Source organism: Protomyctophum parallelum, assembly GCF_964188405.1.
Source record: "Protomyctophum parallelum genome assembly, chromosome: 20".
In the NCBI taxonomy this organism is placed as follows: Eukaryota; Metazoa; Chordata; class Actinopteri; order Myctophiformes; family Myctophidae; genus Protomyctophum; species Protomyctophum parallelum.
In genome coordinates this window covers 13,794,251-13,866,339 of record NC_139718.1, presented here as the reverse complement: position 1 = coordinate 13,866,339, position 72,089 = coordinate 13,794,251, and the positions used below count along the sequence as shown (strand labels likewise).

At 40.7% G+C, this 72,089-nt stretch overlaps 3 protein-coding genes across 5 annotated transcripts; 1 reads left to right on the top strand and 2 right to left on the bottom strand.

Moving 5' to 3' along the window:
• Positions 1-12,869: 12,869 nt before the first annotated feature.
• Positions 12,870-45,968, bottom strand: ppm1aa (protein phosphatase, Mg2+/Mn2+ dependent, 1Aa). 3 transcript variants are annotated; one of them, XM_083791294.1, is made up of 6 exons: positions 45,580-45,968; positions 43,059-43,915; positions 42,818-42,935; positions 41,136-41,247; positions 40,932-40,989; positions 12,870-12,942 (listed from the first exon to the last, which is right to left on the bottom strand). In XM_083791294.1, exons 2-6 carry the CDS (start codon positions 43,893-43,895, stop codon positions 12,892-12,894), a joined length of 1,176 nt encoding a protein of 391 aa, XP_083647420.1. In that variant the 5' UTR covers positions 43,896-43,915; positions 45,580-45,968; the 3' UTR covers positions 12,870-12,891. The 3 variants fall into 3 exon arrangements, with proteins under 3 accessions (XP_083647420.1, XP_083647421.1, XP_083647422.1); XM_083791295.1 differs by lacking the exon at positions 12,870-12,942 and adding an exon at positions 15,722-18,040; XM_083791296.1 differs by lacking the exon at positions 12,870-12,942 and adding an exon at positions 25,741-30,860.
• Positions 45,969-51,585: 5,617 nt separating this feature from the next.
• dhrs7 (dehydrogenase/reductase (SDR family) member 7) lies at positions 51,586-56,616 on the top strand. Its single transcript, XM_083792536.1, has 7 exons — positions 51,586-51,800; positions 52,894-53,046; positions 53,275-53,381; positions 53,638-53,877; positions 54,413-54,535; positions 54,891-55,106; positions 55,975-56,616. Exons 1-7 carry the CDS (start codon positions 51,671-51,673, stop codon positions 56,014-56,016), a joined length of 1,011 nt encoding a protein of 336 aa, XP_083648662.1. The 5' UTR covers positions 51,586-51,670; the 3' UTR covers positions 56,017-56,616.
• A 550-nt stretch (positions 56,617-57,166) lies between these two features.
• Positions 57,167-68,133, bottom strand: pcnx4 (pecanex 4). The gene is made up of 11 exons (XM_083792696.1): positions 67,995-68,133; positions 66,757-67,512; positions 66,068-66,247; positions 65,346-65,887; positions 64,548-64,648; positions 64,319-64,441; positions 62,103-62,463; positions 59,720-59,823; positions 58,522-59,627; positions 58,220-58,406; positions 57,167-57,720 (listed from the first exon to the last, which is right to left on the bottom strand). Exons 2-11 carry the CDS (start codon positions 67,452-67,454, stop codon positions 57,469-57,471), a joined length of 3,654 nt encoding a protein of 1,217 aa, XP_083648822.1. The 5' UTR covers positions 67,455-67,512; positions 67,995-68,133; the 3' UTR covers positions 57,167-57,468.
• Positions 68,134-72,089: the final 3,956 nt, after the last annotated feature.

The window sequence follows — 72,089 nt, the reverse complement described above, 5'->3', positions numbered from 1 at the left end:
TGCAGATAACGGATTGATTTTAAACTACACTGTTAAGCAATGCCATATTTAATTACATCTGCAGTATAGCCTTAATAATTTGGACGTGCTGATTTGTATTGTATTCCATCATAACCATGTATCTTGTAATGATTCAACACAGGGAAATTTCATATAAACAAGAGCATAAATTGAGTCCATTAGCTCTGGTGAGTGATTCATACTGTGGCAAGCTTACAGTGACTTCACCCTGAGGTCAGACTTACTTTATACAGAAGTAAATGGTTCATTCATCATTACTTTACTCTCTGAAGACAGCATGCCTAATAGCCTATATGACCGAAAGCCTTCCTTTAATTCGAGTTGACAAGTGTAAAATACAACCATTTCCCAAAAAAGGTATTTTATTGGCTCTAATCACTGCAGAGGAGCCACAGTGGGTGTTAAGATAAAACACTTGACTTAAGATAAAACACATCAATGCCCATACCCGAAGCGGGGTTGGCGAAAGGGCCCTTCTGTGTCCCCTAGGGTAGTAGCCCTATACAAGCAGAACCCAATGCTACTGAAGTTTCTGACATTTTTGACGACCCAGATAGCATGGGGTCCTGTTCCATCTCTACCCTGCCACCTGGTACGCGGACATAAATGAAACATAAACACCGTGAATACGGCCTGTCTGCGCTCTTTTAGGACTTTTTTTTCCGTGTGAGGGCTTCTGAATGTGTGAAGTATAAGTACCTATACATACCGCTGCGAATATCTCCTGTGGCGCGGAAGCCGTTAAGTATTTTTAATCTTTGTTTGACCGATTTGGTCGCTTTGATTCTTCTTTTCCTTCCTTGTTTATTGACACCTCATTGTACCGCCTATCTGGCTAGCTAGTGGCGCTATAGCTATGACAGAGCAGATCAGAGGCAGGAACGTAGACGGCACAAGCCAACCGCACATTGGGAGGCGGTACAATGAACGGTAAATAAACAAGAAGAATCCAAGCTTCCAAATCGGTCAAACATAGATTAAAAATACTTAACGGCTTCCGCGCCACAGGAGATATTCGCAGCGGTATGTATAGGTACTTATAGTTCACGAATTCAGAATAACTCAAACAAAAAGAGGCCGGCAAACGCCATAGATACGATGTTACCGAGCATATTTATGTCCGCGTTCCAAAATTCCCATACGAAAATATAGATACGTACAGGGACCCTACATAAACATGAAAGTGCCTGTCGGGTAGTTGTTAAAAGTTGATTTCTCCCTCTGTCATTTCCTCTGTCAAAAAAGAAAGAAAAAAATAATTATATATATTCCTCACCCAACCTTCAAGTCAGGAGGCCTCCTTTGTCCAAAAGCTTGGTTCAGAGCTTAAACCGTCAGAAATGTTCGAGCGTTCGACCAAACTTCCTTTCTTCCCCTTCACAATGCTCTTCGTTCTACTCAGTGGTTTAACAAGTTCTGATTCTGGTGTAGAATTGGCCTGAAAAGAGTCTCTTTGATAAACAACCACCACAAAACATTATTTTTGATACCTAAAATGGAACCCCAGCTGCTTCACTTCCTGGAACTACTGCTAACATGCTTTTTACCCACAGCTCCCCCTGTGATCAAACCTTGAATGACCAAAATTAATGACCATGGTTTAACTACACAAAACAATGATCAATGATAGTATCTCCATCTGCATGATGATGTACATTCTACTCAGCAGAGTTGAGTGACATGAGGTGTGCACTGTGCACAGTATTAAATTAATATTTAAAAATACATTTAAAAGCCTGCCTTCCACTTCCATATGGATTGCAAGGGCGGATGTGCAAGGTTTCTTGTTCCAGTCCAGGCGGGCAGAGGCCAGAGATATCCTGTATTTCCAGAGTCTTAATGTCTGTCAACTGTGCTTTATTGATGGCTTATGTCAAATGCCATTCTGACAGAGCTCATTAGGATGAAGGCAAGTTGTCTTGGATGGCAGAGAGGCAGGGGGAAGGCAGAGCTGACTGATCACTGTCTGCACACAGCTCACCACTATACCTGCAGGGTGAAGGCCTCTGACAGGACTTAGCTGACAGGTGTGTGTGTGTGTGTGTGTGTGTGTGTGTGTGTGTGTGTGTGTGTGTGTGTGTGTGTGTGTGTTACAGTGGATGACGAGTATGGTTCTACACCAAAGGGCAGAGAGAAAGAGACAGAGGGGGAGAGAGAAAGTGTGTGTGTGTGTGTGTGTGTGTGTGTGTGTGTGTGTATGTGTGCGCGTACGTGCATGCGTGCATGTGTGTGTTATTGTTGGAGTTACCCTGGTGTCACAGAGCTGGTCCGCGCTTGATGCCAGTACTCCAAACACTACTGACAGGTTGAGAGTATTCTCAGCCCCCCTTGTGCCCCACGCACACGCTCAAATATTTATCTGGACGCAGTCCTGCAGTGCATTGCATGGCAGTAAAATGTATCTATTTGATGGGATGTAAATTTGTACATTCTCAGAGTTAAATTACACTGAGGATTTTACTGTGTGCATCAGCAGTCTTGATCTACAAGGATAAAGACCGGAGACATCAGAGACCTTGAGAGGATGAGTCAAATGGTCTCTCACTGGTCCCCGCCCTGCGTTACACGATGAATATAAACATTCTGCCATTCACCATCTTTGTAGAAGCATCTACTGTATAGTGTTAGGAGTTCCACCCTTGATGCAGTGTTACTGTATGTCTTGTTCCGGAATGATCTAAATAAACAGCAGATGAGTGATTAGTTTCAAAGCCAGCGGCCGAGGTCTAAAGCTACTGTAAATATCCATATCTGTTATGGCCGCCGGCAGTGGCAATGAGCTCAGACTGTGATCTGACATCTTAAGGTGCTTTTCTAATATGCTGATTAAAAATGCATGTTTGGAGGGCAGGCAGAGGGAGGGTGGGGGGGGGGGTGTTCTGGGAAGCCCTGCCACAACAGATCAAATCATTTTACTTAATAGATATTCTGAGGATTAGGGTCAATGTAAATGAGCAAACTGTCAGACACCCAAGTCAGCAGTATGTATGCTGTATAAAATGGACATGGCTAGCAGGACTTAAAGGAAAAGGTATTTATTTTACAGCATTAAATGTATTAAGATGCTGCAAGTAGATTACAGTGCTATTAACCTTTTACTGCCAGTCAATGCACGCGCACACACACACACACACACACACACACACACACACACACACACACACACACACACACACACACACACACACACACACACACCTGAATTAAAGGGCTTCATTCCACTGGTTTCCACTATGCTTCAGTGTTAAACAAAACACGCTTTCTTTAGCTTTTACAGAGCATACGGTATAACTCCTTTACATGATTCAATGTTGTATTTTTGGTATAGGCATCCAGTTCCATTGGAAACCTTGCCAAATAATTTGACACAGCACACAGCATCACTAAATAGAGAGAGGGGGGGAGAGAAAGAGGCAGCAGTGAGAGAGAAAGAGTAAAGTATTTGGCAGTGTTAATGCCATGTTAGCTCAGAGGAGCTTCTCTCGGTCGGCGTACGGAGGGTGCCACTAATCCAATCAGCTAAAAGACAAGCCCATATGCTTTGAACTGAGCCAATCAATAATCACTGCTCTTCTTTCTGTGCCAGACATACACATTCAAACCTGTTTAGTGTTTACACACACAGACACAGGTAGACAAATAAAACAGAACCAAAGCAGACATATGCTCGACAATTCCGAAATAAAGCATTAAAAAAAGCATACCATACTGCTACGTAATCTACTAGAGGTTTTAAAATGTGAGACAGTCTACAGATTGTACAAATCCAGTAAAAAGATAATTCAATATTTATATATATTTCAAAACTCTGATTATCATTGTCAATAAAATTGTATTGTGCAAATTAGATATTTGGATGACAAGCAGATCAACCAGATGCTGTGTTAGAATACCATGTTTAGGATTAACACTGTACTCACACACGCAGATGCATCAAACATAATTCAGTGAATGATTTGAATCATTCTAAAGGACAATAATTATTGTAGATATTGTATAGATTTTGTATTAGATCTTGATGTACTAGTTAAGAGAAAACACAGTGCAAACTTCACAAGCTAATACAGAGACGACAGTCAGTGGAGAGCTCTGAAAGTCTGGAGGAGTTATATTCACCGTAGGGAGGTTTTCATACTCGTGAGCACCACAGGTCAGTCCAATCAAAGGTTATTTTACCATGAGATGGGATGCATCCATCTTGCTCCAGACAAATTGTGAGCCTACCACATATAAAAATAAGTTATTATACATCTTCTTTTCTTTTTGTGTCTCGATAAGTTACAGAGAGGTTTTATCAGTGCCATTTGCCATCCCCTGAATGCTTTTAGAAACACTTGCTGTCATGGCCTTGCACTGAATAACACAGCCTTGGACAGAGCAGGGGAATTTTCCTCAGGGCACACCTGTGCCCTGATAGTCTCAGCAACCTCAGGCAGCACAAAGAAAGGAAGAAGCATTCTCGGTGAAAGGGAAGAGAGAGGTACGGTGGTGAGAAGCAGATCAACAATTGCTTTTTCGTCTTCAGTGTTTGGCTTTGACCTTCAGGGAGAGTCTCAAATAAATGCAACACCGCAGGGTAAATCAAAAATCCCAGTGACCCTGAATCTATACACCATACTACATACAATGTGGAATGAATACAGGATGATGAAAGACAGATATTTCAAAAAGAAAAGAAAATGTTCTGAAATACAGTTTCAGGCCAAATGTACACAGATCACTAGCACAGCACGGGGTAATGGTTTTCCCCACACACCACCAGCCTCCCTCGCAGTCTCCTATTCCAGTATTCACACAACTATAAATAGCAATGCAGATTACACGATGCAATTAAATAATACAGAAAATAGGAAATGTAAAAATAAATGTAAGAGCCATCATGCATCATCCCTCCACAACTGAACTGAAATGTGAGGCCTTAAAATACCACATGCCCAAAATGCAAAATGCTGTACTCAAAAGACAGAAATCAATTTAACACAGCACAAACAAAATAATGTAATATAAAGTGTCAGTTAACACTTCCGTCAAAATATGTTGTTTTTCTTAAATTTTTATCCCTCGATTTTTCTAACCCATGTTTTTTCACCCAGTGTCAAAGTCAAGTCTGTAATCCTGGGCGCTATACTCCCTCTGCCAACCTGGGGAGAGCAACAGACTGACCTCATGCTTCTGTCAGTGCATGAGGAGTTCAAGCTGCTCCTTTTCTCCTGACAGGGGGGAGTTTCCCCGGTTGGGTGCAGCACGTTGAAGGAACACGTTATTCCAACCAGTTCCTTTCCCCTCCATCAGGCGCCCTGGCTGGTCAGGGGGAGGCAGTTTAGAGACCAGGATTACTGCATGTATTTGTGAGGGTACCTACTATAGGGGACATGGGGAGAACATGCAAACTCCACACAGAAAGGCCCTTTCACCAACCCCACCAATGTTATGGGCACTGATGACGAAGAAGAGAGAACACGCCCCCAGATTGGGTGTTGTAATTTTTTTCTTAGATTCAACCCTAAAGCCTAATTTAAACTTTGTTTGTATGACCAACATCTCTCACCAAAAAATAAATGTCTTTCTGGCAAAAAAAAGGTGATGTGATCAGTTATTTCTATGATGCAAATGATAAATTTGGCTTATAAGCCTGCCTGCAGACGGTTCCCTCATGACATGGTTAGCATCATTGGGTCTGGAATGCCTGACAGGCTGTCATGAGGCTGACAAGGTGAGTGGCTACTAGTCTGCTGACTCAGGTAGTCGGCAGACTCAGGTAGTCAGCACATAGGTAACACACTTTACGCATGATGGAAAGGCTCATGGAACTGTCAGCTCAAGAAATGTTACTAAGTGGATTACTAAGAGGAGATATTTATTCATTTTTTAAAATATTTTTTTGATTGAGGTAAGAACACTGACATAGATGCTAACTCATCAAGGAGTCAGTAATCATATCTCTCAAGTGTACTATAGGTTATATCTGAATTTGAGCTTGAAGTCGGTCCAGAAAACCTCCCTATAGCAGCCTGGAGGAAGAGATATTCTGCCTGCCCTTGTGTGTCACTTACCAGCCGCAGGAAAATAGTTTCTTTATTTTTGCTGATAGCACAAAGTGTCTCAGTGAGGGTAATGCTTTATGTCAGGTTCTATAGTATCTATCACATTAAAAAAAGGAAATCCACCTTTACTTTCCCTGTGAAAGCACTTTTCTTTTCCCACAACAGTCCACAGTGAGGTTCTCAAGTATCTGCACAGTAGAAACGCTGATGAGCAGGTTCACAGCAAATGGCAAAGGATTACTGTAGACTGTGGAAAACCTCTGTGATTTGTGCTCTTTTGTATATTCTCTACATCTTTATTATATATACACTTCAGCAACAAGGAGGGCCAGACAAGTAAATAGATGGGAGGGGCGTTGATAAGGAGGAAAATAATACAAAAACAAAAAACAGAACAAAGTGCCAAGCTCTGAAAACTGGCATGCTGCGGTTGTACTGTATGTCGGTCACCTAGCAACAAGTCTGCCCCATCACTTACCCCCAACGCACGCGCACACACACACGCACGCGCACACACACACGCACGCGCACACACACACGCACGCGCACACGCACACACACACGCACACGCACACGCACACGCACACGCACGCACGCACACACACACACACACACACACACACACACACACACACACACACACACACACACACACACACACACACACACACACACACACGCGCACACACACACACACACACACACACACACTTTCCCCATCTCCCGCTGTCCTCTCTAATTCAACAAATCTGTTCAGAATGTGTGGCTGCTCTTCCAACAAAACGTATTCTGTACTGGGGTCTAAGGATGTGGGCCTCTGCCGAACACGCCACTCAGCCGCCCATTGACCACAGGGGCCTTTCTCTGCACACACTAAGGAGCTGGGGACAAAGGACCTGAAAGCAGGGGCAGCTCCACAGAGAAAACATTTGCTTGTAATTGTGTTTGACTGCATAATGAAAATGATGTTCTTTTTTAATTTGGGCTTGTTAAGGCCAAACTATTTTCCTCCGGTCACCTGATTATTGTAAAGACGCATCCCCTCGCCTGCCCTGTGGGGCACTCAGGGCGGGGTGGGAGGGTGTAATGGGGGTATTGAAAATGGTCCAAAGACCTCCCCACTATTTGCTATAACCCCTCTTGTGTTTCAAGTGTTCAACGACAACAACATAAATATTTAGACTCTTTTCATTACAGGATGGGAGCGAATGCACCAACAAGATTTGTTTTTATCTTCTCCATGGCAGATAATGGCAGACACAAAGCCACACAGATACAGAGATACACACACACACACACACACACACACACACGTGCACGCACACACGCACTCTCTCTCTCTCTCTAACACACACACACACACACACACACACACACACACACACACACACACACACACACACACACACACACACAGCTTGCAACGCATTGAGAAGGTAGCATTCCTGGTGCTACTTCAGCCAAACAGACCATTAGCGGAAGCATCAGGCTTGTACCCCAAACAGTGCTTCAATGGACACATTCAGCTCCCTCCCCACCCCGGTTTCCTGTTTTATTAACTGGAACTGTCCACATTCATTTACTTTTCCTTCTTTACACTAGCTAGTGGTGAAGGTGATGGACATTCAGGTGAGCATCCAGTGTGTGTTGAAGTGAAAAAATAAAAAAATAAATATAAAACATCTGTTCACAAGCACACTTGTTGTAAAACGAAACCGACTTACAACTGTACGCTACACCAAATGTCTTTGCCAAAAATAGCCTATCTACAAGCTCAGTGTGTTCTGAGCTTGTAGATCAGCTGTTTTTGGCAAATGTTCTCCCAAGAATGGTGTTCAAGTGGTTTTAGTGTTGCTTGGCACAATGTTGTGTCTCTTAATAACACTAACCCTGGTGTCCCTATTTTCTGGTGTCCCTATTTTGGGCATGTCAAAAATATTGAAAACAGTAGATCTACAAGCTTACAACGCCTCTCATTGTAACATGCTTTGAGCTTGTAGATCAGCTATTATTGCTGTTCACCATATGGAAAATGTATGGCTTAAGTGGTAAAAAGAAAAAGAAAGGGTTCAGCACCTTTCTTTGACAATATACAGAACAGATTAGTGCCATATTACATATAAGTTGTGCCAGTAACTGATGTGTTTTTGCCCCTCAAGGTCTCTCTGTAACACATACTGTCATTGGTTTGAGATGCAGTCTCATTTTTGCCAGCCAAGCTAAAGCAACCCTTTTATAAAGCACAAGGCTACAGCGAGTCATTGATGATAAAGAAATTTGATTTTGAATTTAGACATGGCTGGCACCACACCACAAACACAAATATGTGTTTGTTTCATTTTCTCCTCCAAGCATGTAGCATGGGAGTGGTGAAAATGAAATGTAACAACAAAAATAGCTAAAACAGTTTGGGTATTTCTATTTGTATAGTCGTATATACTTCCACTTAAAGGAAGTATATATACGACTTTAAGTGGTTAACTTTCTCAGGAAAGTAGTCCTCCATACTACCACAGACTATTATCGCTTCTCATTGGATGTCTAATACTGTGAAAGGCATGTGAATCACTACAATACTGCAACGCACCCTCTTAAAAAGCCAATGATAAGCACAGCAGTCAGTGCAGCGATGCCTTCGTTCGAATGCCTTCTTGATAACCAAACACAGCTTGTATTTTACATGTTGAGACAACGTTGTTCAAATAAGGGGTTTGCTTTCAATGGGCATATTCCCAGTGACATTTGACATTAACATTGACATCCTGAGTGGCCGGTGGAGCGGCCGGATGGGAACCAGGAGGTTCCCGGTTCGATCCCGGGCTCCCCCAGAGTTAGTGTCGTCCTTGAGCAAGACTCTGAACCCCTAATGTGCAGATTGGTGGCTTATATGGTTTCCTCATGCGTCAATGGGTGAATGTAATGGACAATCTATGCAAAGCGCTTTGGATAAAACACCATATAAATGTACCATTTACCATTTCTTTCTTTCCAAAAATACTGTCATATGACAAAGTATAAAATAGGGCTTAAGTGATTAAACTGGGAAAGCATTTATGTAAATTTAGATTTTTGCGTTGGTTATTCAAAAATACCAGATATACAAGCTTACAGTTTGAACATTTTTTGAAAAATCTTGAAAGTGTGAGAACTAGTGATTCAGAAGGCCTTTATAGAATTGGCCTCGTGCAGGTCTAAATGGGTTAAAGCAAATAAGGTGTTGTCGTGTCCCAACAAGGTCTGTAACAGTTTCTCTCTAATCTGTGGAGAACGCAGCCTCTTTGGGTCACAACAGGTGTAAAGAGAATGGGTGTGAGTCCTCAGGGGTCAGACGTGACCAGCTAAAGTCTGAGGACTGTGTCACACTGGAGTGGCTCGAGGGCCTACGGTAACACCCCTCGCTCCATTAACAACTTTCATCACATTGACAAGACCTCCATTTCATTAGTTTTTCAACAGTGTCAACAAGTTGAGTGTATCTGTCTGTGGATGTTTCCAGGACTTTCACCGTCAGGACCCCAACTCTGACACCAATTAAAGAGATTACGTCTTAAGCCGAGAGGGAAAACTATAGCAGTGTGTTGCCACGGTGATTGCTTTTGACAAGGTCACAAGGAACAGTGCAGTTGTGCATGACCTTAACAGACACATTTTTGTTTTTATTTCTCACAATCTTCCTAATGATGAAGATCATGAGGAGATGATTGAAACACACTTTAATTTATGATATGCACTAGGGCACACAATGAGACCAAATCTAAACATCGCTTGTTTCTGCACACAGTTATGTGTGAACAATTATGGTCATCTGATTAGGCAAATAACAAAGAAATGTCTGATCTGCTTACACTAACCTGTTTATATTAGGACCAGACATTAAACAGACTATTAATGCAGGGTACCATTATTATTTTATTCTAGAGTACGTACCAAGAAACCCATTTGTATTATTCTACTGAATTGAATTCATTTTAGACATTTAGCTAAAAAAATGACTTACAAGTTCGACCACATAAAGGAATTGATGTATGGTGAAAGAATTATGGCTGATGCCTGTAGTGAAAATAGCTGATCTACAAGCTACATTGCAATGCAATGCAATGCACTTTGAGCTTGTAGATCTGCTATACAGTATGTCCAGTACGTAAGTACAAAGTATAAATGATTGAAATTATGAAATTTATACCGATATACCCTGTAAAAAAGAAATGTAAAACCTGTCTGGGGAAGGAGAGTGCTAATAGCAACCATAATTTGAATACGGTTGTGTACATATATTCCTTAACAATGTTTAAGGTAGAATACTACATAACGTTGTCCCCCATAATGCAAGGTCATTCCATAACCTTCAAACATCAAAACAAACCAACAACTATGCCAATTAGTGTATAAGATAAATGCATATCTACTAGCTAGCATAATGCAGACAACCAAACCATCTGTCAGATGAACTGCCCCATACAATCAATGTCATATTTACAAGTACTTCTTTAAACACTAGAGGACACAAAGAAAATCTGAAATATACTGCTGGCTATTATAAATGATATAATCAAATCCAGCTATCTCATGCACACACACACAGACACACACAGACACACACACACACACACACACACACTCTGTGACAACATACGTGGTGACGCACAAGCATTAAAATGTAGTCAACTTATATATAATGTTTTAGATAAGTACATATCAAAATAAAGTAATACTATAAACAGGTAGATTGAAAATCGAAAATGTATAACTGAAGTTCATATGACATTCATTGGTAATTTAACAAAATGGGATTAAACAATTAATTAATCATAAGATTACGATAAATAGCACAAAATCTAATTAATTATTAGGATATTCAGTTAGGCCTGTTACGCTTTAATTAACATAAATCTAGTTTTTTCACAGCAAGAGGTATAGCCTATTATTTTGTGATGACTAAACTGGCCCTATAGGCTATAATTCACTGAATTCCAAGGTCTTTAAAACAATGCATGTTTGGCCTCTACCTCTACACGGTGAGTGTAATGCAACTTATTTCAGAGTTAAATTAACACTGATGATTTTGCTGTGCAGTGTAGTACAAGTTTTCATAATTATGATCATATCCTACCTTGGTGTCGAGGGTATGATTCATTCTGAAACGGTTTTGTACGGTAGGGGAGGACATTTAGACCTGACCTCCTACCCCACAGAACTTTTACTTTTTGCGTGATTTTTCACGTTAATTGGCCGCAGTTGAAGTGCAAGCCGTAAATCAAGAAGTGCAGAGTGTATTAATGAGTTGGACCACCCAAGAAACTATTTTCTCTCCACTTTCTTGGTGGACAATAGAAGGACACTCCAATCTGCCATCGCCTGAAAACCATGAATGAACATTCACAAGAGCAGTGGTCCCCCCGCTGTCACACTTCCAGCAGGCTAATGACTGTGCACAAGGACTGATTAAAGTATTTCAAAAAGGTAATAAAGTACAGAGATCATTCTATTTAAAGTTAGGCCACCATGTTTCACTGCAGCTTACATAATGCTACATGTGTGGGATGGAGATTGACACAGGCTGACTTAAACAGGGCTCCAAGCAGCTGGAAGACAACAGAAAAAGCATCCCAGTGGGCAATGGACGTACATGTACGAGGGTGGTATCATATAGAAATCATAACTGCCTGAACTGACAAAAATATCAAGTTCATGGCAATAGTCTACTATTGACTATAGACTAATGCTATTGACTCTATGATTTTCTTTTTTAGAAAGATACATATTTAGAGTTTCTTCTATTTATTTAATCTTCAAGAAATTCTTTACAGCTCTGTGATAGTTAATGTTTTGAATCAATCAGAACAATTTGTATCTTTGTTGTCGTAGTCTATAATTTCAGTTAGATATTGAAGAATGTTTACTAGTCTATGGGAAAAAATATCTGTCACTGACGTTCTCAATAGATTATCAAGGGAAATTGCAAAGCAAACCATCAAATTCGATTTTAAGAAATCTCCTTTTCCAGAAGCATGCACGTTCTTAACACCAGTTTATTGAGAAAAGAAAAGAAAAATCGGTTAGTCCAATTGTCTTCCATTATAACATCCACAAAGCAAGACCAATAGTTATTAAAATACCAAGGCTAATGTTGATTGAATGTCTATCCAGGGTACAAAAAGCATGTTTTACATAAAACATCCTTCAAGGGAACAGGAACATGGTATTGAACAATTAAAATAAAAAACCATATCGCTGAAAGCAGGGCCAGGTAGCCCAACTCAAGTAAAAGCTGAGAATACCACACAAAAAAAGATATAAAATAGAAAAAAATAAGAGTAAATTAGGCTGAAGTAAGGAAATCCATTAAAGATCAAAGTGCCATGGCTAAATCTACTTCCTTGACGCCATTGTCTATGCTGTCTCTTACACTTACACCATTAAATTATTTTCAGAAATTCCATTTTTCATTGTTTTAGAAATATGCAATACGTCATGTAGACCATACATAATATAGACAGTGTTCAGTCTAGATTATCTGTGATATATTGTATGAAAGTAAACGAAACTGACAGTTCAACAAATACAAAAATGTATACTTGAACAAATCAAAATATTTGGGGTTTCAAGGTTGAATTAAAAGCCTTGGCTGCCTCATAGTTATTTCAATGAGGTAAAATACCAGCGTTTATGAAATAAAAAGAAACCTGTTTAGTCCTTATATATTATGTGTGGCTTGCTGCATGAACTGTTGCATCAAGGCTTCTGTTTTCTTTTTCGCTCTGTCCTCTGGACTGCTGGGCAAGAGCAGCCCATGAGGAAGTCCTCTAGTCTAGAGGCTGAATGGCTCTTATAAGCGACTTTTGTTCTCCAACATTGTGGCTTCCACACAGACATCCTTCTGCAGAAAAAAAAGAAACATTTCCTGCCACACCTGTTGATGAATTGTGCATCTGTGTGAGGCTAGCACAGTAATAAACAACAGCGTAGTAAGTAAAGTATTTTCTCTAGCTTGATAGACTGCATGGTGAGAGAATAGCAAGCACACTTTGTAACTAATTAGAAGTAATCTATCAATTACAGAGGATATATAGAGTTTAATGCCTGGTATACATGGGGCATTTGTGCATTATGCTGATAGGATTCATGCCATAGTCTACTATTGTTCTACACAAGCTAGCCTGCTTTCAGTCTAATAATACATCTTTTGAGCCATGTCACCGTTTTCACCAGTCAATATGTGTATACAGTATATTGCCTACCATCCCCATGTTCAACCACTCCTTTATTTAGTTAACAATGAAAGTACATTTAAACAAGGACAGACCACATTAATCAATGTTGTGAATGTGCCAGCTTTAGTCAGCTGGCTTCAACTGTAATCTATTTTCAGGCATTTCTTATACTGACCGGTTTGTCAGTATAATAGAATTGTACAATGGCTGAAAAAGTATCCTCGATAGTTTCAAAACTGCACCCAAATACTCCTGCACACACACACACACACACACACACACACACACACACACACACACACACACACACACACACACACACACACACACACACACACGATTTGGCCAATAAGATATCTGATAAGTAAGTAATTGCATGGTCAAATCGATCAATACGACATTCTAATACTTCAGTATTCAATCCAGTAGGGTTTATACAGTGCCGATGCATACTTTTATTAGGCCTACTGATGCACATATGCCTTCAAACAATTTTTTATAAATACATGCAAATCTAGTAAAGATGTAATGTTTATTTCCACCTAACATTTTCCCGATCATCTACCTGGTAAATGGTAAATGGTGCATTTATATAGCGCCTTTATCCAAGGCGCTTTACAGAGATTGTGCATTACATTCACCCATTCACACACACATTCATACACCGATGGCAGCGGAAACCATGCAAGGCACCAACTAGCACATCGGGAGCAATTAGGGGTTCAGTGTCTTGCTCAAGGACACTTCGATAGTAACTCTGGGGGAGCCCGGGTTCGAACTGGCAACCTTACGGTTACCATCCAGGCACTCTACCCCTGAGCCACCGCCGCCCCCCCACCTGCCAGCATGCCCCAATATTCCCAAGATCTCTTGTGTACTTGGTTGATCTACTATGCACCTATTTTGTGAATGTGATTGGAACAAGGGATTTCTGTTGCTTGCATGCTATTCTCACTAGTTTGGGTCCCGGGGAGACATCAAATTCCTCTTTTGGGTCACGGGCTAAAAAGGTTGGGACCACTGCTCTAGAATATACCAGTATGTTCCTTTATGTAAGGCATTGTAAGGCAGTTAGGTCCAGTTTTTAAGAATTACTACTGGGGAGATCTCAGTGGCACATTTCAACATTTGCTTTACAGTACCAACAATGCACTATTAGCATCCGTAGCTAAATAAGATGATGAAAAAGAAATTAGAGTAAATATGAAACTGAAATGTATGCTTAAGCCTGTTTGAATGCATACCGGTAGAATGCTTTTGTTAAACTTTTTACATTTATTTTCAGCTTTTGTAGACTACATTACTTTGCAATAGTCTCACACAATCAATCACTGTGTGGTGAAAAAACATATCACAACATCTTGTAAGCACATGAAAGTTTAAAAGAGCATAATATTGTGTAAGGTATACAAAACGTCTTGCTGTATTTCAAGGACATTGTTGCAAATTCACAACCCCTAGTATTATTTTGTGTTCATTGGCAGGCATATTATTCCAACATTCTGAAGTTGATTTTGTAATTTATTGTCCACTTCAAGTGAAAAATTATAGATATACATGACAGACTAGTAAGCAGGTGCATCAGACAAATTAATGAGTGTTATAATTTCATAGGTGTGTCCAGACGCCAAGGGCATGCCAATATGCAAGCATGATAGACAGTATTGACACACGTAAAATCTAACACACCCATTATTAATTTGATTAGCTGCATCTGTGTTGCTTACATCACTGTGTACACAGTGATGGCAGCCAGGCAGTAGCTTTTACGCTACTATATCAGCCTAGGGTGTCGTTGTGTTGGGTCCCTTAAGAAAATGCCAGCCTGTTTGAGTGACTTATATACTGTATACTGTAGTGTATTGTATGTCACGGTAAAAGGAGGAAAACAGAACAGGTCCCAACAGTAACATACAGTGAGTATACTGTACGTATATTATGTAAAATATATACATAGACTCAAAATCTACAGTGCATTTGTTGTTTTTCTCTTTTTGTATTTGTATTGTTTTAACGCACCAAGATATTGGTGCTGCCTGCAATGTTGCCACAGAAATTGTAAGCATATGACAATAAAGATCTTATGTGTGTAATCATTCTGAATAAATGAAGCAACGTGATGTGATTCAAAGCAATGAATAGCTACAAAACTATAATCTACATGTACAGTATGAACCTCTGAATGCTTACGGTATATAACCTATGAACCATCTAATGAATAGCTACATATAACCTACATGTATGAGCCTTAAATGAATACCTATGAACCTGTGAATAGCCTATGAACCTGTGAATGAACCCATAACCTCATGTATTTACGTCCTCTGAATGAATACCCATGATCTTTGAACATCTGAATGAATATTTATAACCTATGAACCTAGTAAAGGTTTTTGTGCAGTACAATATATACAGTAAGACAAAATCTGTTGGCTGCTTGCCAGAATTTATTCACACCCCTCTAAGAACACAGAGCACAAGTCATGCAACTTCTATAACTAGAAGCATATTCCCATAGTAACCTTTCAGGGGTCATGGTAACAAACTTTAAAAGACAATTCAAGAAAAGAAACTGTCCGGGAAATATACAGTACATATTTAGCGGTAATCATTGGACCATATAACAAGTGCTTGTTTGTAAGCTGCATTTGTTCAAGATGCAGTGGTGGTCATACGGCAATAATAGATCCCTAAAGCAACCTGCTACTGAACTTGGTGGAGCTTTAGAGCGAGCATCTTAGATCAGCACCATTGTTTAGCACAGACGATTCATTTGAACAGTCTGGTGAGGTCAACAAACAACAAATGCATTACAAGGACTCATGAGGTACCAAGGCAACAGCTGGATGAAGCGAGGAACACGACCCACTTGATCACTCTCCAGAATGGATGGCTTTTAAAATCCAAGGTCATAGCATTGCTTGATGTCAATTTATCAAGTGACTGATGACATTAGAAACATTTTCACAATGTCCAGAGTAGAAGTACAGTATATATACATGGAACTTGGATGCACAATCAGGGATGGAACTTGAAGACTGTGTGTAGTAGATTGGTGGATGGTGGTGCTGTAATAGTAGATGCAATATTAGTGCAATTACCACAGTTACAGCTACAAATGAGGATTTGAAATATTACTGTTGTGGAGGCCATTTATTTTACTGTAGATGAATGCAATCGCAGGAATGTAGCCCATGGTGCACAGTGTGACTTCAAATGTTCTTAAAAGGAAAAGATTCTTTACGTGACCGTATTTTTAAGTAATACCGAAAGGTAAAACATTGTCCACAAACAATTTCTGCCCACTGACACTGAAGAGTGTCTGAACGAATGACTTCCTATATTGGTTCCCTGAATATAGATTGAAGATAACTTTTGATGTTTTTTATTTTACTGACCAGTACACAATAGAAGACTGGCTTTTCCTACAAGAAGATACACTATAAACCATGGAATGTACAGTACCAGGGAGTGGGACTACACATTCCTGGTTTGTATTGATAAGCAAAATGCTCCACAGAGGAGTGGGACACTTACACATTGTGAATGGCTTCTGACCTTGTCACATATACAGTAAATGTGCAAGGCCTGGAATTTGGTGTTGTCAATTGTTTGAGGGCACAAATAAAGCCCAAAATGCCAGGGCAGGAAGGCCATCAAATCAAACAAGATTTTAGTCAATTGAAATACTTAACTGAATGTAAGGGCTAAAGATTTAATATGTAGACTATCTGCCGTGAAATAAATAAATTATGGTATTTACAATCTGTTCCAATGCTCAGCCCTGCACCAATCAAAAGTTACTGGATTGGTTTAAAGATGGGGAGTCAAGAAAAGACACTGTATTTACATGACAAGAAAGAGACACGGGTGTTTACATATTGACAAGAAAGAGACAAGGAGAAAGTGGTACAGACAGCTGGGGCATTAATGCCTCTGTGGCCTCAGGGGATCCCATTTTGTGAGGGGCACAAAGGCCAAACTGAGGGGCAACGATGGCCTGGCCTTTTGTGGCCTCCCTGAAATTCCTCCCCTGCATGAAACCCATATAAAAGAAAGAAATGCTGGAAAAATCATCTTTCTCAGTGACTGGTCTCCTAGTGATGAGTGATGACAATGGAACAGAATGTTTTCTGGCACCTCTACACTCTTCTAGGTAGTCACATTGCCAGACAATCGTAGATCTGTGCCAACTGATATGCCTGGGGACTTCTAAATTAAATGTAGTCGCTATAACAGCAGCGAGAATGACTAACAAAACTACCAATACTGTCACAATATGAAGGCTAGAGATGTTGGATAGGTTTTTTTTACAGTATGTAAAAGGACAATGCTGTGTGGAACTCTGTGGAACCCTCCACATGTCACCTTCTGTTCCAGGTTTGAGTATTGTCCAATGAGCTGCCTGTCAAACCTGTCTTCTTTTACATGTGGCTATGTTGTGTTGTTTTTGTCACAGATACATCAAACTAGACTACAAGTCTAGTGTACTAGTCAAGTTTCCATCCCTGTACACATTGAGTAATAACTCAAATAAGGTTTTGGACCATTGTTAGGAATACCATTATATAATAACCATGGTGGGTGTGTACATAAAAAGCATATGAAATTATAAACAAACAAGTCTATGTGGACATACATGCAAAGACATTCTAGTAAAACAATGAGGGCATGATGGGTACTCATTAATGTGATAGAGTGGTTGACTTCCTTTGATTAGTTCCCGCTTTAGCTGAAACCGCGGAAGAAGAGAATGTCTGGGTCCTGGGGAGGAGAAGATCAGGGTGAAGGTGAACTATGGAGGAACAGTGTGAGGCTTTTTATACTTTGCCGTGCGACCGTGACACAACGTATATGTTTTGGCTTTATTATATAGCAGATTATAGAGAAAATAAACCAGGTAATAGTAGATATGCAGGATATAATGGGAGTTGGAGTCGTGTCCTAATGACCTACCCTGTTTTGTAGTTACTTTGATCGTTTTCTCTCATCATCTTGATCCAAAATCAAAGTCAGCTGAGTCTGCTCAGCATTTTTATGCATGCCACAGAAAAGTATAGTATTTTAATTGCTTAATTGTATTAATGCAGTACACCTGTATTGAAGAATCTGCATTCGTTATATGCTTCTCCACTCATTATTCTGTTTTTACCTTTAATTTGTCACTTATATAATGTGTATTATGTACCATGTGTATGCCAGTATCTAGTGTGAATTTGTGTAGCCAGCCAATGTGAGAAATTGCTTGTACTTTTAGTTTTTTGTATCTTATATTGACACCTCATGACTGACAAAAAAGCAAATAATGAAAACTAAAAAAATAAAACTATTGAACTACACAATCGTACGACAAAGTATAAAGGCTTACCAGCAGTGACAGCATGCAGGAGGATGGATCAATCATTCAGTGGAAGCATGCTACTGACAGACTTCTAAACAGCATGCAAGAAGGGCAAGAAAAAGACACTTTGGAGGTAGTAAGAGGGACAAACATTGCCACATTAAGTGGAGAAAAAGTCAATACCAACTGAGGGCTCTCCAGAGCAATAACAATATGACACGTCTGCACAGGGTCACAAATGTTTCAATCTCACCACGGCCAACTGAAAAGCCCAAGCTGACAGACAGACGAGAGACCATGCTTGATCAGAATAGACTGTGCAGGTACAAAAGAAAAACTATTAACATCAGTCCCATATCCATCAATACACATTCACAGTAAGATACAATACGTTGTTCTTTGGGGAATGGGACGAATGAAGAAAATTGCTGTTATGGATTGACGGAAGACAATGACAGTGAAGTGTGACGTTAATACAGCTGCGCTTCAGAAAACCTCACACACAAGAAGAGATAAGGTGAACAATCAAGTGTCTTTTGAAAACTCGAAACCAAATGACAGAAAAACAGAACCACTATGGTTGCTCAAGCTGTGACATAGCAACAGTCAGCCACTCAGCCCCTTAAAGGCCTTTATTTCCTCAACACAATGAAAAAAGGAAATAAGTAATATATCAGTTTAATGGCTTTTTAGGTTTGTTTTTAGTTCAATGTTTGTTTTAAAAATAACACCCGTGTGAAGTGAGGAGCGCTAATATATGATTTTCCCTTCATTGTCAATGGCGTTTTTAAAACAAACATTGCACTAAAAACAAACATTAAACCTGTATATAGGTGGGGCTAGCGCCCCTCAAAAATGCCATTGACAATTAAGGGAAATTGTACGTCATACTGTCCCTCATTACGTCATATTGTCCCTCATTATGTTATATTATATTGTTTGTGTTGGCACCGTTTGTTTTACATCACCATTACATCACCTAATCAACATGAGTTAGACTTTAATATATTAGCGCCCCTCACTTCACACGAGTGTGATTTTTTTATATTCAGACAGCCAGCAATGGATTAAACCTCCCAAAAAAAATGTAGTCTCTGTGACATCTATAGGGTCCGCAGTCTGCCTTCAAAGATGAGGAACAATGCATGAATTTGACTGTCCACTTCCTGATTGGTTGGCTGATTTGCTGGCAGAAAAGGTTTGGACCAATGACAAAGATTCTAGTAAAATCTTTGAATGCAGACTAGGTGTCACAGAGACTTTTTTGGGAGCCGTTAATCGATTGCTGGCTGTCTGAATGCTATAAAAAACTAAAACAAAAAAAATCATTAAAATTTGATATATTATTACTTACTAGAGCGGTGCCAGTTGGGCAATGGCCTACTTGGAACGACGCAAGTTGAAAATGCATGCCCCACCCAGTTGTGTCCCTTTTATGCCCATATGTGGAGTTCTTTGTCAGGCATGCCCAAATATGGAGCCCGTGCAAATGTCAGAACATATTTGTGATGTCAGAACAGGCCAGCTCCATATATGGGCAGGGGCCCTGTCCAGATCCCGGGCAGAGCCGTTTTGTGGTGGTTCTGGACAACCGTGGGTCTGACCGAATCGGATTTGAAGTCGGTGGGGCGAACGGTTCTCGAGTTACGTGGATTACAGACATACAAACGCACAGAGGCTTGGTGCATTTATAGATATAGCTACATTTGTCAAATAGCACATCTTTCCCCCACTACTGATCAATCGGTGCCATATCTCAACCAACTGGGCTGACCGGAAAGCCACAATCTGACATTAATCCTAAATCTTCCAGTCGGTGCAGAGGAACGACAGGACATGATATTTTGATGTGAGACAATGCTGATACAGGCTCCAATGAGGTAAGTTGCTGATGCTAATGAGTGTATCTGTGGGTTCTTAACAAGGCTGCCTCGTTTGGTGTCCTAATTTACAGTGAACTGCGTCCGAGGGGTGCAGGATAATGAGCTGGGATTCCCAGGGCAGTGGCTTGTGTAAGCCACCTCATGTGTGTGTGTGTGTGGGGGGGGGGGCACTCACTGCTGCAGTGAGTGTGAGACAGACACTGAAAGAGAGTGTATGACAAAGTGAGAGAGCAAGGACATTTCTCATGCAGTGTCCATGTCTGTAGGTTGGAGAAGGGCACAGAGTGGAAGGGGGAGGGGCGGGTGTGGGCTGATGGGGCTAGATGTCATCTCTGCCCGATCTGCTTGTTTGTATACTCCAATCATTGAATCGCTATGGCCATGTGAGAAAAGCTTGTGTTCTCTGTGACAAACTGACCTCGGGCAACAAGTACACTCACAAAAAGAGAAAATGGAGAGAGGGGGAGAGAGAGATAAAAAGAGAGAGGGAGAGCAGGGTGGGGGGAGGCAGATGCAATGAAAGAAATGATAACTGCACAGCAGAACAAAGGCAAAAATGTTGAATGTCGTTTCCAATGTGAGATTTTAATCGAGGGCAAAGTCGGGTTTGACCCTAGTGGTTATTGATACACCAGTCCAGTTTATCAATAAGCCATGAAATACTTAACTGTCCAGGAGAAAGATTTAATCTCTGAACAAGATCCCATGCTTTTCTGTACAATATCTCTCCCTTTATGGGGCAATCATGAAAAGAAAAAGGGTCCCTGACTCCCTGGTGTGCTCTAAAGCAAATTAGTAAATACAGAGCTCAGTGACCTCGGTATAGAAACCATCCACAGAGTAAGCAGTGAGCCCTGCCACCCCCACCTCTTTACTGCTGTGTCTGCACTGCTGCATTAGTCAAGCTCAAATGGGTTTCCAGCATGAGAAACAGAGCATGACATGCGCTGAACAATGGCAGGCAGATGACGGTCCGGCTCCATTTGATGATGGCCGCGGTTGACGTGGCCATGTTTTGATGTGCCGGAATATAAGGCCAATGTGATTCATTAGCAGGCACAGGTGGCCTCAGACCTAATGAGTCACATTTTCTATTACTTTCACATGCAAACAGTTAAATTATAAATATATACCGTACACATTAAAGCTACTTATTTTAATGAATTAATCTGCAGTGGTTGGAAGTGGTCTCCCTACTCCTCCATTGGCGATGTCGGGAAGGATTCTACTTTACAGACAGCCATAGATCTGTTGTCTGAGTGTAATAAATCATTGTATTAACTGACAAAGACATACGGTAATGCCAAAAAAAAGGCTCCACAACCAAGTAGGGTAGGGTACATAAATAGAAAACAGTTTGTGTACAGAAAGCCAATGACCATTATACAATCATTTGAATTTGAAAAGTAAGGTTAAGAATAAGATGTCTCAGTCCAAGTTCCACATCTCAATAACCACCACAAAATAACACAGATTTGTATCAATCTCATAATTTACAAGACGTTGTGTAACTGTGTAACCAATTCAACATTAGAACAGCTACTGGTATTTGTAACAAACTCTAATTGGCAGAGCTAATAACAGTGCCCCCCTCTGGATAGATGACTGGTTTAATGGTCCTTGTTTAGTGAGCAGGCCAGGGTATGGAGCAGTTATTCCATTCATCTGCCATAAGAATGAATCAAATTTCACTCCTTATCTAAACTTACAGATTGATCACAGTAATTCATAGTAAAGAAATTTGAAATTGGGGTGGTTGATGCACTAGTAAGCACATAAGCATGTGGTTAGCAAGAGCCCTGGTGCTAATCAACTCCCCCCCTGTGTCCCTTCACTCAAAACGTTTGATAAAATCCCCTAAAATGAAATACGATTAAGTCTTATAAAATACACCTAATATTAAATAATGACTTTGCACCCTCCAAAATCTACACAGTAATATCCAGCATCAATTTAACCCTGGAAGTGTAAATTAATTAACACACATTGATCAACAGATCTTTTACTATTCAAGTGTCAGACTATGTCATCGAGAGAACCACAAACATTTACATTATACCTGATCTATTAACTGGTCGCCACTGAGCACCGTTTGAACGTTTGACCTTCTAACACAGCTCATGACATTATGTTGACATTTACAGTAATCCCTCCCATGGCTCCTAATCCCAGTAGCCATGGACTTCCCTGACCATCATCTGATATCCAGCCTCTAACGCAGTAGTTCTCAAACCTTTTCACGTCAAGGACCCCCAAATTGGTACGAATTTGGCCACAGACCTCCAAATGAAAAGTTTGTGCCAAAGGCCCCATATAAGAATGACTGCTCTCTAACACACTGCATTCACAAGAGAGAGAGAGAGAGAGAGAGAGAGAGAGAGAGAGAGAGAGAGAGAGAGAGAGAGACAGAGAGACAGAGAGACAGAGAAGACAAAGGCAACTTGTCACAACTCTGATATTCACACAGGTCAATGACACCATGCTGTATGGTAGACTGACATGTCATGCAGCCATGGAAGAGCTGGTTGATTGTCACACAGAGCGGATAGCATGAAGTCATGCACCAAGCCGGAGTATGAATGCACAGTAGCCTGAGTGTGAATGCACAGTTAAAAGTGTTGATTTAAATGTTCCAAAACTGCAAAATTAGCTATTATACAGTACAGCCATGTCACATTGCAATGAGCTTATGCAGATCAGTGCAACAGCACTAAATGATGAAAATGGACTGGGTCCAATAAAATTACAGATTTACATCTAATAATTGGTCCCCGCTCCTTCATTTGCACATGCATGAAATTTGTAATCTGCATTTACCCATTCTTAAATATTAGGAGCAGTATAAGTACAGCGCTCTGGGAGCAGTTAAACAATGCATATTAAATCAGAACAGGCAAACTGTGTTCGGTTCTGCGGGGCCAAAACTACAATGTGACTTCATTCAGAGTTTTGTCTGGGGCCCTTGGCGGGATCAGAACTAGGGTTGGGATCCTTTGACCTATTTCCAGTGTCCCATAAGCCTTTGCGTTTTGTGTGTGCATAACTTCCTCTTCCTGTTGCTGCTGTGAACAGTGTTGAAGAGAAAAAAGCGGCCAGGTCTATGAAGAAAAGCACAAATGAAAATAGCAGATCTACAAGCTCACAGCGACATGTTGTGAGGCTGTACATCTGTTATTTACTACTAAAATATTGAGAATAAATTGAAATATTTTGAATATTTCTTTAAAGGGACACTTCACCCTTTTTGCAAAAAAATATATGTTAATGACGTTTAGAAGCTTTAGAACACTTTCCTGGAGATCTTTATGTGTGTAATATGTGGTTTTAGATATTTTAGATTGTAGCAGTGAGCCTGTTGTCTCTGATGTCATGGACACTGGGCTCACTTCCTTCCTGGACTACATGTTGTCTCAGTAAGACAGCTCTCCCCCTATCCACAAGGAGGAGCAGTGCACCAAAGAATTATGGGAATTGTAGTCCAGGAAGGTAGTGAGACCAGTGTCCATGACATCAGAGACAACAGGCTCACTGCTACAATCTAAAATAACTAAAACCACATATTACACACATAAATACCCCCAGGAAAGTGATCTAAAGCTTCTAAACGTCATTAACATATATATTTTTGCAAAAAGGGTGAAGTGTCCCTTTAAAGATATTAACACAAATCTTGTATGCGGGTCCCTGGCACAAAATATTTTCAGATGGATGTCCGTGGACAATTATATATGGGGTTCCTCTTCTTGAAGAAATGTGGGAACCACTGGTTAAAACAACATTAGGAAGCAAGCCCAAATAAGCAATTACTGTAGTACTTGTACACTTTAGAAACAAGCCCAAAAAAACTACCAGCAACTACCAATATGAGATGATTTTAAGATGACTCCATGTTATTCTCCATTGAGAAATTACTTCCGTGAACCAGAGGATGAGCGAGTGACGTCAGGACTTCGGCGCTCTATAGCAGAGATGAAGTCTCTGACAGTTTTTTTTTTGTTCAAGGTTTCAAGGTTGTACTTTATTGTTACTTGTGTACAGGTACATAAGAGCAAAACAATTTTAGTTTGGCTTCCTTCAGACAATGCAGCAGCACAGATAACATTCAAAACAACAAAAAACACAGCAAGCACAGCAAACAAAGGGAACAAACAAACGGACGCTGGTTGTTCTGGTTTAGTGTGCAGCTACCCTTAGAGGTCAACCGTCTTGCTCAGTGACAATTTGACATATAGACCGGGGCCGGGGCACAAACCGGGGACCTTCTGTCCCCGATGGCCTCTCTACCCACTAAGTTATGGCCGCCTACGATCTATTGTTCATAGAAATCATTTTATCAGTGCAAAAAGTATTAAATGATCTATTGAATTATAAATAATACATATTTAGTGTGATAAATGTTGGTAGGGTGTAGTAGGCGGCTGCCAGGGCAAGGTCAGTGAAGGACAAGGACAGAGTCCAGTGAGGTAACCAACAAATCTGTATGACCAATCGTCCAAAGGTTCTAAACTATAAAACACTACCAAACAGACCAATCAAGAAAGGGGCAGGGCAAAAAGTTACATCAATTAACGACAATGACTCAATCATGTCCAATGAGGCGATCCAAAAGTCTGTGCAACCATAGATTGGTTGAAATAGTTTTAACATCAGATTATGGTAAATAAAGCCTAGTCCGGAATTCTTGTTTAAGGACAATGGTCATGGTCAATTCTACATCTATAAATCAAATTCCCCATACCTGTCCAAATGTCTGTCTCTTTTAAGCTCATGTACTGTATAGACATGTCTGTCTACATTTACAAGTCATCATTAGATCTGTGATAACTGCATTACATACATTGAAACACTGAATTATGTCTTATACACACAAAACGCAATGTTTTGATTAGTTATTATAACCTAGTCAGTAGCCACACAATCTGGAATGATGCAAAAGGCGTTGTGACTGTAGATGGCAAGATGGGAAAAAATTCAAATAAGACAAGAATACCTGTATTATATCAGCTCACATTACCTAAGCATCGTCATAATGTCTTATTTTCTTCAAGGCCCTGACACTATTTATGGTTACAAAATCCAGAGTTCCCAGTTAAGAAGAATTTATGCCTGCAAAGGAGAGCGACCCCCCCCCCCCCAACACACATACACACTTTTCCTTTCACATTATTACCAACAGATCAAAAGAGATGAAATGAGAGGTACTGTACAAGGTAACAACCCATTTATTTAGTGATACATTCTGCAAACTAGAAATTTTATTCAAACTTCAAAGGCTAAAAAATGAAAGAAAGGAGGGGCGGATATTCAGGGAGGAAGGAGAGAAACGCATCAATTCACAAGCGAGGAATGCAATTTGTTCAATCGACAACACAAATAGTACAATTTAGTTCAGGGAACAAAGCTTTTTTTAAACATTTTTTTTCTGTCATTCCTTTGGAACTAGAACATAATACAAAATATACAGTTATTGAACTTTGTAAAGTCACTCACAGAGGCCTCTGAGAAGCATTTGAATCAACATTGACAATACTTATCTACAGCACTCTAAAGCTATTCTTGAATGTATTCATATGTAGCAGACATGAATGTATGCGCGCACATTTTTTGAATGCTTACAAGGTCACCAATATTGTTAAACACTTGCATTTGTTAAATTATGACATCATCTGCTGGAGTGGGGAAAAAAATTATATGAGTAATATTTTAACAAGCTAACATGGAGTATACAAACCAGCAATGGGTGAACATTTGTACCATATGACTACCAGCACAATATGTCACTATGTTGATACTTCAAGTACCCTACATGGAAGCCAGTTTTAATCTATAAGAAAGTAATGTCAGTAGAATTACTCCTCATAGTGCTCCATTTAACAAGTACTTTAGGGGGTAACATTAGATTAGGTAAGGCAAATCGGTGAGCTTATTAATGAGCTGAAAAAGTCAGCAACGTGAGGTTCAGGTCTCCCTGGAGGGTGACACTTAACCCACCACTGCTAAGGGTCACACAGTAAAACGCCACAACTGAGGTACATTAATATGTACAATAGGGCGCAAAGTGTTAAAATCTCTTTAACTTCAGCCAGGTACACCTCTGTACATTAATATACAGAACCTAGTTCCAGGCAAGCAAAGGTAACCCTGTAAATAGCTTTATAATAGTTTCCCCCCTACAATAACATACTTTTGTGAAAAATAAAAAATAAACGGATTATACAGACGATCAGTGCATATGACCATTGTCATTGAATCACAACCTAAATATCACACATTTCTAGAACCCTGAACCTTGATACAATTCTAGATCTTTGTACTAACTGAATATCACTAAAGTAGATGAGTTGGTGAAATTACATGAGCAACAAGGGTTTGGGGGCATTATTTTAGAGGGGTACTATCTTATAAGACAAAGGTCAAGTTAGCAAAATAAGCTATATTTCGCAGTGGTCATTTTAAATCACCATTTTCATATCAGCACACTTCACTCCAATACTGTACGTCAACATAAAGTAGATTTATTCTGCCCAAATGGATCAATCTTAAAGAACACAACTTCTAAAGGCTTTATGAACTGCTCGATTGTGTCAGTTCTGAAGTGATTATTTCAAACACTTGGGGGGGAAATGTTTTCCTATGTATGGTATGAGGTATGGTAGTTTTATGAAACTTTAATAAATACGGACGGCGAGATGGTTGGAGTTGTTTTTTTTGTCTGCTTTTTAAAAAGGTGGGTGATATATTATAAAAGAAAAACTATATTATATTACTAAAAGAAAAACTCCTATACGGGTCAAACCACTGTAAATAACATCCCATACAACTTTAGTCAATTTCAGAAATAAAAGTTTTGTAGCAGAAGTTATTTTGATTTTTCAAATCTGTATAAAAGCACAACAATATAAACCAGCATCATTTCAGGGCCATATCCTGAATTGCAGGATTACTAAGGGGAAGTGCAGCAGCTGTAGCAAAAGCCCGACATAGACCTAAAAACAGGAGATGGCCCCTAGTTGCTTAGTGTATGCGTGTTCCTTGTTTAGTACGCAGAAAAATTGCATGCCATGTTCTGCTTAAATGTTATTCACATCTAGCAAGTTTACAATAAGTAATAGATGGTGCAAACTGGTAGACAACAGTGACAATAAGTGACCTGACTTACCAAACACAAGCAATCCAGCGCAAAAAGGTACAGCTTTACAGATGGCATAGAAATGTTTTACTTATCTAAAATAAAAATAAAAAGAGCAATTTTGAAATATACTGATAAAGTTCTTTCCAATGTGAGGTTATTGAAAATACTGAAAAATTTGCTTAGAATAGTTTTGAGCTTTCATTATTTACTTCATGTACTGTAAATAGATAACATACCCACAATAATGTGGCATATATTCCATTAATCCAAAAAGACTGGGATTAAAAATAGATATCGTCTACACAGCGGTTAAATTATTAGTACACGCTTTGTAACTGTGGTTCCTTTTGACATAATGGGTAATAAGCAGGGAGACAAAGGTTTGATGGAGGGGAAAAAAGGTATTTTGTTCCCCTCATTTTGAATTACAAGAGGAACTGTTAATGATTTCAAGTGGACAACCACTTCCACAACACTTCCGTTGGTCTAATGAGCCAATAAATGATGACCATGCTGTTACATGTATTTACAGTAGTGTGACTGATGTTTGATGCTTTTTAAAGCAGCAAATCATCTGCATGGAAACCTCAAGATCAAATAAAACAAAATCCCACTCTCTCAGGGCCATCATTCTAAACATAGTCTTAAATGTTAATGTAGTTAAGAGCTCTGCAAGTTATATACCTGTTATAGGGGGGGGGGGTCTAGTGTTATTTGGCCCACTGTGCCATAAAACAGAATCGGTTCATTCAGGATATAAATTAATCTAACAAATTGTGTGTACTGCAAAAAACACAAAAGAAAAAGACAATCGTTACATTTCATTGGGCCAATTACAGGTAAAAGTTAGGATTGTCAATTGTATAAAGGAGGAATTATATATGTAGTACATTACTTTGTGTTACATAAATAAAACCAAGCAGAGTTCAGAGGGAGATTAAGGTAGCAAAAAGGGACATTTTCTATATCTAGAATTTTCAGGTCTTAACATCCAACAAAACAGAACATTATCTTGTCCACTGCAAAAACTAACTCAGGCAACATCATTTATTCCTTGATATTTAAGTAAAAAATATACACATACATAAATTTCAAACAATGCAATTTAAAACAATGGAAGAAAATAAATCTGAAATAAAAATTTCTCTTCAAGAAATATACTGTATCTACTGTGTGTTAAATACAGATTTAGTCAGTGACTAGTATTCATCTTTTAAAAGAAGGGAAAAATTAACTGCAAATCAACTCAATAGATCATTCACTATAGCAGCAAACTGTTTTGTGCTCTGACTTCTGGTGTGGTGGGGAGGTTTCTAAGCAGAGCGCGCCACAACATGAAGGGAGTAAAAAGGTGCTGTACAACCAGGAAACCTTGATACGTTTAGTGGATTTGTTCTTGTTTTGTGTCAACAAATAAAGACCATTTAAAAAGAACCACCTTTAAGTTGAGAGCCAACTTTCAAACTCAGCTAATGAGAGAGGGAGCAGGCGCATTCTTCTAAAATAGTCAGTGCTTTAACTGTTCAAATGGAGTAAATTAGCAGAAATTGTTAGCGGCTATGACCTAAAAATTATATCTGTACCAAATACAAAATCTGAATATTGTGAAAAAATAATTCTAAACTAAAAACTTGGCATAGGTCATAAAGCTAATAGCATTCAAATCATATGGCACCCATGGTGGGCATTGATAACAATGTATCTTCAGGAAATTATATTAAAAAAATGACACAGATTGTGTGGATAAACTAGTCGAGATGCTGACTCGCTATAAAACATGGGTAAATTGAACTACTTGTTATCATCTGACATTACTTTAGAATATATATACCTTTAAGTTGTTCAAATAGCATTAAGACTAATTTATATGTTGTTGCGTAACAACTAATTGTATCTAATTTTCGCCAAGCCACACCACGCGCCAAATATATAAATTAGGCTTTACACATGTAAACTGTTATCCAACACTTTTGGATTAAGGCGTAATGAGAGCCTCTTGTGTCGATATAGAAAAGATGGCTGGGTGGACAATGGTTAAGCAATGGGGGAGCAATTCCCTTGATCTCCAGCCTGGGTTGGTTTGCTATCTGAACTACCATAGGCATTTAGTTTAGGGTTGCACATACAGATCTACCTCTACAGAAATGCACGCAAAAACACACACACACACACACACACACACGCGCACACACGCACACAGAAGCACACTTGAAATTACATGCCTATTTGCACAGACAAACATGGCAAGTGTGAACAGGTTTTTAGATGAGCATCACCTTCAAACCTCAAACTCTCTGGGAACTCCTTTTTCATCAACTCTTTTATGAAGCAGATTTCCTTTTTTCCTTTTTTTTTGTTTTTTCATTTAACGCTTCCAAAATGACAGAAAAACACTTTGCTGTTATTACTTGAGCATGTAAAAGAAAAGATCACTTAAAAAATAAAATACAAAAAGAAAACAAAAGAAATTATTATAATTAGGATTTGAATGGTTTGATATATTGAGCTTACTGTGCTGTCAACCTATACAATTTACCCGTTTCTTAAGGAGCAAAGACCAACTAAAAAACAAAAAAGCAGTAAAGAGCGGAAACATTTAGCGCCTGGAGGACAAACAGTAATATTCACTGAATAGACATTTGTTAGAACTCCAGAAGAGCAAGGTGGTGGTTTGGGGGCAGATAGTGCATAAAGTTTAATTTTTTTGTATTCTTTTTTTTTATTTATTTCTTAGATTTCTTTTAACTTAAAATCAAGCTGCATTAAATACAGGCTGTTTGTACAGGACAATTGCACTTCACAAAAAAAAACAGAAATATACAAACACACAAGGAAATGTGAAATCAAATTAATTACAGCAACAAACAAAACCAAAGAAAACAAATCTTTAAGCTGATTAAAAAAAACTAACAAGCTGAAACCTGGTGAACTCACTCATTATGGATTACTAGTATTAGTTTGGATGAACATAAAAAGGGGAGACAAAAGGGGGAGGATCCTTAACTCCAGAGTGGACCGGTGCCGCACTATTCCAGGTGTGTGCACGCATCTCCTCTTCCTCCTCGCATCACATTCCCTTCTTAGAAACCAAACGCTCAGAGTGGCGGAGAGACTGACTGCTGAGCTGAGCTGCTGTGGGGTCTTGAGAGGGTGGCGGTTTGTAAACTCTATGCTGTGTTAGTGGTTGGGGGGGTTGTGTTACCACATGTCATCTGTGGAAGCCGAGTCCTTGACAAAAGGAGGAGAGGAAGGAAAAGCCCTTCAGACTAAGGGTCTAAATCCAAGCGTTCTGAGTCAAAACAGATAACAGCATGTACCGCATAAAGTTGAAATGGCATTTAAAATGTGCAAAACTGAGGTCTAATTACGAGTAGAGTCTGAACTGAAGAGCTGAGTAAAGCACGATCATTTTTGCCAGATGTACTCCGTTTCAATCACACAGATCAAAAGAACTATGCATCTACTGTATATGAATGCACATGCAAGTGTACATGTCAAACATTTGTACAGCGACCAAAATCAAACTGTTCTACAGCATCTCTCAAAAGTGAAGATCCTTTAAAGTAGTGTTTCTCAATGAAGGTGGTATTACCCCCAGGGAGGTGGTATTACCCCCAGGGAGCATTCAGAGAACGTTGGGCAGCATGAAAAGCAAGCAATATAGTGGAGGTGTTGAGTGAGCACTGAGTGACTTTGCATATCTGAGGGCTAGTACCAATGGACAAACTGTCTCAATACTGGCGCTATTCTTTGATTCTCTCATGATTTCCTTGTTTTATACTGTATATGATTGTTATTATTACAATTTATGGTAAGGAAAACAGAACCAAATATTTTGTCTCTCATACATAAGATGTAACAATAAAGAAACTTTGAACCATCGAAATCCGTTTATTATCTAAAACTGAAGTCAAGTGAACAGAGGTTAATGGAGTTTTGTACATTTGGAAGCGTGTCTGGAAAGGCTACTACGCCTGAGGTGAGTTTCAGAGGAGAATTATTCCGCTATCACTGAAAACTGCATTAAGGACGTTGTGATTGAAACTACAGCTTTCTTGACCCGTCGTTAGAAGCATCGTCCCTTGTTAGATCTACTCAACTGCACCATTGAAGTTGAAGGATTCAGTATGTCACAAATTTCACAGTGGATTATTGTTTTCAGGCTGCAGCCAACATTATGAATAGATAATTTTTTCTGTTCCTTATTCAGTAGCCACAAGGTATCTCATCAATACTATCCATTGTCCATGTTCGACAATGTCATAGCTAGTAGTGCTGGGCATTTAAAAAAAACACAAGATTTTCAATAGTGTGTTGACAAACGCAGAGGATTCAACAGGTCTTTGTATGAAATTGCATAATAACCTTGGGGGTCATTTTAACTAGCAAATTTGAGGTGCACTGAAAAGGATCCACTGTGGTGATTAGCAAACTGCAGCTCACTTGAGTGCAGTCCATAATACTGTTCTGGGTTTTACAATGGAACCATTTCTATTTTCTAAGAATTCTTTTCATTTTCTACCTGCAAAATGTATAACTGTAGCAGTTGTTTAACATTAACATGGTTTTTTCCCCCCATTGTTGGACTAGAGAGGGTGCCAAAAAGTTGAACGAGGCTCTGAAACAACATTGACTGTGAGGTTAGATTAACCATACTATGTGTGTACTTGTTTAATGTTGTGTCCCGCCCTCCGTTTGTTTGATGTGTGTGGCTGCAGCAGGGTTGAAAGGCAAGCCCAAGACAAATTGCCCTTGTGGACAATAAAGTTTACCTTGACTTGCCAACTATGAGTACCTCCCACAATACAACTATCATGTACCTCCTACAATACAACTATCATGTACCTCCTACAATACAACTATCATGTACCTCCTACAATACAACTATCATGTACCTCCTACAATACAACTATCATGTACCTCCCACAATACAACTATCATGTACCTCCTACAATACAACTATCATGTACCTCCTACAATACAACTATCATGTACCTCCTACAATACAACTATCATGTACCTCCTACAATACAACTATCATGTTCCTCCTACAATACAACTATCATGTACCTCCTACAATACAACTATCATGTACCTCCTACAATACAAAGTCAACTATCATGTACCTCCTACAATACAACTATCATGTACCTCCTACAATACAACTATCATGCACCTCCTACAATACAACTATCATGTACCTCCTACAATACAACTATCATGTTCCTCCTACAATACAACTATCATGTACCTCCTACAATACAACTATCATGTTCCTCCTACAATACAACTATCATGTTCCTCCTACAATACAACTATCATGTTCCTCCTACAATACAACTATCATGTTCCTCCTACAATACAACTATCATGTACCTCCTACAATACAACTATCATGTTCCTCCTACAATACAACTATCATGTTCCTCCTACAATACAACTATCATGTACCTCCTACAATACAACTATCATGTTCCTCCTACAATACAACTATCATGTACCTCCTACAATACAACTATCATGTTCCTCCTACAATACAACTATCATGTTCCTCCTACAATACAACTATCATGTTCCTCCTACAATACAACTATCATGTTCCTCCTACAATACAACTATCATGTTCCTCCTACAATACAACTATCATGTACCTCCTACAATACAACTATCATGCACCTCCTACAATACAACTATCATGTACCTCCTACAATACAACTATCATGTTCCTCCTACAATACAACTATCATGTTCCTCCTACAATACAACTATCATGTTCCTCCTACAATACAACTATCATGTACCTCCTACAATACAACTATCATGTTCCTCCTACAATACAACTATCATGTACCTCCTACAATACAACTATCATGTTCCTCCTACAATACAACTATCATGTACCTCCTACAATACAACTATCATGTTCCTCCTACAATACAACTATCATGTTCCTCCTACAATACAACTATCATGTTCCTCCTACAATACAACTATCATGTACCTCCTACAATACAACTATCATGTTCCTCCTACAATACAACTATCATGCACCTCCTACAATACAACTATCATGTACCTCCTACAATACAACTATCATGTTCCTCCTACAATACAACTATCATGTTCCTCCTACAATACAACTATCATGTTCCTCCTACAATACAACTATCATGTACCTCCTACAATACAACTATCATGTTCCTCCTACAATACAACTATCATGTACCTCCTACAATACAACTATCATGTTCCTCCTACAATACAACTATCATGTACCTCCTACAATACAACTATCATGTTCCTCCTACAATACAACTATCATGTACCTCCTACAATACAACTATCATGTTCCTCCTACAATACAACTATCATGTTCCTCCTACAATACAACTATCATGTTCCTCCTACAATACAACTATCATGTACCTCCTACAATACAACTATCATGTACCTCCTACAATACAACTATCATGTACCTCCTACAATACAACTATCATGTACCTCCTACAATACAACTATCATGTTCCTCCTACAATACAACTATCATGTACCTCCTACAATACAACTATCATGTTCCTCCTACAATACAACTATCATGTACCTCCTACAATACAACTATCATGTTCCTCCTACAATACAACTATCATGTACCTCCTACAATACAACTATCATGTTCCTCCTACAATACAACTATCATGTTCCTCCTACAATACAACTATCATGTTCCTCCTACAATACAACTATCATGTACCTCCTACAATACAACTATCATGTACCTCCTACAATACAACTATCATGTACCTCCTACAATACAACTATCATGTTCCTCCTACAATACAACTATCATGTACCTCCTACAATACAACTATCATGTTCCTCCTACAATACAACTATCATGTTCCTCCTACAATACAACTATCATGTTCCTCCTACAATACAACTATCATGTTCCTCCTACAATACAACTATCATGTTCCTCCTACAATACAACTATCATGTACCTCCTACAATACAACTATCATGCACCTCCTACAATACAACTATCATGTACCTCCTACAATACAACTATCATGTTCCTCCTACAATACAACTATCATGTTCCTCCTACAATACAACTATCATGTTCCTCCTACAATACAACTATCATGTACCTCCTACAATACAACTATCATGTTCCTCCTACAATACAACTATCATGTACCTCCTACAATACAACTATCATGTTCCTCCTACAATACAACTATCATGTACCTCCTACAATACAACTATCATGTTCCTCCTACAATACAACTATCATGTTCCTCCTACAATACAACTATCATGTTCCTCCTACAATACAACTATCATGTACCTCCTACAATACAACTATCATGTTCCTCCTACAATACAACTATCATGCACCTCCTACAATACAACTATCATGTACCTCCTACAATACAACTATCATGTTCCTCCTACAATACAACTATCATGTTCCTCCTACAATACAACTATCATGTTCCTCCTACAATACAACTATCATGTACCTCCTACAATACAACTATCATGTTCCTCCTACAATACAACTATCATGTACCTCCTACAATACAACTATCATGTTCCTCCTACAATACAACTATCATGTACCTCCTACAATACAACTATCATGTTCCTCCTACAATACAACTATCATGTACCTCCTACAATACAACTATCATGTTCCTCCTACAATACAACTATCATGTTCCTCCTACAATACAACTATCATGTTCCTCCTACAATACAACTATCATGTACCTCCTACAATACAACTATCATGTACCTCCTACAATACAACTATCATGTACCTCCTACAATACAACTATCATGTACCTCCTACAATACAACTATCATGTTCCTCCTACAATACAACTATCATGTACCTCCTACAATACAACTATCATGTTCCTCCTACAATACAACTATCATGTACCTCCTACAATACAACTATCATGTTCCTCCTACAATACAACTATCATGTACCTCCTACAATATAACAATCATGTACCTCCTACAATACAAAGTCAACTATCATGTACCTCCTACAATACAAAGTCAACAGCCACTGCTTTTCACCCTAAATTAAGGAGTTTCACGCAATCTCACCCAGATCCACTCCCTGCTGTACAGGCACCATGACCAAACGTTATGAGTCGCTAATGCAGCGACAAGGAAACAACCTCATGCCGGCTTCACACCCACAAACAGTACACTGCCAATTGTGTTCACTGGAGCAACAAGCCAAGCCAGAGGTACCACTGCCAGGAATTTAACCAGGGTCTGTGTGGTGCTTAGTAAGTGAATATTGTTTCTAAGTATACTATGGTAATCGTCAGCAATGAACTAAATTAATAGCGTAGGTGATTAATTTAATATTTTAGTGGTATATACACATCATTTATATACCACGTGGGCAAAGAAATAGATGGAAAGTGGCCAGTAAATTCTTCAGTGTAAATGTAACTATGTAAAAATGAATTTGTCAACAATTAAAGGTTCAGTGAAGTCCAATCCAATGCTTCCAGTCTTAGTGGTATTGGATGCACACATTGGATGCAAGACTAACCTTTATATTCCACGCAAAAACACGTGCTTGCATTAGCCTTTCAAACATAATAATTTGTATGCATCAAAAATGTCTGTCTTAAATGCATGTAATGTTTACCTCATTTTTTAAACATAACACGTTCTGGCATTTGCATCATTACTTAACTGCATCTCATAGTAATGGAGTTTCATTATAGACATAATTGATGATTCTGCCACAAGTAAGGAAGCTAGGTAATTTCTGATACAAGCTAATAATTAATTGATATAGAAATGTTCAGAGATGTGTGAAGCTGTAGCTGGATCCAGCTATTGGATGTGCAGCTACACGTGCCAATTTCAACTTCAAAATTCATGGACAAAGGGGCAAGCAGCAGACACTCTGGCCTAACCAATTGGCTCCATGCAGTTGCACACAGAATAATTCTTCCTACTTCCTTCACTTGGCATTGAATGAAATGGACCTTCGGTTCCATTTATACACTCAGAGTTACACACCCATAGAGGGCCATGTGGAACACACTCAAGGACACCTCGAGAACTGCGTATATCTAGTGTGCGTCCGAGCATAGGCATGGTAACGCCCCGCCTGCCTCTGATTGGCCTACCGACACTGCCCGTCTCGACTGTCCTCCGAGATGTGGTTACGCCGTGGTGGGAAATAATACAAGAGAATGACAGCTTGGCACGCTCGACAGAATGCAGCCTTATAACTAACTTGTAAGATTTTTTTTTGTAGAGTAGCCAAACTAACCGTTTGATTTGATTGAATGAACACACACGTTGCACTATGATTTGATTTGGGTGTGTATACTTCTAAACAAAAGTGTTTGATCTGTTGATTATGGTGTATTAATCTAATTAAAGTAAACCAATACTATATTATACTAAAAAGGATAAAGGTGAAGGGAAAAGAGACCTTCTTACAGTACAATAATGTTTCACGTTTACACATACAAATAAATTACACAATCAACAGAAACACTTTATTTAGAACATTACTCCATCAAAGCAAACGGCATAAACAGTATTAGTTTGCCTCTTCTACAAAAATAAAACGTACAAGTTACAGGCAGTTCTCTTTTATCATACCGATACTGTAGTATTATCTCCCACCACCTTGCAGCAGAGAACAGACTATTCAGCATAGCTATATCCACCTCAGTGGACAGTCAAGACAGCAGGGTCAGTAGGCCAATCAGAGGCAGGCGGGGCGTTACCATGTCTATGCTCAGATGCACACTAGATATACGCTCGAGAACCACTGGTGTAGCAGTGTTTCCAAAATGGCGTATCATTGGGCTGCACACTGAATATGTAGCCACGTGAGTTAAAAGGAACTCTTCCAAATGTTAATGGTCAGTTCTGATGATTGGTGATCTCCAATCATGTCATGGAGGTCAACAGAGTGCATGGAGGATTTTATTTCAACAGAACACTACACCTGGTGATTTCACTAATGGGATCCCCCTCTATGCATGAAGACGTGTTAATTAGGGAAATTACCTGGTGTAGTGTTCAGCGGGTTAATGTTAAACCTCATACACTACGCACCTGCAAAAAGAGGTGGACAACAAAAGGGCTAAGGCTATTATTGGCACAAGCGAGAATAAATTCAGGAAGGCATGATTCTTAAACATAATTATGATCCTAATACATTTTTCTCCTTTAAATGTCCTTTGAGATTTTTCTTCTTTAAATAAATGGTTCTCAAAGTCTCAAACTTTTCGGACCCCAAATTATTTTGGTGGGTACCCAGATGATTTGCTTAATGTGCAACATTCTTTTCTTACTCAACAGTAAACAAACCAACCGATCTACAAACTTGCAATGTGAGGCGGTGAGGCTATATTTAATGTTTCTGTGGGAGCGAGTCAAACTAAATGTAATGCCTCAACTCCTATAATTCCATGAGCTTGTCAGGGTGGGGGGTCCCCAGTTCAACTTAAAATTACTGTAGTGGTTTAAGAACCACTGCTTTAAATGCTCCACCTTAAGTTATTTTGTTTAGTTTGCAAAAGTGACCCTTCACATGAAGGTCATCTCATTTGAAGAAAAAAAATATTTTTCCTTTAATAGCTCCTTCCTTCTACTATAAACTTTCACTAGTTGTGCATAAAAGTACACTCCATAGGTTTTGGTGTATTTTGGAAAAAGAGACCGAGCATGAGGTAAGTTCCAGCTAAACCAACTAAATGCAGAGTCTGCAATAGGCTATCATCATGCACATGCCTGACTACCTTTTCAGTGAGTGTAACTATTACCACATGCTGAATGATCAGTTTGATATGTACACTCTACACATAAATCTTAAGTCTAGTTTACAGTGGTCTCAAAATTGGTGACATATCATTCAATAGATATCACTTCAAATGGCAAAAAACCTCTGATGCCCAAACCTTTAAACAGAATTATGAAATCACAGATGACTGTCACAATTTCCAGAAAGAGTTACATGGGAATCAATTAATGGTCCTTCAGACCAGGATTGTATTGTAATGAAGATGTTGAAATGAAATGGATGACAAATACTGTATATGGATGGACGACAAATGCAAAAACTAAAAATATGTACAACTGCAACATTGTTATTTTCCGCCATCAATAAACTGATCCCAGACAAGGACAAACTGGCATTTCTGGCACCAAAAGGGCTCTACTGTACTTTCACTTAGACCCATTGTTAAATCTGTATGTGGGTGCCTCCATTGAAACATTAAGATACCATTCGCTTTAACATTCAGGTCATGTGAACCAGTGTTATTTTATCTTATTTACCGCACTGCAGTATACTGCACTACAATGTAAAACAATCCATGACTTACATTGGTATAATATTCAAACATCCCTCCTCAATACTATTCATTAATCACCACCGTTGAGAAGCAAGCTTGAATGAAAAAAACATGGCTTTCCTAATCATCACCTTTCAAATATTGTTAATAGCCCTAGAATGTCTGTAATCTTACAGTACATACATTTCATGTATTCCAAATACACAGCCATATATCAGTCCTATCAGAGCAGTTAGCAGACTGACCACGTGCACTCATTCCGGGCCCATCGCCGGAGAGAATGTCGTCCGTGTGCAGCTCGTGGAAAAGTGGAGATATTTGACTAAATTTTAATATTTGACACATTTTCTGCCAGAACAGAAAAAATGTATATGAAACTAGTCCCAAAAATTACTCCAAGTCTTAGGGCCGATTCATACTCCTATTTTAGAGCCGAATAAAAGTCGGTTCGGCTCTGTAGAGCCTACAATTTGACGTCATTTGAGGTTCGGGGGGGGCGGGTACCGTCCTAAAGTCGGCTCTTCGGTGCTACTGAAAATTTCTGACGAGCCGAAATCATTTCGGCACTACAGCGCCGAAACAGCGGTAAAATAGGAGTATGAATCGGCCCTTAGGAATTAATTATTGGGTGGGTGCACAGTGCTACAAAGTTAAATGTCGATGTTGGAATACATGAAATATATGTAAGATCATAGACATTCTAGGGCTATTCATTTGCAAACTTATATATTATATTACCCAATATTCAAACATGTATTCACCAAGTAAAACGAACTTAGTTAGTTGATTTAAAATGTAGGACTATTTGTGTGCTCGTGCTCCGGACAAGTGACTTTTGTGCCCGGACAAGTGAATGGGAAATGTACTCAAAGTGCCTCAAAAAGTTAATGTCAAGCCCTGTATGCAGTGTGGGCCATGGAAAAAAGATGGGCTCAATTAGGAACCCATCATTAAGACGATTGTCTGTCTGTCTTATTATTACCTCTTGGTCAGGGCATCCTTAGACGTGCATAGACAAAGCTTTCAATTGTGATCATCTTTAGGAGTAACTTTAATTTGTGACTTTAGAAAAACATGTTTAATTCAAGAAGGATTAAGTTTAGCTTTGTCAATGCATGTGCGTCACCTTGACTAAGAGGTAATGCAAAACACATACCACAGGGGAGTTCACATGCAAGTCAACAGATAAAGTTCAGATTATTCTCCAGCTTTTCTTGTGACAAAGATCCTCTAATAAACTGTTGGCTACACAATCCAATCAATTTCCTGTAATTCATGACGCCATTCCAAAATTGAAATAATGGAATGAAATTAATGCCAGTTTTCATTGTCAAGGACCAAACAATAAGCTTGGAAAGCACATCAGTTAAATGGAACAGGAAAATAGTTTTGTGGTCCATTTGTTTACATTTTCTTTTTGATAATATTGCATTACAAAAACTCAAATTACTTTTACAATTGTATAGTTAACAATGTCTGCAAATAATTTACAGCTGCTTACTGAATAGCTGTAAAAACTAATATATGAAAGAAATACTTATCATTATAAACAAAAACAATTATTCCCGTTATCAATTCCCTTTTTTATCAATTTAAGTTCTTATCAATCTAAATTGTTGCTCGATGTGAGCTTGTAGATCTTCTGCTATTTTGGATATATGTTTAAAATAAAATGTAATTGCCACAATACAATAATATTATAGTCACAATATCCATAGAGGTATTTGGTGAATAAAGCATATTTGATGACACCTGACTAGGATTCAGAAACCTCAAGTATCCGGGATTACCACTAGACCACAGCGTTATCATCTTGCTCCACCGTGTTAAATATAGTATCGGCATGCATGGGATAATGTTAAAAATGTGGGGCGATCACACACACACACACACACACACAAACAAATGAAACCTACAGAGAGTCTCTTGGTATACTTACTGTGTCATCACTTCGGTAGGGGTTAAGTTTGTTGTATACTGCTTCAATAACGCTTCGTCTGAAGAGAAGAAGTATACACAGGTTACCTTTCCTTGATCAGTGCTCAGATTAGTCCAACCAATTTTATGTATGTTTTGTAATAAAGATCCCACGACTTTTCATTTTGCATTTTCATAGGCCTCATAACACAAAAAGGTCCCTTACTTGCTTGCCAGCTCTCCTCCAGGGGGGAGGTTTGGGATGCTCTCAGATGTCAATGTCCGCATCACATGGACCAAATCGGGAACCCCTTCATCACCTTGCTTCTTTAGGATCTCTGTTGGAGAAGCAAAATAATGTATTATCTCGGCCAGGTCGGAACAGCCAGGGAGGGGCAGGGATTGCCTTCTACTGTGAGTCTGTCTGTAAACAGCTAATCGGATCGGCATGAAACTTTGCATGCACACTTTTAGTAGGCCATTGAACATCCAGCCCATTTTTGAGTGGTGCAACCACTCGTATAGACAGCTATGTGTGTCCCTGGGTCCCTGTGTCCGAGTACGAAAATAGCGTTTGGTTAGTATTCACCACAACTGTTGCACATTGACGTCCCTAGTGATTCAACGCATGGAATTCAGCTCGCCGGAAGCGGGCCGGCATCCTGGGCGCGTTCCTGTGGGTCTGGAACTTCCGGGGACCCTCCCGGGAAACCACACACAGAATTGCACCACTCACTTCACATGGGTGTGATTGTTTTATAATCTGCAATAAATTAGGCACAAATGTGCTTGCGAGTCATGTGATATTACATTCATGGGATGGACCTATTTTGTACGAAAAAGATCATACATCACAAAGGCAACATCCAATCATCCCCAAATAACATGTTGAGGGGCCTCTACAGCGCACCTCTGGCCATAGGGGACACTACAGAAGCAAACAGTTGCAACACCTGTCGCACAAACCATTTCCCCCACTGCAGCTTCCTCGTTTGCTGAGGCTGCAGTCAGTACTGTCAGTTGTGGGGACTGACAGTACTGACTAGGCAACAAGGCCTGTCAGAGATCTGCATTCCGGAGGAAAATCAAGCAAGAGTCGTGCAGGACTACGGAGGACCTTCACAGACGATGTTGCGTATCTCTGGAAAAGTTGCAGACACTTCAGAAAATATTGCAAGGAAGTATGCTCCGTTACCATAGAGATGCATAAGATCATATTAACTTTATTGTTTTGTCTGGCGACAAAACAACTCCTGTCATGTCTCCTCCCATATCTACTACGCCTTTCCTCTGTGTTTTATATAACATTTCCGTTTAATAGGGCTGAAACTTTTCCCAAATATGGAAATAACTGATGTCATAATACTGAGGTAATAGATGATTAACTTCATAGACAGCCACATCAAGTCCAAAGATCCACATGGAAGCCACACCGGTATTAGACCCTGTCTTGTTTAATTCATGATGAAGACAGTTTTACGTCTCCTGGTTTGCCCTGGGTTTCCCCGCCTGTTCCATAGTCCAACACTCCCACATCAATCACTTACAGTAGCTAATGTTAGCTCACACTAAGGAGTATTTCGACAGGTATGGTAACAAAAGTCTTGCCGTTTAGGCAATGCAACAATTAATTAAATAACTGTCAGCGGTTTGGCTCACATGCATTGCATTGCAGCCGGTGTATTTGCATTTGTATTAAAAAAAAATTAACTACCGGTAACAGTTAAAGAATATAAAACGTGATGACATCAATCTGTCTTTGCTATTGATTAAATAAGGTCTATTTAGTTTACGTTTATTAATCTATAATAAGCCTTGGACTAATACAAACGAATATATGGTACAAAATACCTTGGGCTAAACAGCAATTCCCCCACATTTCATATGGAAACAAATTCACATATCTACCTTCTACTCTGCTCTCCAGGTATTTATCAAGCTCCGCCTCACGTTTCACAGCCTCAGGAGAAACCTTTGGTGCCCCTGGGAAAGAGATCAGCACCACACTCATATTGTCCCGACTTCCCTGTTCAAAGAAAAAGAATATACAGATTATGTAGATCAATTTTACTGTAATTAGTCATCGCCTTGTAATATCATGATAGTTTTTCGGTCTTTCTTTTAGGCCCGTTATGCGGGCATGGCATACCTTGTACAAGCAGGTGTCAACAATTTCATTGCAGACTCTCTCAAGATCATCCGTCACCTCTAGCCTGGACCTGACAAACTCGCACAATTCCTCATTGGCCATGACATCCCAGATGCCATCACAAGCTAGCACAATGAACTCATCTTCTGCCTCAGATCTCTCCAATGCATTCACCTCAGGCTCTGGAGAGACCAGCTGCTCCGTGGGGCCCTTTCCATGCACACACTTGTAGTCGAAGTCTCCCAGGGCCCGGGACACAGCTAGAGAACCGTTAACTCGCTGGATCATGACTGAGCCACCAGCATTTTGGATCCTCTCTTTCTCCAGTGGGTTGCTGGGCTTGTGATCCTGTGTGAAGAAGTGCACATTTCCAGCTCGGGTGAGGAGGCCCCGTGAGTCTCCACAGTTGATGAAGTAGATATGGCTGGGAGAAATCATCACTCCTACTGCAGTGGAGCCACTGCGGTCCACACCGTGTTTCTTCTCAGAAATGGTCCGCATGTGCTCATCGATCTGCAGGAAGCCAGTGCGGATCCCGGTCTTCACACTTTCAACAGAGGGTTCCTCTTTCAGAGCATTCTGGAAGTCTGGGTTGCTGGTGATGTGCTCGAGCAGGTGCTCACAGCAGTACTTGGCCACCTGGGACCCAGCATGACCATCATAAACAGCAAAGAAGGACCAGGGGTCGAGACCGTGGGGCAGACCAATTACAGACGTGTGTGCATCCTCCATCTCGACTCTCCAGCCCTGCATACTGCTTAGACCATAGTGCAGGTTGTTGCCGTTACCGTGGGCATTGTGCTTTTCCATCTTTGGCTTGTCCAAAAACGCCCCCATTATGTTTCTTGCCTCAACACCTGAAAAACATTAAAAGAAAAGTGTGTATGTATGTATTGTATGTATATATATATATATGTGTATGTGCGTGCGTGCGTGTCAAGCAAAATGTCTCACAGCATGGGACATTGAGTGTCGAGGACTGATACTGTCTGCGACTTGCCGGCAATGTCGCCAGGCAAATGTAAACACAGAAGTTAATATGGTCTCTCATATTATTTTTAACAGCAGAAATAAAACTGATGTCATGAGAGAAGAATGAGGCAACTAAATCACTATGATAATGGTACTGATCGCAAATAATATTGCATGTAGGGTTTGGGGATAACTTTTCTTGTAACCACAGCGCTCTGACTTATGGTGTTACCCATTCAAATCATATTATGGAAATAAAGGTAATGGGTGGCACACACCAAGACTGCGTTTTTGAGGAGCAATTAGGGGTAAAATGTCATGCTCAGGGAGACTTGGGCACGTAGGTTGGAACAAACCAGGGACCTTCCCATTCCCATACATCTGTTTGGTCCGCTGATTACCTAGTGGGTTGTCAAGCAACAGTTGATGTGTAATGCTAATTTCATGGATCTAAACTAGCCTTTCTTGGAATTAAATTCAATAAGGCTTAATATTTTAACCCCAAGAGTAATCCCAGTCCAGCAAATTGGGGTGGTGTGTGCATATATACATATAATATATATATATATATATATATTCTACACCAGATTTTAAAAACCCACTTTCTTTCTTTATATAATGCTATGACAAGCACTTAAAATTACCACCCACCCCCCCACCCCCAAATATAAGTTAAGTAAAACAGATGGCACAGTTGTCAAACTTGTCATCCTTTTATGGCAAAAAGATTAGCATCTTGGAGCTGAGTTCAGGCAGGCACCCGGCTCAAGTCTAAAAATAGTAGACTTGGGTACATATTTGGCTACATTGAGCACACTAGCCGTTAGCATAATCAATCTAAAAGACCACTGGGTATTACTATTAAAGCTAACGTGATAAACGTAAATAAACAATATTTTATATTTTGAGAACACCGGGCAGCATCTAACCCACACAACGCAGAACAACAACCACACTAATAACACTAAACTCATTGCCGTTACTAAAATAATCTTCCAGTGAGGTAACTGGTAGGTCACACGTTAACTTCAGTACAGTTTCTGCTGGAAAGAACTGTCAACACAACTAGCGGCGCGCTAACTCATTTGACGATGTGGTTAAAAGGCAATTCATTGATTCAATTATATGGTTTCTCCAAGACAGTAAATAAAACTTTGAAAAGTTCGTTCAAATTAAACTCTACCTTAAAAAGCAGACAAGCCAAAATAAACAGACACCTTCTTCGGGGTCGCTTGCTCTTCATGGTGGGCCTTGACCCTTGGCTGGTTTCTTACTTAACCAACTGCCTGCGCACGACAAAAAAAATGTTTTCAACTTAAAAGTGTCGACACGAGTCGCGTGCGGCCGTTGCTGATGTTTATTTATAAATACATCAGGTTTGTCACGGGACACCTACAGAGGGGAAAAAAGGCTCGCGCGACTAAGTAATATAAAGCATATGTATGTATGGGAGCCAGCGCGCGGCCTGCTGCTGGTTGCCGATGCTAGCATGGTGCTAACTAACACAAGCTAACTAACGTCCCTCAGTGTCTTTCTTACCAAAACTTACCAAAATATCCAGACGCTTGATTTTATAACAGCACCAGAAGATGTGACAGTTGACGACAAAGGACCGCGGTTCCACCGCCCGGAGAGGCGACACCGACGAGGCGAGTTTGCGGTAGGTAGGTTAGGTTAAAAGTAAAGCAAGCTAGCTAGCTAGTCAAGCTAGCAGTCGTCTCTCCAGACTCAGTGCATATAATGTGTGAAAGTGCGGAACTCCCTGTTCTTCGGTGAAATCCAGGGACACATTACTTTATCAAAAGTAAAAGGTATATTATAGTCAAATTGAGTCTTTAAAAATGTTGGGCCCGGAGCTGCTGTGGCCAAATTAGAAGCCGAAAGGGTTTTTTAGCCCCACAGCCTCTCCACTTGACAGCTTGACAGCTTGCTAGCTAGCTGCTGCTGGAAGAACCAAACAGAAGGAGGAGAAGACCCGGATGTTGCAGGTTGCGTACTTGAAAAGCATGACATCATTCCCAACCAACCGAGCTCTACTGTGGCACCCAGTGTCTCTCTCTCTCTCTCTCTCTCTCTCTCTCTCTCTCTCTCTCTCTCTCTCTCTCTCTCTCTCTCTCACACACACACACACACGCGCACACCCCCCCCCCCCCCCCACACACACACACACACACACACACACACACACACACACACACACACACACACACACACACACACACACACACACACACACACACACACACACACACACACACACACACAGCAAAACCCATAAAATTAACACTTTACTGTGCATTTCTGCGAACAAGACATAAAGGCCCAGTACTTTCCCTCAAGGGATTCCTTTAAAAAGAAGAAATATTTAAGAAATATATCAAATACGATAATGTACATACCAGTAAATAAAAAATACAATTTTCAATAAATATAAATATTACTTCCACACGTGCAATTCAGTATAGCCTCATTTTTGTATATGGCTATTGTTTAAAAAAAATATATATATATATATTTTTTGTATTTACATTTTGTTGCGTCCTGGCAGTCTATTTAGAATTTGGTTTCTGTATATCATATATCATCATCATATCTTTTTTCCCAATATAATGTTCTAAAATATTTATTGTAATATTGTATTTTGTAAAATATACAAGATTTCTGTCTAGAATAGATATTTAAATGCACCAACCTCACCAGGTAAAAACACAAATGTTATTTTTCTAAAATACTTTATTACAGTTCTTGCAGAAACTAGTCACTCATTTAATCCAGTGTTTTCACACAATTGTAAATATGTAATATTCATAAATACTAAACAAAAATTTATTTTGAAAAGAGTTGAGGAAGGTCATTCACAGACACTTCTTCTATATGTGTAGAACTGTGCCTATTGCCTAAGTAAGACATTTAACCACAATGCTCCTATAGGATGGATTATACGCAGAGGACACATGTTACATGCAAATGTAGAGACAAATCCTCTGAATTAATTATTGTTATATATTATTATAACAATAACAAGATGGACCCTTTGTCAACATCAAGGATGCTTTTACTGGAGAAAGTTAGTCCAACGACTACTATGATAAAAAGTTGTCATAGAATGGAATTTGTATTGGGTTCAATGGTTGATTGGCATAAACTCTGTTACGCAAGTTGTCATTCCTATCTGGGGGGATAGGGATGAAAAGTTGTGGTGTTAAATTGTGTTTAAAATATACAAACAAAGGCTTTGATAAATAGACAGAAAGGCTGTGCTTTTATTCTTAGATGAGTGAGTATTCATTGTCTTATTCATCATCTCTTGTTTTAAGTGCATTATTGTCTCCACCAGGCCGAAGGCATGGGTGGCTGAAAAGTGAAAACTATGTTTTCTCCACTGTCCGTCTGGCCGCCCGTCCATGTGTTGGTCCGTCTGTGTACAGCTAATCTCTGGCATGTTGGTCCGATCAACGTGAAACTGTGCACCCATACTCCCTAGATACCAGAGCAGAACCTCTGCCACAATATTTCTACATCGGCCTGTTATAGCGCCACCAGAAGGGCGATATTTACTCACAGATTTAGCTTTTTATTTAATTTTTTACACATCAGCCCTCATTTATCAATGGAGTGTAAAATCTGCCTCAAATTCGAACGTCGGTTTTTGAGTACACTCACGTCGGCACCGCATTTATGAAGTAATCGCTGATAAATCTGACGGCTGAAATCAATCTGGCACGCCCTATGAAATCAAGCCTCGCCCTCATTTATGCGACATGAACAACTACAATACGACCAAACAACGTATATGGAAACCATAGTTACATGACAATACAATAAAAAAGGTTTCCCCCGCCCCCTCACCTAACCCCCCCCCCACACGCACGTACACATGCAGCAACTGTCACTGTGTGTTGTTAGTTGTATATTCAATTATTAAAGTATTTATTCATTTAATATACAACAAGATTAGTGAACGAAAACCTGAACCTGTGAAGCATGAATTAAATAAAAAATAGCTCACGTCATTGGAATGAGTTTGGACGCGCACAGCCCGTGACAACCGCACACACACACTGCTGTTTTGCAAATAGCTGCATCTCCTCCTTAACGATGACGAGACAACGAGGACACATACGTAACTCAAGAAAGACATGGGCCTGCTGTAGATTGCAGTAGCCTACCCGTTGGGAGACTTGACTCATAGTTGCAGCACTGCAGTCTCCCTCAAATGATTAACTATTCCAGGGGGGGATTCCAGCACAGCCAGCGCAAATCCTCTCATATAGGCCTACCGGTATGCGATCATGCAAAACACTGTTTAAATGGCTTAAGCATCTAACTTGCAACATTGTTTTTAATTGCGCGATTTGCTTGTAGACCTACACTTGGAAATATCCTACCAATTACGGTAATTCCGGCGTGCACCCATATTTGGGCGTACACCGCGTTGATAAATGAGGGCCATTATCTCTATAGTCATGTGATCAAGACAGATCTGTCTGATTTTGATTTCCCATATTCCATCCTGATTGGCTAAGATTAGCTTCCAAAGTTTGCCCGTTTAGAACAAAATGCCTCAAATTATGAACATAGCGTCCCATTGCCGTGAAACTTTGCATGCACATTCAGTCCAAGGAAGAAATGCCACCCTTTTCACATTGGTCTATCATTCGATTTTTACAAAACATATATTTTTATATTTATATTTTGTCACACACACATCGGTACACATTATCTCTATAGTCATGTCATCAAAACAGACCTGTCAGATTTTTCATATTTCATCCTGATTGAAGATTGACTTCGTACCTGGCCTGGCTGGTGGGGACCTGTGCTCAGTACATTGTTCTAGTCAGTGGTGGAAAGTAACTAAGTACATTTGATTTAGCCTACTTAAGTACAGTACTTCAGTACAATTTTTAGGTATTCGTACTTTACTTGAGTACTTCTACTCCACTACATCTCGGATCCAAATATTGTACTTTTACTCCACTACATTTATGTGATAACTTTAGTTACTAGGGTAAAATATATCTCCTGTGGTCAGCAACTCCCTACTCTTGGGCCCTTTCCCAATTCCTTTTTTAACCCTACCCCTCAGCCCTTGCCCCTTCCCCTTGTCCCTACATAATGAGTGTCAAGGGGTAGGGAGATAAATCATCCCCCTAGGAATTGGAACGTCCCTTGTAGAAATTGATATACAACCTGTTCTCAGAAAATAGCTGATCTGCAAGCCCACTACAGGCCAGTGGTCCCCAAACTTTGATGGCATTTCTGTCTCTAGGACCCCCAATTTATATTGTAAAATCAATGTTAATTAACTCTGAGAGTGTACAAACTATCATTTAGCCCATAACCCACTTTGGAAACTACTTTCCATTTGATTTAAGCTGTAGAGATGGAACGTAAATATAACATTGCTGTGGTTATGATGAAATAAATATATTGTAATTTTGTCTCATGTTGGTAGCCCATGTATGTAATTCAGCTAGATATAGCTCATTCTGACACCTGCTCAACAGTTGTACCTGATTAATTGATTGTTGTTTGTATAGCATGGGTACAGATATATATACAGGGTTAGAAAAAGGAAAAACAATTTACAGTATAGAAAGAAGGGGCTGTGGTCACTGTTCATTGTTTTTAATATCATTAAGAACAGAGTAATTTTCTATCAATGAAAATGCCATCGTGATTCATCTCCATCCAATGTATAGTCTGCACGGCAGCTTGCAATCTGTTCTGTAGCTGGTTTGCCTGGGGGAAAAAACAACACCATTGCTAATTAGTTATGTAAGTTTTGCAACTTGTGGGGATTAGTTTAACATTGGTCATGATAAAAACCATAGCTATCACTGGAGCGCGAGTAGCCAACGTTATGCAGTGACAGCGTTATGTAGGTACAGTAGGCTATTTCACGGCTTTTAAGAGCTCCAAAACTGCAGAATGTTGACATATCGTGGTCTGGGGGGTCGGACTGATGCCTGCTAATAAGCTATAGCTTGCATCCGTTGTATCACCGGCGCACCGGCGATAAATAAAAAAGAATAAAGCGCCGATGCGGCGCCAAATGAATGGGTAACGTTGTATGAATGCAACACCGTATCATATCGTTAGTTCACGTGAGGTAACGTTAACCTTTGCTAGAGATTGCGATATTTTTGGCGATGCAGATTGTTAATACATTCAAATAATATTGGTTATTATAATATTTTTCCATAATAAAGGACATAAAAGGCTTCTTACCTCGTCCGCCTTTCAGCCCTCACTGCCCCTCAGTGATGTTGCTCCGTTTGAAGTCCCGTCGAGATATCCCTTCAAACGAAGGGGATTCTAGCCCTAACCCTCGGCCCTTCCCCTCGCTCCAAAGACAATTGAGATAACCCTTCCCCCTCACGTGAACGCGCATAAGCAAGGGCAAGGGCTAAGGGCCAGGACGAAGGGAGGAATTGGGATTGAGCCATAGTGTGCGCTCCTACCTCTTTGATAACTTTAGTTACTAAACACATTATTATTACAAAACACATTAACCACTTCAGCCCTATATACATTTCGGCCATCTGAAAAAAGTTCACAATGCGTTGTGATGCAACACATTGTTTTCAAAAGATTTGTAATTTTGTATACATTTCAAAACTTGAAATGGGACATTCTGTATAATTAGTACTTCTATATTGAGAGTATTTCAGAGTATTTCTATATTGCAGTATTGATACTTTATCCTGGTTCTAGTAGCCTTCGCATTCGGCATGGTTCTAATGAATTGAATTCAGAATCATAATAATCATATTTATCAAAATCCACCATGTGTAGCCTAATATACAGGGACTTGACTTGGAGCCATTGTTTTGGTAACATACTGTATATCACCCCTATTTACTTGGCTAAGAAGACCACACATTTAGTGTAATAGTGAACAATAGACATATGAAATTGCATTATATGAAGTCAAGACAAGAATAGTAGTTATTCTATCTACCACATATTAAGAGCTTCTGCATGGAAATTGCTTTCACTACAGCATGAACTGAAAAAGCTGTAGCCTAGGCCTAGGCTAATGTGAGTTAAAATTAATGAAACCTAAAAACCTAAAAAGTGTGATCACGTGTAAAAGCAAAGGGTGGATTAGGGATAAACAATAAGCATTAAGCAATAGCCTACGGAAACTAATCAGAAAGTTCAAAAGATGAAAACCTGGTGTTATTTGATATGGTTAATTAAAAATGTCTAGTAGCCTACTTTACCCAGAATAAAGCTCCTCTATATCGCTTATGGAGGTGAGTCAGGTGACAATGATAAGGGCAATAGATTGTCTATTTTTGACAAGAGTAGGTCTACCTGGCCCAGTCTGCCGACAAGAAGGCTGCAGTGCATAGTATGCTTTTCAATTAATTAATTCCAAACATTTTCTAAACGTCAGTATTTCATTACATCTTTACATATTATTCAATATTATTCATGACAAATATTTTAAAACGCAAGCGAGACTGACAACATAGACACGTGCTTTTGCCCTGGTAACACCACACCGGAAGTGACGTAGTTAATTTGCGCTCAACAACATAACATCCGCGCTCATGATCTCTTGAGGCATCCAGCTGCAGCACCACTCATTCTCATATTCTAATCTAAGTGCAACACACTCTTTTTAGATGGACTGTAGCCTTATTTCGGCATTGTGCTGTTGTATATCACTTTACTTTGTGATTCAGTTTGTGCGTTTCATTTTTGCGGATGCTGACTTCACTCTATTATGGGCATGTATTGTGGGAACAAAACCAGGTGAGGTATGACTCCGTTATAACTGTTTTAATTATCAGCTGGCTGTTATTACCAGTGACGGATTTAACAAGTTGGGGTAGGTAAGGGGCTCCAAGCAAAGCTCAAGTTTTGGGGCCCCCCTTACTACAGTATGTGCTGTAGGCTATTCAAGACCGCTCTCAAAGAGCACTTTAAACGGGTAGCTGCAATTCGAAACTGGCCCCTGTAAAAAAGTTAAAGTCCCCGTCCCCCCGTCCCTATTTTACTATACTATTTTACTTATTTTACTGTACACGTTTCCCTTATTTCTAATGTATATATGTTTTTGTATAGAAGTGTATATTTGTATCTTAGTGCTTTTTCTGGTTTCTCCTCTTTCTCCAGAATTTCTCTTTGATGAATTGAACAATGTGGACCCTGTTGTAAACAAGTGTAGTGCTTAATTGGGTCGTCCACTCACAGTTGACAGTCTTTGTATTGAGTTTGTGCTTAAAATGTACTGTAAATTCTACAAACTGTTAATAAATATTTCAATCAATCAATCAAAACCCTGTACTTTTCTTGAACTGTACCCTGCATTCTACAAACTATATATTTCATGCGTTATAGGCCCTGCAGCAGTCACTAGCACAATAACTGTCTTTTATTTTGTCAACGTTGCCACCCATAGCCGGTTGCTACTCTGCTGGACCTTGTACCTTGAACCTTCCTGACAATGATTATTTTGTAACGGGTTCAACAGATTGTGGGTTGGCAAAGCTTCAGGAAGCCCATCACTGCATGCATTCTACTGAAACACTGAATAACCAATCTCACACTTATATTGAGTGCAGTAAATCTCAGTAAATCATGAGTCCTCTCATGATTTACTGAGACTTAACCAATACAATTTCAGGCAAGACAAAAAAAAAAAGTGGTCTTGACTCTTGAGACTTGAGTCTCAAGGATTACTGGGCTGGCATAGAAATTCTTTGGGCTATTTGACTTTTGATTGGTCCACTTCACAATAGTCTAACAAAACTCAATTTAGACAGTTGAGGAGCAGTGTAGACTAGTCACCACAAACACAACAAATACATATGTAAACATTAACTTCCATAAATCATAACCACAGAGACCAAGTTGAAAGGACTGGTGGTATGGATCACCGGAGCCTCAAGTGGCATTGGAGAGGAGCTGGCCTATCAACTGGCAGGGTGTGGCTCACGCCTGGTTCTGTCTGCCCGTCGGGAGGAGGAGCTCAGTAAGGTTAAACGTCACTGTTTGGGTGAGTAACATATTTTTGGTGAAACAAAGCCTGTATGTATGTATGTATGTATATGTAGATATAGAAAACAAAGCAAAACGGAACAACATACAACACAACAACAATTCACATACATGAATCATTGTGTTCTAGATCTGTTACTGTGTAGGCCTACTGATAGTTAGCGAAAACATGAAAGCATGTGATTCTTCTCCATTATGTAATTCTTTCTCAATTACTTCTTCCAAGAGTGTTCCAACCTATCAGATCAGGATATTTTTGTTCTTCCCCTTGATTTGCTGGAGAGGACATCTCATGAGGAAAAAACAAAAGCTGTTATCCAGCACTTTGGCAAGGTAAGGCAACTGAAGCTATTGCAGCTGATAATAGTATAATGCATTAGTTTGTCTGTTTTTGTCTCCTTACGGAGCTATGTGTGTGGGTGGGTCCTGGCTGGCTGGGTGGGTATGAGCACGAAAACAGCATAGCTGTTTTTCACCACCTGTGCGCAACCTAACACACACACAAACACACGCAGATATTAACTGTATATATGATGATTTTGGGTGTGCCAGTACAGTACCTGGTGCTATGTATGCTTTTTTTGTATAGCTTGATATCCTGATTAATAATGCTGGACGTAGCCAACGCTCTCTGTTCCTGGAGACCAATGTGGACGTGTACCAGGCCTTGATGGAGCTCAACTTCTTGGGAACAGTCTCACTCACCAAGCAGGTGCTGCCTCACATGACGCAACGAGGGACTGGGAGTATTGTGACTGTGAGCAGTGTAGTTGGCATCGCTGGGGCACCCCTGTGCACTGGATACTCTGCCACCAAACATGCTCTTCAGGTGAAGGAAGACTGCTTATCACTTGCAGCGTAATTATACAGTTATAAACGGTTGTTGTTTTTATATCTTTTTTTTTACAAATTTACACAACATTTTCAGATAGATAGAATTTACCCATCCCAGCAGTGGCTGACATTAATTTGGCACATGGGGAACAGTTAGGGTTTAATTGTCTTGCTCAAGGACACTTTGACACATAGACTGGGTTGACTGAGGGCGAACCACTGACCTTCCGATTCCCAGTGTCCTGAGTCCTCTACCAACTCGGCTAAGGCTACTCGCCTGGTTTGTTTAACTTTGAACACAATACAGGATGTGATGTAATTATCCTTTGTGCTACAATTACAATATTTCCTGTGTATTGGAAAATGCCATCACAGGGGCATATTAAACATATTAAAACGATTCAGATTCCTTTTTGAGCGGTCATACATCTTGTTTAATGTAAATCGCTCTGGATTAAGAGCGTCTGCTAAATGCCTAAATTGTAAATGATATGAATGAGAGCATTCTGTTGACTGATGCCATTCTACAGGGCTTCTTCAATTCTCTCCGTTCTGAGTTGACTGACTTTCCAAAGATACTCATCAGTACAGTGTGTCCAGGACCTGTGGTGTCAAAGATTGTCGAGAATTCCTTTACAGAGGAACTGGGAAAGGTAATGTTCTTTATTACACCTCTCTCTCTCTCTCTTTCTCTTCACTTTAAATACTATCAGTAAAGGTGGAAAATCCCCCAAAAAATATATAAAAACAAACATGACGTGAATAGACATAATAGACATACTAGAACAACCCAGCTATCTACAAGTATCTACAAAGTTATCTACAAGTGCAAGGAAGGGACCCAGGATTTCTAATTCTCTCTAATAAATGCCTAGCTAAGAAAGTGGTACTGGTAAAGGCCACCAAGTGAGCTTTGTGTTTTGGTAGTGTTTGGTATGTTCATGTTCAAGTTGTAATTTGGCACTAGTAACATGTTTTCTCTGCTCTTCATTTTCTTCTTTACCTAAGTCTGTACCCGAAGCAGGGAACCAGATGCACAAGATGTCCACAAACCGCTGTGCGCGCTTAACCTTGGTGGGCATAGCCAACGGTGTCCAAGAAATGTGGATCGCCAATCAACCATTCCTCCTGATCTATTATCTGTGGCAGTATGCTCCCACTTGGGCCTGGTCCCTCACAAATGTACTGGGCACAAAAAGAGTGAAGAATTTTAAAGCTGGTGTGGTACGTATATCTATACAACTTATTTTAGTAATTTCAGTGGAGTGGATAACATAATAAATCCTGGCACAGCTCTGTTTTCAGAGTTCAGACTTTTTTATATAGAGAAGCAGGTACTGAGAATCAGACCTGGGTTTAGACTATATCTAAGTTTGTGTATGGTCTGAAAATACTTGAGTAAAGCAGATGCGGCAGACATATTTAGACTAGAGCTGTCTCTTAACAGCTAGGGGGCTCAGCTGTTACTGACCTTGCTTCAGTATGATGAAGAGGAGGTGGCCAGGGTATGACTGAAGGCACTGACTGAGCAATGTGTCTGGTGGCCTCTGCTGGACAGTGACAGCTGACGGCCATACAAAAAAGGTCATGTTCCACTTCCAACTGGTCAGATATTTAAGTGTCACAGGAGAATGTTACAAGTTGTTTAATGCAGGAAGACTGGTACAGTGGGATGATCTCCCACATATACTGTAGCATCATAAACTAAACTCTGATGTGTAAAATCAATCTAAAAAATATATATATTAAGTTAGTGCTGGCCTGGGTCACCTCTTTACAACTCAGGTCTCTTAAGGCCTGTAATAAGATAGGATTTCATCAACATTGTGCTGTTTTGATGGGGTTAGTAGTTTAAGCCTACTTTTTTTTGTAAAATAAAAACACACTGATGGACATAGTCCACTACTCCATTCTAAGAAAGAGTTGCTAAACAAGTTCAAGTACAATGAGCAAATCTAGGCTATTGTTTTACACATTATATAGTAAACCAAGGCCAACATAGAGTGAAGGTTGTGTATGGTATTTCAGTATGTTGCATTAGTGTTATTTCAATGATTTACCATAAGTTCTTACCAAGGTTCTTCTTTTGCAGGATGCAGACTCTGCATACTTCACTAAGCCCAAGACCTCCTGACATCAAAGAGGGAACATCATTATCCTAATAATTACTGTATCGTTGATTTTGCCTGCAGAATGTTAACGTTTTGCCTTTCTAGTTAAAGGTAAAACATTTTAGGCTACATCAGCCTGAGGAGGGGGGGTGGAGAGGGGGTTTAGCATAAGGACATCTTATATGTATAAATTCAAAGGAACCTGTTCAGAATGCGTGACATTTTTCTCTTTTTCCCCCCTTTTCTTTTCTTCTCTTGAGTATTCTTTTTATTCTATATCACCAATGTTTTATTATTTGTGTGTGGGACCTCAGCAGTGTGAGGTGAATTAGATGAATGGTACGGTTCTGAAGAATCGTTAAGCTGATCGACTTAACGCTGCATTATTGGATACTCAGAAATAATGACATTCATAAAGATTCCTGGAATTATAGATAGATCTCTGTATGTCCTTCATGTATCTCAGCATCTGATCGTCACTCGTCAGGTACCGTATATTGCTGAGGCCCCAAGGCAGTGCATCGTTGAGTGTGAAGTCGATCAAATGAGCTGTTCTCAAACGCTGCAGCCAGCATTTTTGGGGACCAAGTAATCACCCGCTCCAGAACAGACACTGCACTATAGTATTACAGTATATGCCATTAACAATAAAGAGAATTTAATGTTTGTGTTGGCACCGTTTGTTTTACATCACCTAATTAACACTTTAATGTTAGTGCCCCTCACTTCACACAGGTGTGATTTTTTTTTAGCCCTTTTGTAAAAAAGTGCATTACAAATATAATGTATTACTATTAATGTAATAAAATGGGAAGATTTGCATAGTGAAACAAATTGCTTTCTTTTTTGTCAAGCCATTTTATTACAAGTATATACTTACACAAAATCAACAATCTCAAACTTTATATACAGGAGACCCTGGGGAACGCCTTGCTCTAAATTGTAAACAAGTGAACCGTAAACAAAACAAATATTTACTAACCACATTACATATACTGCAAAGACAAACCCAAGGCACATCCATGAATTCAAACTTTCCTAATAAAACAGTAAAGTCCCTTTTTTTCTTTATCAGGGGATGAGTTTCTTTGTGAAATATGAGAAAACAATCAACCCAGAGGTATTATGTTGATATCTCTTGAAGGGAGCGGTGGGCATATTCAATCACTAATGATCTACAAAAACCTAATTTTGTGGGAACCAATAAATGGCACAATTGCTGTGGTCTAAAGTACAAAATGTTCAAAGCAAATGTATTATATCCACTAATGTACAGTTCCAAGAAATCACTAAAGATTGTTTTGTTGACTGAACTTGTAAATTTTCTTTGTAACTCGTACAAGAATAAAGACTGACAATACCACCGTGTTAGTGTGGTCCAGGGAATCCTGCACTGCAAACTCCTAGAGTTAAATGAATACTCAGGAATGTATACAGTGTGAATTCCCTAAAAGTCGAACCCATGTAAAAAATGGTTAGAAGCAGGGCAAGTGCAGAGGGGCAGATGAATAAATGGGGTACCCAAGAGGCGGGTCGGCCGCCTGAACGGTAAGGTTCCTCAGCATGATGGGGTGAGCTTGGATGCTGTATCGTTCCTCGTCATCGTTGGTGGCATACAGGAGTTCCCAGGACAAATTGGCCCATTGTCCACGCACACCTTCTCCATTCAGACGGCCAACCTGCACCAGCTGCTCCTGCAGGGACAGCACTCGTCCCGTGTATGTGCCCTGTGGAAACAGGACAGTAGTGAATGTGATGTTGCATTTGTATTTTACTAATGCCAATAGTAATATATTTTTTATAAAAACAAAATGCCACATAAAGCAATGTAATAAAATCAGCAGTGCAGTGAGAAGTAAAAACATTTAGGGAATCAAACAAAATAAACTAAGGCATTTTAATAAAAGTAAGATTTAAGATGCAATTTAAAATAAGAATGATGAGCAAGCCCGAGTTCCTTAGGGCAGGCACGTCATTTCAGAGCCGAGACGCCCCGACAGCAAAGACATGGCTCCCCCCTTGTCTTCGGTCATTACTCAAAAACAACCAGCTGGTTACAGCCTGAGGCCCTCAGGATATGCAAAGGCTTATAAAAGGGGTATTAACCATTAAACTTTTAACAAATTAGCTCAATATCCTGAATTGCTACGGCTAGACAAGCTCTACTGTATGTCACTGATTCAACTAGAATGCAAGTGTGTCTATGACCGATGTGTGTTTGGTTACCATGGTGAGGTCATGTCCTAGAGAGAAGAGGAAAGGTTTCTCCTGAAGAACACTGTCATGCCAGCCTCTCTCCGCCACCAGGCCAATGTACCAGTCCCTGTCATAGTCCTCCAAGGTGCTGAACAATTCCTCAGGGCTTTCTATGGGGCCTAGACTTGCCTGATCAAACAGCAGCTTGAAACTGAACCTGAAGGTAGAAAAACCAAGCAACAGGAAGAACATTTAAATCAGTTACCTTTTTTCGGTGACAGAAATGTAAACCGCGTTTGTGGGCAATTGCCTATTTTAGTTGCCTATTTTACCTAAATGCTCTAAGTGCAATCTGGTAAAGTTCTTTACTAGCAGAAAGCCAGTCAAGTCCTTCTGTCCATGGTACATCTCCACAGTAGAGCCTGTACACATAGCTGGGGCTGGTGAAGGTGGTCTCCGCCCCCAGGGAGATGAGGCACGACAGAACCACTTGAGCATGCAGCTCCCTCAGTGCTTCATCCTCTTTCAGGGCCTTCGTCATGTCCTCTGAGTCTTCACCCTGCACGGCGGACCCAAATCGCCCAAGATTAAACCGAAACCAGTCCTCAGGGAACAAAGACCTGAGCTGCTGTAAACGCGATGGTAGCAAGGGGGCTGTCCACCATCCCTTTGGCAGGTTGAATGCCTCAGACTGTGGGCAGCTGAAATTTAAATGAGGGAGTGATGCAGGACCTTCTGCAGAGCCCTCTGGGTTCCGGCCCTTATCCACCGCTGGAAGCCCAAGGCCCAGTCCCAAAGGCTGCAGTGGCTGCAGGGCCGAGAGAGCCATGTTTTCAAATAGACTGTCCATCTCCACAGAGCCGGGCAGAGAGGGTCCCGTCTGCAGTGTTGTGTGTCCCAGCTGAGCCTCTGTACTCACCAACGCCACTGTTCGCCTGGCCGGTTGGGGACCAAACAGGTCATCCTCATCTGACCAGTCACCAAAGGAGGTCATACTTGAGCTGTCCTGCCTGAACTTCAGAGAGGACACATTGGACTCAACTATGACAGCCTCCGCAGGCTGGTTAGCAAAGGACTGGGCCAACTGGGAGGACTGGGACTTCCTGCTGCCACCTCTTGGCCCTTCTTCACTTCCCCAGATAAAGCCTTTTCGCTTCTGAATGCAATGGCGGAGGAGCAACCAAACCAGTGCTTTCAGAAAATCATCCTGGAGTTTCCTCAAGTTGTCGTGAGAGTCGATGATGCCAGAAAGCACATTCCTAGCATCAGAATAGACCCACACGGGGAGGGCGGCACAAGGGCTAAGGGCATTGCCCCAGTGCAGGTTAAGGCCCTGGGTAAAACCGAGACGCTCTGGGCGCTCAAAAGCTCCTTCAAAGACCTCGTCCACCCGCCGTGCTTCCACCGTGTGGCAGGAGGTCTCCTGCAGCTCCAAACCCTAAAAATCAAAGTAATTCAATTAAATGTCACAGCACGGCAAATATTTAGTCCCCCCCCACCCCCAACATGGAACCTCTGCCTTTATAGTACCTTAATATTGACTGTACAGTACCCATAACCTCTCTCCAGAATCATTATCCAAACCATACGGTCTTGGAACCGACCAAGGAAGTGAGAGCCTGGGGATAAGGAACCTATAGCAGGGAGAACAAAACACAACATCAGCCATGCATGCATCTACCATGTAGTGGAGAGATGTTGTGATGTGGGGATTGAGGGCAAGGAAAAGGGAAGCATACATAGTATATACATAAGTAAGAGGCCCCTGGTCACACAGACCTTTCATTTTGCATCAAGAGTGTCTCTTGGATAACTTGGCTGCTGGATGAGCTGCAGGGTGACGCTTACCATTTCAGTTCTACAGGAAGGTCATGATACGGTTTAAACTGGCTGACTGCACAGAGATCTAAATATTGAATTATTTCTCTGCCCTGACTTTCCATTAATCTCTGAATATTCATTCGCCTTATGGGAGGCGACTCAGAGAATCCCTACGTGGTCTTTTCAATTTCAATTCAACAGGAGGTAAGCGGACAGACGTTCATTTCAGTATGGACAAGTGGCGGCAGAAAGGCGCCGGTAGCCTTTTTTGTTTTTAAGTGGACTCAGTATTTGCGTGGCTCAAGGATAATGTCATGTCCCATAATGACAACTCGGAATAGTCACAGACACCACCTCATGATGGGAAGTGACACGCTGTGCTCGCATACTTCGTTCCTGCTCATTGCTCACTGATGCACGAGCTCCTATGTTGCACAGGGGCCAAAGGAAAGAACGGAAAAGCTAATGTAACAAACTACCATCTTGGTAGACTGTGAACATTAAAAGACAAAACAAAACTGAATTATACATTACATCTAAGACACCCCAAGCTCACCAAGAAAACAATAAGATTGAGTGATGACATCATTGAAGATCATTCCCCCCCCCCCCCCCCCCTTTCTGTTTTGAGTCATCAACCCATAAATAATTGAGCTTGTACTCGGCGACACCATTTCATTTTTTGTCTCTTGCCCCCTCCCGACATCACATAGAGTAGAGCACTGTAGAAAATTCCAGAAGCAGCTTCGGTTGGCTTAAGAGTATTATGAGGTTAATCGTGTGGAAATATTTGGATGTAATGAATACAGATCAGAGCTATTTTGTTCAGGTCACTTCACAGGAAGCACAACTGGATCCTGCAAGCTTGCATTACTGCCAGCGGCTCCACAATCTACCCATGACAACATTCCTCTTAATATCAAACCAAGAGAGGCACTCCTTCCTTCGATGCTCTTTCATCTGCATACGGTCCCTGTTTGACCCTGGTAAAGGTTCAGTGTCACAACCTTTAAGAGGCAACGCGTACTGTTAAGACAAAACAAATTCTGAAAACTACTGGAGCAACATTTATACCTCTAGTGCAGCATGATAGTGAGAATTAAATTTGCTTCATCACCAGTAAGGAGAAGTAAGTACTGGCAAAACCCCATACATTTAAATGCTAAGCACTTATTGTGCTATACTGTGTTTCGCTGGTGACTGAAAATTGATACTTACAGAAATAAATGTTGAGTTACTGCGGTAACTTGAAGTGAAGTTCAATGTATGAATGCTTAAGTGAATTCTCATTACAATTAAACTGCAGATCAACTTCAAATTCACAAATACTGTTGAAGCACTCAACTGGTAGCCTGGGTTCCAGCTTGAATCGCTGTGCTCCGTGATTCCGAATTGACACTCGCTACTCAGTCTGGACAGAGGCTGCTTGACTCTCATTGCATAACGTCAACTGTTACGTAGCCACGTTGTTGCTGATACGTCATCAGCCAGCTCCACTCTGTCCATGCTTCTAACTGTTGAAAAGAATAGCGCCGTTCAAGACTTGAGTTAAAACCTACGGTAAAAATTAAACGATTCAGTAGTCCACCGTCAGATTCAGTAGTACAAAATGAATGACGGCTGTGTGGGGTGAGTTTAATGAATGATAAGGGGACGTTGCAGGACAACAGCAGTAGCTGTGCAGTGCGCATTGATACGTCAAACTGGTGTTTTCCTCAACCCGCACCACAGACCAATCAGAAGCCACGGTTCCATTTCAACCTTTCATATGGCCCGACTACCTTGCAGATTAGGAGACTGTCCAGAGTCAGACTGAGTTGTTTAGTGACATTTTCAGATCCACGGAACCCAGTCTACTTAACTGGTGAATGAGTGGATTGTGCTGACCATTGTTGCAATGTCTCCGGTTCAATGCCGGACAGTCATCTTTCCCCCTGGCTACTCTCAGCATCCAATCTCTCAACTCTCTTATCTAAATTACCCAAAACATCTGTACAACAACTGTAAACATCACTACTCTGGTGAGGTCATATTATGGGTTGCAGTGGATGTCCTTTTCCGGAATGTTTTATGGAGAAGCTAACCAACTAACCAAGTGAGCCTCTGGCGAAGGCCCCCCTCAGAGCAGTGGCTAGGCTTCCACTCATCTGCTGGTAGAAGATGGAGTCTGGACAGGGACAGGCGGTCCCTACTGGTCCCGGCCAACTGCGCTGAGGCCTGGGGAAACCGACCAGGAAGATGGGCAGAGTAAAGAGGGGCAGCAGAGGGGCAGACAACACGGCAGAGAGGGTCACCACAGCCAGGAGCAGAGGACAGAGAGAGGCATTCAGAGCCAACAGGGTTCCAGCCGACTGACGCCGCTGCTTCTTCTCTGTCCAGGATGTCACCAAAACAGTCAAGGTGAACTTCAGCTTGGCCAGGAACTGCACCAGTCTGTCACATAGGAGGCCCACCTGGCAATAGACAGTAAAGCAAACATCAAGGGCATGGACTAGAAGAATGACAACTTGACAAGCATCATCTGCCTTATTTTTGAGTGGTGCCTCCGCTCAATTACGCAGCTATGTGTGTCCCCATGTATGTATGTCTACATGTCCCAGCACGGAAAGCTGCAACACGATAACTCTTTCATTTCTCGACCGTTTTCGGAAACTGGAAGGCTCACCGGAACCGGGCCAGCCACCCATCACTTGGAGCCCTACCGATTATTTAACTTGTTTCCAGTTTTGTTTATTTCAATAATCCAGGTATAAATTATGTTTGTTTAGATTAGAAGAAAAGTTTATTTTTTATTACATTTTTATCCCACGATTTTGTAACCCAGTTTTCTTTTCACCCAGTGCCAATTATCTAATGTAATCCTAAACTCTATGGAAATATAATCAATTTCCTTATTGTTTTTAGTGTGTGCATTCAGTTAGCCCTGTACATTGTCTGGGTTCTATGTTAGCAGCAAAGCCAAGACAGAAACACATTAAAACTGTATACTTCAGTATTTGTTTACTTGTATTCAACAATGTTATCGCATATCACGTTTTCCTAATATTGTGCAGCCCTAGTTTGCACTTTGCACCCTACCTACGCTGCCTGGCCCCTTGTAGCACAAAGCATGTACAAAGCAAATCTATCCATCACATCATCAGTACATATTCAGGGTAAACTATAAACATCAGGAAATACATTTTGATGTTGTTAATTATCTTTGGTTCTAGAATGAACCACCATTTATTTTTGTTAGTATTCTTCTTTTAATTAAAAATACATTTAACTGAAGTATTTTTAATTAATTTTAATCACAGAACTGTTACTGTGCTTCAGTGTACCTCAGGAAAACCTTCACAATTCTGATAATACAGACGTTACAAAACAAAGACCATCAGTACCTTAGTCAGCGAGATCTGTACAATTCACAGATAATACAAGTGATTATAGCACAACCAGTGAAAGTCTAATGGTGAATGATAACACCTTTCCATTATTTATTTATATAAATACATTTTGGAGTGAAGAATTTGCAGTATGAGAGTTGAGTCAATATACCAAGACAATTTTACAAGTGTATCATAATGGTCTGCGTTAGTGGGAGATATATGGAGTTTTGCCTAGATATAAATAAAAGTATATTAAAATTACAAAGATCGTTGAACTTTAAAGAAACTGTGTTTACTTTAGTCAGGACAGCTCACACAGTAAAGTACATTTTCATTAACTGCCCTATTGTTGTACGATGGTGTTGCACATCAAAAATAGCCAAACAAAAAGTTTACGTGTCATGACACTAACGCCAGGGCTCCACTGGGCGCGTCTGCGTCGCGTCTCCGTCAGCGTCGGGAATGTTCCCTTTTAATCAATGGAGGGTGGCTCCACTGCCCGCGTTGCGTTGCGTTGTGCTGCGTTCGGTGACAAAAAAATTGCCCCGGTTAGTTTTTTGACGCACGTCCAGTCATGTATAAAAGAATGTTGCTGACGCGCAGTTCTCAAAAGCCTGCGGTGGAGCACCTCTAGCGTGACGTTGACGTTGTCATGACGCGAGCAGGACGCGACGGAGACGCAACGCGCCTGGCGTTAGGGTGTGTGAACAGGTTATTGGTTGGCTTGAAAGTGATCCAATCAGCTGAGGCTATGAGTCCCCTGCTCATTTCTACTTACTTATTTCCTCTGACATACAGACCACCATAATGACTGTGCAAACCTGTGATGGTCTGATTCGAGTTAAGTCTGATGTCGTCAAATCTACGCCTCAAGTCCGAGTCTTGTGACCTCAAGTCCATGGTCCTGAGATGTGGTGGGCTGATGAATTGCTCTTACCAAAAGAAGCTGGACTCCAGTGCCCAGACTGTCCCATCCTGGCAGAGTCCTGTCTCCAGCAACCAGACGCACCGACACTACGACTACCATGTGGAGCAGTGCATCCTCAGAGCCCTGCCAGACCTACACATCATCCACAGAGCAAGTCATGAACATTCATATCTACCGAAAATAGTAAGGAGTTTGCACAGAATGTAAGTTGCAAAAAAGTGAGTGAGTGAGTTTTTACCACTCTAAATGCCCGTGTGAGTCCCACACTTAGGGAAGCTGTGTGGAGACGCTGCACAGAGCTGTCCATAGACAGGAAAGCAATCATTGCAAATGGAGACACTGTAAAGTTAAACAGTCAGTACTGTCAATATTAAAGGGTAAAAACAATTACATGTATAATGCACATCCATTGCTGTACTCTTATTTCAAAGAAGACAACTGGGCCACAACTGGTGAAGACTACCCCCCCTTAAGTATATTTTGCGTCCTAATTTAGTCACCAAATCAAAATGGTGGTTTGTTGAATGAATTGTCAATTCTCAAGAACAATTCAAAGTAGGTGCGTCAGCGCCAGCGGGCATAATGCTATGCCATTACCATTTCAGTTAAATTTGAAATGCATTAAAATGTCACTTATGAGGGCACTGATGGCCTAGTAATTAAGGCGAAATATAGGCTCTAATGTGAACCCAATGCAACTCTCTGCCTCTCTCTCTGTGTTTCCTGTCTATCTCAACTGTACTACCATATCCAAATAAAGGCAGAAAAATCTTAAACAAAAAAACGGCACATGGTGCCTCTGGAATCAGTGCACAAATATACACAGGTTGGCAAAGGAAAACACCACTTTAACCCTAGCATCCCTATTTCATGTCATGGTATTGGCGTAAATGTTCAAAAGGTTCACAATGCAATGTAACGATATGACCACTGAGATTATTTTTCCCACAAAAATATGGCTTAGATGGCTAAACAGCTGAAAGAAAAACAAAATAAACATTTGAAGAACAGTTGAGGTTCAACATTCAAGGCTCACCGAGGTTGAGGAGGAGCCTTCTGACTGCAGCTGCAAGATGAAGACCCCGACACTTCTGCTTGAACACCGGTACACTGGTCATGCCTCGTGGGTACAATGGGTTGATTAGCACCCCTCCGAAGACATAGGCCCCCTGGATCTCTCCGAGAGCCCAGCAGAGGAAGAAGAGCGCAAGGAGGAGATAGCTGACAGGAGCCTGAGGTCCGCCAACTAAGCTGTGGGGTTGAGGTGGGCCAAGGAAGTGATGCAGCAGCCCAGCAGCCGCCATGGCTGCCAACAGCAAGCACAAATACAACAGCATCTCTCTGCAGCCCAGACGCCAGCCGAATGAAGTGGGAGGGGCCGGCGAAGCCCCCCTCCGCCGTCCGCTGTCCCTCCACCCACGGCCCACGTTGGACCTGGTGCAGAGGCTGCCGATCTGGCTGAGGTCCAAGCTCAACAGAAAGCCCATGGAAACGGAGAACAGAACCACACCCAGTGTGGACGGGATGAAGCAATTGCACACAGCAACACCAACAGATACAGCAAACATTACCATCAGCCTGCAAGGCAGAGTACACGCACAAACACACACATAGAGTTGCATTGTTAGCTTGAAAATCTGTTAAGAGTATAAATTAGCCTTTAGAAGGAGACTGCAATATGCCACAAATTCTGACAAAAAGAAGGACAAAAACACAGGCTTTCTTAACTGAATGAATTGGGAGATTAAACCAAATCACCTGAGGTTGCTGGACATGGGTGAGCCCCCCAAGCCAAAAACAAGAAACTGCTCCATGCCCCAGAGGAGCAGGGCGTCCAGGGGCGACAACATCCCTAGTGCCCACAGCAGAGGTAGGAGTAGGAACACAACATGGAGCACCTGACTGGCCAACTGGAGCTCAGGCACATGACCTGTGAACCTGAATGGAAAACAACAAATTCACTAAAATATTGTGACAATGGTCCTATGCTTGTCTATTTCACCAGATACGTTTTTATTTAAAAAAGAATCACACCTGTGTGAAGTGAGTGGTGCAACCACTGCTCCTGGTGCTGTTTCGTGCTCATACCCAGACACCCACCCACCCACACACATAGCTCCGTAAGGGCACCACTCAAAAAACAAGCGTTGTGGTCCTAAAAAACCTGGAAGTAAGTTTGAGCTATAGTTTCCCTCGCCATTGATTTCTAAGCATTTGTATTCATGGAAAAAATTACTCCCGTCTCTGTGTGACATGGGTATTGGGTATATAACTTCTAAATCTAAACTCTCAATGTATAGCAAAATAAAAAGGGGAAAAAAAGATGAATTAAATCTTGTTCAACATAATGTACAGAAACACCATTGAAAATCTGTCACGGAATTCCATGGTGGAATTACCTTCCGAGGTTAGCCTACAAAAAGACATCACTAGATCACATAGGTTACCTATCCGCCAAGTCCACAGCGATGAAAGTGAAGATGTAGAGGGGCCGGGTGAGCGGGGTGATCTCATAGGTGTCTTGAGCCTGGAAAGTGGCCGTCTCCGTAGCCGTGTTGATGATGAGTGAATATTCGGCTATACACAGGGTCACCCAACTGAGGATGAATATAAGCAGGGACACACCCATACTGCCATAGAGAGCAGTCAATCTGCCTAGGAGCAAGTACCACGTCCCAAAGCCACAAAGAACCCCGGCCAGAAGTGTGTGCAGCACCACGTTCAGACCAAACCTCTTCCCGGGGGCGATGAACCTGACGGTCTCTGGGCCAACGCAGTGGGTGAACTCCACCTCTTCCTCGTCAGCCAGGACGTTGGGCGCCCCCAGCCTCTCCACTGTGCCGCTCCTGCGTGCAGCGTAAAGTGCCAGGGCCTGCACGCCCACCGCCGTCCCAAACATCAGCATACCAGAGAGCACCGCGGCATGGATCTCCTGCAGCACCTGGATTTGGTACAACAGGCTGCCGACGCCTCCAAACAGCCATGGCGTCAAGAACAGGAGCGCCTGGTTGACATAGACGTAAGACGGGGCGCAGTATCCCAGTTTGAGGCGCGGACCTCCCAACACGGTCTGGGGGAAACGCTTCCAGAAGAACTCCTGCTTGTATTCATTGAGAAGGGGCACGTCTGGCCCCATTCTGACCATGCCCTGAGGGGTGGCAGGTCATCTCCTCACAGCTGCAGCACAGCTCTCAGTCATCCTCCTGGAAACAGTCAAGACGTTTGCAATGAACAACAAAGTATTTTACAGACTGACTGACTGACTGACTGAGAGACATACGTCAAGTCAAGTGCTAATTACCTACATATGACTTATAACGTAATCGACTGAAAAACACATGCTGACAATGGACTTATCAGTGTTAAAAGGCAACTGTGTTGTTGGGTCTTGTAGCCTAGCAGCAATATCCCAGTAACGTTAACACAGCACACGTTGTGATATTAGTAGGAAAACAAAACTAGCAATATACATTGCCGGCTAGCCATCAATATAGCAGTACATTTTACCAGGACTCAGAAAAACTCAAACTAAATACAGGCAAACTGTGTTTAAGCTCTATCGTTGACTCTGTTTCCATCTCTGTTTTCCATATTTAGCTGGTCTGGCTAGCCAGCCAGGGTTGTTCACCAGCCAATACATAACAGCGACGTGAATAGCGAGGCATTTGGGGATAAATTAACTTACCTATAACAATAGAAATGTCATTTGGGAGAGATGCCTTTCATATTACCGGCAGCATAATAAAATCAAATGACAAAAACAGCGTAGCGTTAGTACCTAGCTGCTAGCTAACAACATCGGCTAGCACACAAGCACACCACCAAGCAACAACAGGATGACGCGCTGACATGTTGGGACCAATGGGAGTGGAGTGAGCCTGGAGCAATGTTTTTCACTGGTCCCATATGTCTATGGTCCCAAACTTCAGGTTTACAGGAGGAAAGAAGTGGGTGAGATTTGATATTTTTGTGCAAGCTCTCTAGTGGGGTCGTACGGGGTCGTACTCGTATCTGATATTTCCGTGACCGCGGAGAGCATTGATTGATTGATTGATTGAAATATTTATTAACAGTTTGCAGAATTACAGTAAATTTCAAGCACAACTCAATACAAAGACTTAACTGTGAGTGGACGACCCAATAAAGCCTACACTTGTTTACAAGAATACAAGAAGACTCACCCCGTTTCTGTTTTCCTCCCAGAATTTTCCCCAGTGAGGGGTGGGAGAGGCTGGACAGCAGACGGCTGGATTTTGAATTTCTCTAACTATAAACTTTCATGACAGCAGACAGCCTAAATACAAATATAATTTATGAAAAGCTACTACAGTGAAGTCTGTTCACAGAAGTTGTTGTAGGATATGTGGGGATTATCTGACGAGGTACCATTTGAGGGGGCAAAACCTTACATATACTAAATAATACTAAATTGTTTATAAGGTCAATATAAGTAGCCTTTCCACAGGAGTATCTTTTTATATTTTTCCAAAAAGAATACAAACAGCCAATAGCATATTACAAAGTTATCCCCCTCACTGGGGAAAATTCCGGGAGGAAAACGGGCACGCACCGGGGTGAGTCTTCTTGTTACCGTTTACAAGAGGGTCCACCTTGTACAAATCATCTAAACATTTAGAGACGTACAAATAGACACTTCTATATAGTCAAAGAACAGAACAGGAATTCATCATAAGGAGGTAAAAAAGGGAAAAGAAACATATACAGTTAGAGGAAAAAGGGTGAGGGGGGGAATTCAGATTTCTACGGGGGCCAGCCGCCAGTTTAGAATTGCAGCCGTCCGTAGGTGCCCTTTGAGAGAGGTTTTGAAGTAGTCAAGGGAAGGGATTCACATGTCTTAATGACTGTTGGTAGTAGGGCGTTCCACATTTTGGTGGCATAGGAGTGAAAATAATTTAGTCCCTTGTTTGTGCCGAATCTGGGTTGCACATGGTTTGTTGCACTCCCTCTGGTGTTGTGGGTGTGGACTTTGTTTACATTAAGGAAGTATTTAGACAGGTACATGGGTATCTTGGTGGTGTATCGAATCTTGTGGACCAGACCCATTGCAAGATGCTGTACTCTAAGCCATTCCAGCCTGTAAAAGTGGGCAGGCCGGGGTAAGGTGGGTTCAGGGGGGGGGAGGCCAAGTAGGAGCCTGACCAGTTTGTTTTGGGAAGTCTGGAGCCTTGTTTTAAGGGCCTTTGAGGTGCTGTGGTACCAAGAGGTGCATGCATAGTCAAATAAACCTTGTACGAGGGCTCCTGTTAGGGTCTTCAAGGTGTTTTTGTTGACCAGTGAGGAGATCCTGTAAAGGAATCTTGTTCTTTGATTTACTTTTTTGATTACGTTGGTGGCCATTTTATCACCGGAAAGATTAGCCTCCAGTATGGAACCTAGGTAGGTAATTTCATCTTTTAGTGTGATAATATCGTCACCCACTCTAACCAAGAAGCCATCTGCCTTGCTGAGATTACTATTTGATCCAAAGAGAATGGATTCAGTTTTTCCCAGGTGTAAAGATAATTTGTTATCAGTGAGCCAGGTGTAGATTCTACCGAGTTCAGAGCTGAGGGCCTTTTCAACCTGCAGTTTGTTCCTGTCCGAAACTGGCAGTGCTGAGTCATCTGCGAACAGGAACAAGTTGCAGTCACAAGCTGATGTCATGTCGTTTACATATATTAGGAAGAGTAAAGGCCCTAGTATGCTTCCTTGTGGAACGCCACAGCTCACTGGGAGGGGACACCGACATACCCAGCCGATCGCAGTACCCTTTTACCCACCCAACATTTAAACATATCTTAGTCACGTCACCATCAATAGCCAATTGATGCATTGCATTGATGCATACCATACATACATACCACTTTTGGTCCAGCCGACCACAATACTTGCGCGCTCTGCTTGCACAAGTAATTATAAAGGAAAATATCAAGCATCTGTTATAACTCAATGAGCGGTTTTGAAAGTGTTTATTTGTCGGGCCGCTGAACTTGGGACACATGAAAACAAAAACATTCATTTTGATGACGACTCGCATAAGCACCTCAAAATACCATTTCATTTGATGAATGGAAGATGTGATTGATGCTGCTTGCTGCTAATTTAAACCCCTCCAGTAGCCACTTCTACGAATGCAAACAGTTTAATATACATGTATGAGTAAACATATGTAGCACCACATATATATTATGCCCAGATAAACAATGAACAAGAAACTCTATTATGTTTTTTATATCATGGCCCCAAACATCAATCAATGGTCTCAATGCTCTCACTTCAGCCCAACCCCCAAGTTCCTATACACTTGAACCGGAGTAGATTGCATAGAAAACATGGTCCATTCAGCAATTATTCACAGAGTCTTGGGCTAATGGCACTCCGAATGCACACACACAGCAGAATGTAGGAAAGCAGTGGACCAGTGGTAATGGCCCCATACAGAGCATGTGTTTTGTGTGTATGTACGTGTATATTTAGTGTGTGTGCGTGCATGCGTGTGTGCGGTTATGCACATGGTAGTGGTGGTGATGTTCGGGTGGGGGGGCAGAGCATCATCTCCAACTGATTCACAACAAGCACAAACATGTCTAATGATGAGCCCAGACTATGGTTGTAGTAGAGGCCAACTCACTCTTCCTCCCACCCACCCTCTCTCTTTCTCGCTCCCTCCCTCCTAGGCAAGGCTCCATATCAGGCAGATGAAAACATAACCTGTCACATTCCATCCCATTAAACCAGCTATGAACCATGTGCTCTACTCACTGGGGGAGAGAGAGGACAGAGAGAGAGAGAGAGAGAGAGAGTTGGCAGCCAAGTGCATCTGGGCTCACTCAAAACAGATGAATTATTCACAATCTTTATGCTAATGTCATTTTAATGCAAGAAAACTGACAGATATGCACGAAGGAACATAGTTGCACTACAATCCTGTATGTAGAGAAATGTAATTCCATGAAAACTCCATACTGCACATACTGTGTATTCTAAAAAATAAAAATGTGTAATTATCTGTTGCAATATCAGAAGCATTAAAGCCCTCCAAATGAGCCCCAAATTTGTGCATTAATGACTTTACCCCCCTTCTTTTAGCAGAGCAAGGACAAGGTACTGTAATGGCAGCACACTTACTGTCTTGCAGAGTCATTATAGCCCTGCTTAATGCTCGCAGTTAACACAAATTACGGTAAGTACTGTACAACATGCATTACAGGAGCTGCCTGTTAGGGGAGAGACTTTCACTTCTGTTGGCCAGAACTATTTGCAGCTCCACGTTTATGCTACAGTTACTGAAAACAAAACCAGTAGTGTAAATATCCAACGAACCTGGGCTTGTATTGGTGTATGTCTCAATAGAAAAGTGGTAAATCCATTTAAGACTTTATAGAGTCTGTCCAGACAGAGGCAGTAGAGCACTAGGGACACCTAGTGGATTTATAACACACCACTTACTCACAGACCAAGTCACTTCACTTCATGTTGGTCACAGGAATTTAAAAAGAAGACTCAGTTTCATGTTTAATTTTATATTATATAAACACATGAATATAACATATTGCATTATACTAACATAGCATTATATTTTGTTATAGAAACATAACATTACATTGTATTGTATAAACATAACATTACATTGTGCCCTCTGGGACAATGATTCCAACAAACCGTGAGTGCAGGCTGAAAAAAATGCAGGGTGTTTGTTTATCATGCATGGAAATAGCCAATCTACAAGCTCACATGTCGCTATTTTCACGTATGATATGGCCAAAATAGGGATGACAGG

What these genes read in the sequence shown, in the direction of transcription:
- ppm1aa (XM_083791294.1), bottom strand. Translation starts at nt 43,895, where the DNA reads ATGGGGGCGTTTTTGGACAAGCCAAAGATGGAAAAGCACAATGCCCAC. An exon ending in TTGACACCTGCTTGTACAAG is followed by an intron (nt 42,936 to 43,058) that starts GTATGCCATGCC and finishes TTCTTTGAACAG; the next exon opens with GGAAGTCGGGACAATATGAG. An exon ending in CCTGGAGAGCAGAGTAGAAG is followed by an intron (nt 41,248 to 42,817) that starts GTAGATATGTGA and finishes CTTCTCCAACAG; the next exon opens with AGATCCTAAAGAAGCAAGGT.
- pcnx4 (XM_083792696.1), bottom strand. Translation starts at nt 67,454, where the DNA reads ATGGTCAGAATGGGGCCAGACGTGCCCCTTCTCAATGAATACAAGCAG. An exon ending in GCTGTGGACTTGGCGGATAG is followed by an intron (nt 66,248 to 66,756) that starts GTAACCTATGTG and finishes TTTTCCATTCAG; the next exon opens with GTTCACAGGTCATGTGCCTG. An exon ending in CCCATGTCCAGCAACCTCAG is followed by an intron (nt 65,888 to 66,067) that starts GTGATTTGGTTT and finishes TCTGCCTTGCAG; the next exon opens with GCTGATGGTAATGTTTGCTG.
- dhrs7 (XM_083792536.1), top strand. Translation starts at nt 51,671, where the DNA reads ATGGACTGTAGCCTTATTTCGGCATTGTGCTGTTGTATATCACTTTAC. An exon ending in GGTTAAACGTCACTGTTTGG is followed by an intron (nt 53,047 to 53,274) that starts GTGAGTAACATA and finishes ACTTCTTCCAAG; the next exon opens with AGTGTTCCAACCTATCAGAT. An exon ending in TTATCCAGCACTTTGGCAAG is followed by an intron (nt 53,382 to 53,637) that starts GTAAGGCAACTG and finishes TTTTTTGTATAG; the next exon opens with CTTGATATCCTGATTAATAA.